At 42.3% G+C, this 67,275-nt stretch overlaps 2 protein-coding genes across 20 annotated transcripts in view; one reads left to right on the top strand and one right to left on the bottom strand.

Moving 5' to 3' along the window:
* The first annotated feature begins 12,192 nt into the window (after positions 1–12,192).
* Positions 12,193–34,709, top strand: TCHP (trichoplein keratin filament binding). 4 transcript variants are annotated; one of them, XM_007490420.3, is made up of 14 exons: positions 12,193–12,292; positions 12,814–12,908; positions 24,226–24,416; positions 26,586–26,796; positions 27,527–27,583; positions 28,208–28,276; positions 29,292–29,465; positions 30,624–30,736; positions 30,844–30,910; positions 31,405–31,577; positions 32,906–32,987; positions 33,156–33,341; positions 33,459–33,602; positions 34,190–34,709. In XM_007490420.3, exons 1-14 carry the CDS (start codon positions 12,217–12,219, stop codon positions 34,220–34,222), a joined length of 1,671 nt encoding a protein of 556 aa, XP_007490482.2. In that variant the 5' UTR covers positions 12,193–12,216; the 3' UTR covers positions 34,223–34,709. The 4 variants fall into 4 exon arrangements, with proteins under 4 accessions (XP_007490482.2, XP_056677570.1, XP_056677568.1 ...); XM_056821592.1 differs by lacking the exon at positions 24,226–24,416 and having other exon boundaries at positions 12,208–12,292; XM_056821590.1 differs by lacking the exons at positions 12,193–12,292; positions 24,226–24,416 and adding an exon at positions 12,392–12,415.
* A 26,233-nt stretch (positions 34,710–60,942) lies between these two features.
* Positions 60,943–67,275, bottom strand: part of GIT2 (GIT ArfGAP 2) — a 49,803-nt gene continuing 43,470 nt past the window's right edge. For all 16 annotated transcript variants that reach the window (XM_007490417.3, XM_007490411.3, XM_007490416.3 and 13 more), the window contains 3 exons: positions 67,202–67,275; positions 63,268–63,331; positions 60,943–62,723 (listed from right to left, as the gene is read on the bottom strand). The exon at positions 67,202–67,275 is cut by the window's right edge and continues 115 nt beyond it. In XM_007490417.3, coding sequence (XP_007490479.1) covers positions 62,511–62,723; positions 63,268–63,331; positions 67,202–67,275 — 351 coding nt within the window. In that variant the 3' untranslated portion in view covers positions 60,943–62,510. The remainder of the gene's footprint in view (positions 62,724–63,267; positions 63,332–67,201) is intronic.

Below are 67,275 nucleotides of genomic sequence, written 5' to 3'. Positions count from 1 at the left end.
AAAAGTCAGAAACTGAAAACAAAACAACTTGCAGATAAACTGTAGACAAAACAAAAAATGATATGTTCCTCTTTCCCCCAAATCTCTTTTTCCTCTCTCTCTTTTCCGGTTGTTTTCCATCATATCAGAGAGCAAAGAAGGGCTGGTCAACGGGAATCATGCTTTGGGCATGATTGGCACTCAGCCTGCTGCAATCTTCACTTGGAGGCTGGTTGAACTTGTTTCAAGGAATGTGGCCCCCATTAAAGCAGGACTACACAGAACTGGAAGAGCCTTTAGAGGCCATGGAGTCCAACAGCATCATTTTACAGTCAAAGAAATTGATGCCTGAAGCAATCAAATGATTTGTTCTGGGTTACAAATCTGGTCCAAAAATGAGATTCGAACCCAGGTCCAGCACCCTTTTCCTTTATAAGTGTTGTTGTTTAGTCGTTTCAGTCGTTTCTGACTCTTCATGACCCTATTTGGGTTTTTTTTTTTTTTGGCAGAGATACAAGAGAGGTCTGCCATTTCCTCCTCCAGATCATCTTACAGATGAGGAAACTGAGGCAAATGGGGCTCGGTGACCTGCAAAGAGTCACCCCAATAGTAAGTGTCTGAGGTTGGATCTGAACTCAGGAAGATGAGTCTTCCTAATTCTAAGTTTGGTGTTCTATCATTTATCACCAACCTAAACAACTTCCAGATCAACAACTGAAAATTTAATAGTAGCAAACTCAACTTCCACTTCTCCAGCTTTCTCCCAAGTCCTACCAATGTCAGAGCTTTCTTTGTCAAGAAAATCCCTACTAAGACCAAAGGGGATTGGACACAACTGCTCAACAAACTAAGAATACCAAGGCTGGGTGGCCCGTCCCTCCACGTAGAGACCCAATTATCAGTCCGGGCTATTGGGTAAGACCCATCTTTCTCTTCCTATTTCAGAGGCACCTACCCATGTTCAATAATGAAAAGGACTCTTTGGATTGGGTGGCACTCTTGCAGTTGCCAAGGGGTTCTCATATTCATTATCTCCTTTGATCATGAAAGCCGGCTCAGAAGGGCAGCAGGGCAGGGATCCCTCTTCTCCATTTCATAGAGTTCTCTTGGAATGGAAAACTCATGGATCATCTAATCTAAGAATTCTTAGTGCGCGTGTGTGTGTGTGTGTGTGTGTGTGTGTGTGTGTGTGTGTGTGTGTGTGATGGGCCCCTTTGCCCGGCTACCGAAGCCTGTGGACCCCTTCTCGGAAATCACATTTTTATTTTTTTGGAAAGATATTTTATTTCCCCGATTACACGTAATAACGAGTTTCCACGTACGTTTTCTGAAGTTATATGATCCAAATTGTCTCTCTCCCTCCCTTCCCTCCCCCTTCCCAGAGCTGGAAAGTCATCTGATCTGACTTATACATGTATTATCATGCAAAACATATTTCCACAACCATTTTTGTAAGAGAATACTCCTATAAAACCGAACCTTCAAATAAAACCAGAAAGGAATTAACGTGGAAAATCGTCTGCTTTGATCTGCATTCCAGCTCCCACAGTTCTTGCTCTGGAGGTGGATGGCTTTCCCCATCTTAAGTCCCAGATCAGTGCATTGCTGAGAGTGCTCCGATTTTCACCGTTGATCATCATACAATATCGTTGTTACTGTGCTCACTATCCTCCGGGTTCTGCTTATTTCGCTCTGCATCAGTTCCCCCAGATCTTTGCAGAATTTTCTGAAATCTTCCTTCTTATCATTTCTTTTGGCACAATAGAATTCCATCCCCAACATGTACCACAGCTTGTTCAGCCATTCCCCAATGAATGGGCATCCCCTCAATTTCCAATTCTTCGCCCCAACAAAAAGAGCAGCTATAAATATTTCCGTACAAGTAGGTACTTCCCCTACCTTTTGAAAAATCGGTTTCAGATACAGACCTAGGAGTGGTACTGGATCATAGGGCAGAGTTCCAAATTGCCTTCCAGAATGGTTGGATCAGTTGGCAACTCCAACAAAGAAATCACATTTTTAAATGGATAAAATAAAACATATTGTTGTTGTTCAGTCATGTCTGACTCTTTATGACTCCATTTGGGGTTTTCTTGGCAAAGATACTGGAGGGGTTGGCCATTTCCTTCTCCAGCTCATTTTATGGATGAGGAAACTGAGGGTTAAGTGACTAGTCCAGGGTCATACAGCTAGTAAGTATCTGAGCCAGATTTGAACTCAAGAGTCTTCCTGACACCAGGCCCAGGGCTCTTTCTATTGTACCATCTAGCTGCCCCAATAAAATATATAGGAATAATGATGATAATTATAACCCTAGAGTGATTTAAGATTTGTAAGGAAATTTATATATGTTATCTCTTTGGTCCATATAACAACTCTGGGAGACAGGTACTGTTATTATGCCCATTTTATAGATGAGAAAACTGAAGTAAATAGCAATTAAATTAATTGCCATGGGCTACACAGTCATTAAGGATCCAAGGTAGTATTTTAATTTACGTCTTCCCAATTACAATTCCAGCACTAGGAAATCAATGTCATTGAAATTAAGTTACTACAATTTAAAAAAATGTTTGGTGGGGAAAGGAAATGAATCATGTAAACATGGAAAACATTTTTTTAATTTAAATTTAAATTTTTAAAAAATGCTTGTTGTTCAGTTCAGTCACATCTGATTCTTCATGTCCCCATTTAGAGGGTCTTTTTTTTGGCTAAGATCCTACAGTGGTTTACTATTTCCTTCTCTGAGTCACTTGATAGATAAGGAAACTGGGGGAAACAAGGAAGAGTGACTTGTCCTGGGTCATACAGCTTGCAACTGTATGAGGCTGGACTTGAACTCAGGTCTTCCTAACTCCAGTTCCAGCATTCTCTTCACTGTGCCACCTAGCTGTAAATCAAGTTCATATAAGTCCTATCTATGAATTCCTTAGATGTCTGTGTATTCCAGGTTAAGAGCCCTTGATGGAGTCCAATCCTCTGTTTTTACCAATGAGAAAAGGGACCCAAAGGGACCATTTTATGCACCTCTAGTAAGAAATCTTTAGAGATATAAGCTGGTTATGTGAAGTGATTCACTGGAGAGACTAGGCATGTAAATCTGGGAGATTTCAACATGTTTGTCTCCCAAAGAATCACAGGGGGGATTGTTGTGAACTTTCCCAGTGTTGTGAACCTTCTGCTCATCTGAACCAGACCATTAGCTTGACTGGAACACTCCAAAGAGAGAGACTTTGATTGGTTCCTGAGATGTGCTAGACCAGCACAGAGGGAAAGGAGGTGATGTAGAGGAGGACTATAAAAATGAGACCATAGAGGAGGGGAGGCTCTTCTCTGGAGGTCTTTGGCTGGGGGTCTTTCTGTGATTCAGCATTCGTGGCTAGGGTGGAAAAAACTCTTGTGGACTGGTAATATTAGAGTTGTAGGCCATTGACTTAAAACTAGATGGAATCTTCAAGATCTTCTGATCCTTCACTTTCAGGGAGTTAAACTGAGACCCCACGAGGAGGAATGATCAAGGATCAAAGATCTGGAACAGAAGAGAAATCTGAAGTCAATTACTCCAGTCCAGGTGAAGAAACTTCAGCCTGGAGAGGTTATTATTTGTCCAAAGTCATACTGGTGGCAAATGGTACCCAGCAACTAGATAATAAGTGTATTAATAAATAATAAATGTTCATTCATATTTTGTTTGACTTAGAAATGAAAGAGCTCTCAGGGATGTTCTCATCTAAGCCCTCATTTTATAGCTGACAAACCTAAAGACCAGACAAAGAATGTGATTTGTAGTTAGTGAGAGAGTTTAGGATTTGAACACAGAACTTTAGGCTCCTAATCTAGGGCTCTCTCTACCACCAGCATCATTTATCAAGCCACAATATCAAGCATATTGGAAAGAATTCCAATTTTGAGTTTGGGTCCTCTGACTTGGCCGTCTGGCTCACAGCATGACAATAGGCAAGCCACTTAATTATCATTTCTGATCCTCAGTTTCCCTTTCTGTAAATGAAATAATAATCCATTCCCTTTCTTACAAGGTTATTATGAGGAAAACCCTTTGTAAAGCTCAAAACATTGGAAAAGGTAGAGAGGATAAGCTACATAGCTCAGTGGATTGAGAACCAGCACTTAAGACAGGAGGTCCTGGGTTCAAATTTGACCTCAGATACTTCCTAGCTGGGTGATCCTAGGTAAGTCACTTAACCCCCGTTGCCTAGCTGTTATCACTCTTCCGCCTTAGAATGAATATTCATTCTAAGATGGAAGGTAAGGGTTTAAAAAAAGGAAATGTAAGTTATTAGTACCATTTTCAACACCTAAATAGAATTCTGTTGTGTTCATGCCTATATCCAGTGTATCCAGCTTTCTTCTTTTTTATGCCATCTCTCCTATCCCTTGACTGCTTATCTTTTGGGGCATCCTCACCTGTGATCATTTTAGGCTCTTAACTCAGGGCTCAGGGACTTCCAAGGCCAGCCCAAGTCTAGTTTTGTGCATTTTAGATTTCTCCAAGGCAAAGTGGATCCTGACAGACACTCCTTGGAAAAAGGAGCTGGAAGGGTGGCATCTGGCTGACTTCTGGGGCTCCTTGCCAGAGCCTTCCCTCTTAGTCTTAATGAACTCCTGTCATTTGCTTGTCTGTCGCTAAATATTTTATATCACTAAATTCTTTATGTAGCCCAGATGGCTCAGCTGAGAGTGTGCGCTCTCTACCCATGCCTTAAGAACTCCACTAGCACACGGCATTCTTACCCCATCCAGCTTTCCAGAAGTACAGACAGGATAGAGAGTCCCAACTTTTATGGAACAGGACCAGTTTCCTCAGAAGAAACAACAAACTCCACAGCAGTTCAGAGAAACTAATTTGGAATCAAAGGACATGGATTCAAATCCTAGTTTGACTACTTATGTTACCTGGATGAACTCAGGTAAGGCAACTGCTAAGTGTTGGAATAAATAGAAGTCTAAGCCTAGAGTTTGGAAGACTTGAGTTCAGTTCTGGTCTCAGACACTTAGTAGTTGTCTGATCCCCAACAAGTCATTTAATCTCTGCCTCAGTTTCCTCAACTGTAAAATGAAGATAATAATAGCACCTCCCAGAATTGTTGTGAGACAATATTTCTAAAGTATTTAGCACAGTGCCCAACACATAGTAGGTGATTAATAAATGCTTTTTTCCTTCCTTCCAACCTACCTCTTTTTCTTTTTCCTTACTTCCTTTTCTCTCTTTTTTCCTCCCTCATTCCTTTTCTCCCTCCATTCCTTCTTCCTTCTTTCCCTGTCTCCCTCCCTCTCTCCCTCCTTACCTCCTTCCTTACTCTCTTGCTTGCTTGCTTCCTTCCTTCTCTCCCTATCTTCCTGTCTCCCTCCCTCCCTCCTTGCCTGCCTTCCTTCTTCCTTCCTTCCCTCTCTCTCTTCTTCCCTTCCTTTCTTCCCTCCTCCCTCTTTCCTTTCTTTTCTTTCTTCTTCCAACATAGATTTTTTTCAAAAACAATATGATCCATTTGAAAGCATTGAATTTAGAATTGAAGACCCTGAATTCAAATTCTTACTTGACCATTTGCTACCCATGTGACCTTGGCCAAGTCATCTAACTTCTTTGGTGCCTCAATTTCCCCATTTGTAAAACACAAGGCAGGATGCCTATTTCAACCATCATGTAATATGATCAGCACACCTGAGCTTGCATTCCACCAGACTCCAAGGTGGAACCTGGGAGTCTGCGTCTATCAGGATCTATCTGTCTCCTCTAACATCCCTGACCTTACTTTGGAATACTGAATCAGCCAAGTCAGAAGTTCATGCAATTCAGTATTGTAAAGCTCATCCATTCACCTTTTTGCTGCTCTGATTTCCTTGGCTGCTCAGTTGCATTGACCTGAAGTTGCTTAAAAAATAAATCAGAAAGTTGTGCAGGTTGAGTAAACCTACGTCATCGAGTGACACTAGCCTTTCGGTATGAACAGATGCCACCATAGGTTTTCATTCCTGGCAAAGTCGGACAATAACCATGCATTCCTGGAATGACTCCATGACCTCAGGTGAAGCATGAAGCATTTCTCCTTCCACTATCTCCAGTTTCTTCTCTATAAAATGAAGGCGTTGGACTAGTTGGGTTCAACCTGGTCAATCCTATAGGCATTTGTCAGGTATAATATTTAGATGAGCAAGGCATTGTGCCAGACACTAAGGGTTCCCAGTCAAAACGAAAACCAGTCAAACAAATGCTTCCACACAAGCACAAGTATATGCACGATCATTTGAGAAGGTCCCTCCCAGCTCTGCCATTTTATATTCTGTTTCAAGTTCTTCCAGAGATGCTTCATCTTGGTGTGGAGATGGTCCAGCTCCTCAAAGCCTGTGACAGCAGGGCTTAGCTTCCTTCAGTCTCTACCGTCCAAAAAAGATTCTTTGAAAACCTTCGTCACAGACAAAAGCTTCCTTCTGAGGGTCAGTCTCATCACCCCTAGAAGTCCAAGGAAATAAAATAGAAGAAAAGAAGAATGAAAAGAGAAGAGAAGGCCAAATAACCTTATGGTTCACTCTCACAGGTGACCGAACACCTCCCAGGCTGAGTGATGGGTCACTGGGTCAACAGCTTCAGTTTACTGAGCATCAAGAAATCTCTTTTGGGGTCCATTTGGTCATGTGGAATTTCAGGGCTCACAAAATGTGTTTGCAAAAAGATGGCCATGAAAATAATCATAGCTCATTTGCCATCATCTGTTGCAAAGAATGAGGAGATGATAGAGAAACAAGTTATTTAAACCTTTACCTTTTGTTTTAGAATTGATTGTTTCCAAGACAGAAAAACAGTAAGAGCTAGGCAATGGGGGTTATGTGACTTGCCCAGGGTCACACAGCTAGGAAGTATCTGAGGTCAGATTTGAAGTCGTAGAGAAATTTTATTAAAAACTCACGAGAGCTGGGTGACCCTGTACAAGTCACGTAACCCCCATTGCCTAGCTCGTACTGTTTTTCTGTCTTGGAGTCAATATACAGTATGGGAGGGATAAGGGTTTTAAAAAAACAATCGCTAATGAGATTTGGAACTGGTAGGTGACTCAATGGACAGAGCACAGACTGGAGTTGGGAAGATGTATTCATATCTGGCTTCAGACACTTCTGGGCAAGTTACTTAACCTCATTTGTGTAGCTCTTACTCATTTGTCTTAGAGTTATTACTAAAACAGAAAATCAGGGTTAAAAACAAACAAACTAGACTCTCCCAAAGAAATAAAAATATACATGTATTATTTCAACACACAGGTGGGAATAATCAAAAGCAGTGAGAAAGCATTGTAGACCATGTCAAAGGTTCATACCTATATAGCCATGAATACTTTCTTTGAGAAAAGAATCAGTAGGTGTCGAATGTGCTGAATAGCAAGTAAGACAAAAACTGAAACTATTTTTATTGGGAAATGGCTTGTTACTAGTGTGGGAGTCATCCCTTGATTAGCTGTCTCTGTAGAATTAGACTACTGTCTTCTTAGAGGAGAGGTCAAAATAAATACAAAACTATGGAGGGGGAAAAATGAAAGATAAGTGAAATTAAAATAATTCTAATCCAACCTATTTAAACAAGGAATTGATGTCCAAAATACAGGTAATAGATGCAAGAAAGGACACTGACACTGATCACAGCAATGTCATTCAGAAATTTAACAAATTAACAGACCAAAAGAAGCTTAAAAACCATCTTATTCAGCAAACACTTGACCTAGCAAAGAGATATGGAAATCAAAGCAAAATCAGTTTAGATTATTAACCTCTTGCAAATAGAATATCCTAGGATGGTTATTTTTTAATTTACTACAAAAAAACTTTTTACAAAATTTTGATTTAGTAGGAAAAAGCATTGCCATAAGATCATAGGGCATTGTTAGAGTTTATTAAGGCAAACCTATGCTTTAAAAAAAAAAAAAAGACCTTCCATCTTAGAATCAATACTGAGTATTGGTTCCAAGGCAGAAGAGAGATAAAAGGTAGGCAATGGGGGTTAAGTGACTTGCCCAGTCACACAGCTAAGAAGTGTCTGAGGCTAGATTTGAATCCAGGACCTCCTCATCTCAAGACTTGACTCTCTCCATCCACTTTAGCTACCTAGCTGACCTGGAAATTTCTAAAATAAATTTCAAACATGCCATATGTGTATGTCTTCCCAAATGTGTATATGAAGATCCCTCTGCAGAGGCACAGTGGATAGAATGCTGGGCCTGGAGTTAGAAAACTTGGGCAAAAATCTTGACTCTGACACTTCATAGCTGTGTGTCCCTAAATAAGTCACTTAGCCTGTCTGCCTCAGTTTCCTCAATTATAAAAATGGGGATCATAATAGCCCCTGTCTCCTAGAGTTGCTGTGAAGATCAAATGAGGTAATATTCATAAAGTGCTTAGCAAAGTGCCTGGCACATAATAGGTGCTTAATAAATTATTCTCTTCTCCTATCATTGGCACTCAATGGGTATAGCACAGTACCTGGCATGTTGGTATTTAATAAATTCTTCTTTTCTTCCCCTCCCACTATTGGCACTCAATTTGACAAATGGGCATAGCAACGTGCCTGGCACCTAGTGGGTGCTTGATAAATTCTTCTTTTCTTTTTCTCCCAACCATTGGCACACAATGAATATAGTACAGTGCCTGACTTATAGTAGGTGCTTATAAAATTCATCTCTTCTTCTACTCCCACTATTGGCACTCAATTTGCCAATTGGCATAGGACCATACCTGGCACCTAATGGGTGCTTGATAAATTCTTCTTTTCTTTTTCTCCCACCATTGGCACTCAATGGGTATAGCACAGTGCCTGATCCATATTTAGGTGCTTAATAAATTCTTCTCTTCTTCTCCTCCCACTATTGGCATTCAATTTGCCAAATGGGCATAGCACAGTGCCTGGCACTTAATGGGCACTTGATAAATTCTTCTTTTCTTTTTCTCCCAACCATTGGCTCTCAATGGATATAGTACAGTGCCTGACTCATAGTAGGTGCTTACAAAATTCTTCTCTTCTTCTCCTCCCACTATTGGCATTCAATTTGCCAAATGGGCATAGCACAGTGCCTGGCACTTAGTGGGCACTTGATAAATTCTTCTTTTCTTTTTCTCCCAACCATTGGCTCTCAATGGATATAGTACAGTGCCTGACTCATAGTAGGTGCTTACAAAATTCTTCTCTTCTTCTCCTCCCACTATTGGCATTCAATTTGCCAAATGGGCATAGCACAGTGCCTGGCACTTAGTGGGCACTTGATAAATTCTTCTTTTCTTTTTCTCCCAACCATTGGCTCTCAATGGATATAGTACAGTGCCTGACTCATAGTAGGTGCTTACAAAATTCTTCTCTTCTTCTCCTCCCACTATTGACACTCAATTTGCCAATTGGCATAGCACCATGCCTGGCACCTAATAGGTGCTCAATAAATTCTTCTTTTCTTCTCCTTCTACCATTGGCACTCAATATGCCATATAGGTATAGCACAGTGCCTGGCCCATAGTAGGTGCTTAATAAGTATTTATTGACTAACTGAAGCATGAGACAACTTTTCTTTCCTCAGCACAGAAAACAACCATAAACTGTAAAAGGCTCAGGACTCCACAAACAAATACAGAAACATAAAACATTCAGATCATCCTTCAGACTCTTGACACCTCCCAGAAAGTAAAGACTCTTTGTGGGATTGCTGAACAAGGGATGCCCTTTCACCTTGTATCTGTCCCACCTACATGACTCAGAAATAACCCAAGGATAGACCAGGTCCAGATCCCCTAGACCCTTGCGGCTTGGCTTCAGTGCTTTGGCTACAAATTAAGGCTCTCCTTCTGGGAGGCATGAGCTGCCCTCTCCCACCTGCGTTCTCTGCCCCTTGGGTTCTCCAGAACTCCAGAGGATTACCCATAATTATGGAACCAGCAGCCATTCTTCACCCTCACTCCATCCAGGCTCTGGGTGACCAGTCCCTGGTCTGGCTGGGCTCCAAAAACAAAACCTAAAGGAAGTCAAAGACAGTCAGGAAGCAGACACCCAGGGAATTTGCCTCTCATGTTCTCCTGTGCCAGCACAGACCACCAGCTCCACGCTTCTCCCCTCAAGTGGCTGCATCTAGGCGAGAGAAGGAAGACGTTCCCCTTTATATTTACTGCACATCAGTCTAGAAGTCTTAGAGGAAAAAATAAAGCAGGAAACAAAGGGGCAGATCATCTCATAAGTGGTCCACCCTCTACTCTGAGTGATGGATCCTTGGGTCCACAGCCTCAGGCACTGGGGACCTCTTGGAAAAGTTCCTTATGTCCTTTCAGCCAGGGCACATGTCCTCTAGCTGCGTGGCCTTGGACTAGTCACTTGTCTTCTCTCAGCCTCAGTTTCCTTATCTGTAAAACAGGGATATTTATCTTCCAGAGTTATTGTGAAACTCCAATGAGATAATATTTGTAAAGAGCTCAGCCCAGTGCCCTGGCACATAATGTTAGCTATTATTGTTGCCTCTAAGGGAAGTGCCCGTGTGACAAAGACCGGCGCCTTCTAATCTTATTAAGTTGATTACAGAGCTCATCAAGCTCAGATCTCCCTGATGCAAAATCATACAAGATGCCTTGAAAGCTCGGGACAACCTTCTGAGTCAGGCACTGTTTATTGTTTGCCTGACCTCCAGTCTCACATCTCCATCCGTCTACTCTATATCACACACTGGAGGTGCCCCCTCGAAATCTTTGTTTTAAACCCTTACCTTCAAATGGGCAGAATCTACATCAGACCATTCACTGTCCAGGGAAGGAGCATGGGAGGGAGAGAGAAAATTTGAATTTTAAAAGGTCACAAAATAATTGTCAGAGATTGTTTCTACATGTAACTGAAGAAAAAATGAAGGAAACAAAGTTAATAAATAGACATTTAAAAGTTTCCATTTTAAACACCAACCTTCTGACTCAGACTCAATACTGAATCTATAGTGAGTATCATTTCTATGGCAGAAGAGCTAAGCAACTGGAGTTAAGTGACTTGCCCAGGGTCACACAGCCAGGAAGTATCTAAGGTCAGATTTGAACCCAGGATCTTTTCTCTCCATTGAACCACCTAACTGCCCTTTTCCTAGACATCTTCAACTCAATAAGTCCCAAATGGAACTCCTTATCTTTCTCCCTCTCCATTCCCCCATACCCTTCCCTCTTCCTTCTTTCTCTATTCCTATTAGTATTCCAGGACCCTCCCCACTTACACAGGGCTGCAACTTTGAGGGCATTCTTGAGTCTTACCCTCTGTCACTCCCCATATTCAATGAGCAGTCAACCTCCTGGATTTTCCCCTCTGTAATATCTCTCATATTATCTCCTTCCACTCTGGGGCAGACCCCCACCCCCTCATATTTGGACTACTACAATAGCTACTCTGCGAGGCTATGGTCAATCAACTCCCCATTCAGCTGTCAAATTTATGAGATGATAATAATAGTCAAGCCCTTAACACAGTGCTTGGGACATAGTACTATATAAATGTTTATTAAATGTAAATATAATAATATTTAATATTTAGTTAAATATTTAATCTAGTTTTAAAATTTTAAGTATTCAAATGTTTAATTTAAAGTTTTAAAATTTAAAGCATTTATTTAAAATTTTAATTTAAAATTTGTACATTAAAATTTTATTTAAATATTTAATTTAAAGTTTTTTTTTATTTTAATTAAGTATTTAATAAATAGTATCTCATGCTTTCTTCATGCAGTCTTTTTCAGTTTTGTCCCACTCTCCGTGACCCCGTTTGGGGTTTTCTTGGCAGAGATACTGGAGTGGTTTGCCATTTCCTTCTCCAGATCATTTGACAGATGAGGAAGCTGAAGCCAGAGGGTTAAATGACATGCCCAGGGTCACACAGCTAGCGTCTGAGGTCAAATTTAAAACCATGCACACAGGTCCACCTCGCTATTCACTGAGCCACCCATAGGCTTCCCATTAATAAATGTCTATTGAAAATAATAACAATAAATGTTTATTGATAGACAGACTGAGGTGTAGGGGGAACGTTTTGTGCAAAAGCCGGGAAGCGGGAGATAGAATGTCCCTTAGAGGGAGCATCCGGAGCTCTGCCTCATTTCCTTTTCCCTGTGCTGCCTCCTCCCGCCAGGGGGCGCTGCAGTAGCCGACGCGCTGGTTCACGTCTGTGACTCGGCCAACGGAAACGCGTCCGCGGGAGGTTTGTCCCCAGCCGCCAGCCGTCCTACGTCACCCGTCGCTATGACTACGGCCCGGAGAGCGCGCTACTTGGCGGCTGAAGCTCTGAGGTGTCTGAGGCCACGGGAGGATCGCCGAGGTGAGGGCCGGTGGCGCCGCGGGCCGGGCCAGGGGAGGAAGGGGCACGCGGGGCCTCGAGGAGGAAATCTTGGAGGCGGGCGGGTGAAACTGAGGCCCGCGAGGGGATGGAAGAATGGAGGACGTATTACAGACGGGGAAACTGAGTCCTGGGGGCGGGGTGACCTAGGGCAATCTGGCTAATTTTACCGACGGGGAAACCGAGGCTTGGGGAGGGAGAGGGGCCGCCGAGACCCAGCCGAGCTTTTTACAGACGGGGATGCTGAGGCCTAGAGAAGTGGACCAGGAGCGGCACATAGGGCTGGAAAGGCGCTCCGGGCCCAGCTCACAGATGGGGAAACTGAGGCTCAGAGAGGGCTTAAGGCGCAGATGAGAGCCCGAGGGGCATGCTCGTCCTGACCTCGGCGTCTTCCTGAGGAGGAGACCGAGGCCTTGGGGAGGGGGCCGAGTCCTAAGGTTGTGGGGTCGAGGGTGTATGTAGACTGATACGAGCTATCCTAACGTCGTCCCCTCGCTTTCCAGGGGAGGAGACTGAGGCCCAGAGACAGGAAGCAGCTTGGTCCAGGACCCCCTGGGAGAGCAGAGATGGGACACAGGATAGATACGTGGAGCCCGAGGTAACGCCGCCCCCAGCGGCGCCCGCCCGAGCCTCAGTCTCCTCTCTGTCCCAGGGGACGCCGCTGGGGAGGGGAGGGAACAGAGCAGGCGATGGGAGAAAGGGACCCGGCCTTAATTATTTATAGGAAATATGCGTGTTGATGTTCTGTTCATAAAATTCAATCCTTATTAAGCCTTAGACTTTTTATTATTTTCTACATAACACTTATATAAGATTTATAAAATTAACTTTTATTAAGCTTTAATTATTATTTTTGTTCATATTTAACAAGCATATTTATATTATACTATATAACTATATAAACATATTTATATTATACGTAAGATTGCATTTTTATTAAGCGTTAATATTATGTTTAAAACAAACAAGCTTATAGTATATTCATAAAATTACATTTTATTAAGCTTCAATATTATCTATTTTGCTTATGACAAACATGTTTATATTCACAAATTAAATGTTAAGCTTTAATATTTATTTTACATTTACATATAACATTCATAAAATTAAAATTTAATTAAACTTTAATATTTAATTATTTCGTGTTTACACAATATAAGCATTCATTAAGGTAGATTTTTATTAAGCTTTAGTATTTTTATTTTGTATATAGCACATATATTTATCTTTTTCATAAAATTAAATTTTCTATAAAGTGTTTATATTTTATGTTTTTATATAGCACATTTATATTATGTTAATAAAGTTAAAATTTTAGTAAGCTTTAGTATTATTTATGTTTACATATAGCAAATATGTTTATATTATATTCATTAAATTTTATTAATTTTTAATATTGCTTAGTAACTGTTTCTATGTAATAAAAACATATTTGTAAAATTGTTTTAGTTTTTATTATTTTTATATATTATGCTATATTGTTTTTCTATAGTATTAAACTTTAATGTTATTTTATTATTTTGTTATATATAATATAAACATGTTTATAACATTAAATATTTATTAAACTTTAATAGTATTTTAAAGTTTCTATGTAATATAAACATTTATTTATATTATATGTATAAAATTAATGACTAATCTTTAATTATTTTGTTTGTGTATAAACATACCTGTATTTATAAAATTAATTATTAAGCTTTAATAACATCAGATGCCTAAATACTACAAGCTAACAAAAAACTTTAAAAGGTTCATCATTTAAATTTTAAAAATATTGATGTATTATTAAAATTCAGCACCCATTGTTGGGTGCTCTGTGGTGCAGTAGATTTTTCAACTTCATAGAAACTTTGATCAGCTGTTGCTCAGTGGCTAGAAGGATTGCGTGTGCATGTGTATGTGCATGTGCATGTGTCTGTGTGTAATCCTGCCCTAAAGTTCCTCTGATAGCTTGGTTTGGCTTGGATCCACAACAATTTTGATACGAAAAAGTTCAGTGTAGAGAGATCAAGGGGACCCTCCTCCACCTGGGCTAAGGAGGAGTTATCCAGAAACTGTTAAAAGGGCCACGCTCAATGATGGTGGGTAGGAGATCTGTTAAAATAAAAAACTTTTTATTGGAAATTCACAACAATTGTATAGAAAAATTTTAAATAGCTAGACTTTCCAATGATATTCCTGTCATTTTGTAGCATGGAAAGGTATTAAAGTTTGAAACACTTGTAAGACTTTTGGGGCACCCTGAAGAAGTATAGGGTAGACTTCTGATTTCATTGGTCCAGGGACTCCCGCTAACGAGAAGCAGCAAAGCTAACAGAAAATTGGCCTCAGAACAGGAAGACTTGGTTCAAATTCTCTCTAATGGATATGGATTGTGACCTTGGGCAACTCCCTTAACATTTCAGTGCTTAAGACAATTGAAATTAAATCTCAAGAGAATAACTACCAAGAAATACCAGGTGGTTTGGGAGGGAGAGTACTGACAGTTGGGATCAGGAACCACTTTGCATAGAAAGTGATATTTGAGCTGCTCTTCAAGGCACAGATTAGGAGGAAGGGCATTCTAGGGATGTAGAATGGCCAGGGCAAAGCCCTGGAGATGGGAGATGGAGTGTTTTGTAGAAGGAACAGAGAAAAGCCAGCTTGACTGCATTGAAAGAGCCAGGGTGGATTGAGGGGAATGGCATCCAATGAAGCTGGAATGGTATTTTGGGGTCCTCTGAAGAGTTTTTAAGGAGTTTACCTTAGAGACAATAGGGAGCCCCTGGAGTTTACCGAATAGGGGGTTCACGTGGTTAGTAACTGTCCTTAAGAATAACCACTTTGATTGGAGAAGGGACTAGAATGGGAAGAGACCAGAAACTGAGAGACTAAGAAACTTTTGTAGTAACTGAAGTGATAGAAAGAGGACCTGAACTCAGGGAGAGGCTCTGTGGACAGGGCCAGGTACCATGGAGGTCAAAATGGCCAGATCTGATATCTAATTGATTGGCTTTGTGGAATGACCCTGAAGTGACAACTCTGGGAGACTGAGGAATGTCAAATAGCCTTTGAAGGATAGGGAGGTTTGGAAGAAGATGAGTTTGGAGGGAAAGAGATTAAGTTTTATTTTTGGCCATGTTGAGATATCCCTGGTTCTTCTTGTCCCTCTTGCTCTCCCCTGCTCCATGGCCTTGGAAAAAAATCACTTCCTCTCTTGGGGCCTCAGTTTCCTTATCTGTAAAATGAAGGGGTCAGATTAAATGCCCTTTGAGGGTCTTGAGTGACTAGGCATTTGACTCCAGATCTCACACTTCCCACTCTCCTGCAGCTTTGAGCTCCCACCCAGGGTTTAGAATGATTTGCCACTGGTCTAGCATGCTGTTCTCTTGTAAGCTAGAAGAGACTTTGGAGACCTTATCAAGAGGAAACAGGCCTAGAGGGCAAGTGGCTTAACCAGGGTGACAGAAACAGTAACTGGAGGAAGTGAGATTTGAACTTTGGTTCTCTGATTCCAGATTCAATGCTCTGTCCACTATGACATATTGATTCTTCTCTGGATGATCCTGGGCTTGTCAGGTCACTTCTTATTGGTCCTGGGCTACCTTTTCTGTAAAAGATCAGAATTTAGAGCCAATGAGCCTTCCAGGGTTCCTATGGGGTCCTGTGATCAGGAGATCCCCAGGGGAGGAGGAGTGCCAAGAGTCACAGTATAATAGGGTCAGACCAGGGCTTAGCTTCCACTGGTGACTGTTTTTTGACTACATTTTAAAAAATATTTTGATAACTGCATCTCAATAAAATTGGTTTCCTTTATGACCCAATATATTTTATTTTATGCTTTTAAAAACATTATTCTGAAAAGAGGTCTGAGAACTTCCACTTTTTAGTGAAGAATGACTTCCAAAGATGCCCCAGTACCAAAAAGGTTAAGAATCTTTGAACTGGAGGGTCTCTAAAGGAGAAGTGTCAGTCCTGGGCAGAATCAGATTAACAAGATAAATAAAAATGCAATGGGACATCAATAATGTTAATTTGTGTTTTTCTAAGTCAAAATGTGGCTACAGGGATCATTTCTAATTGAGTTTGACACCACAGTTCTAAAGTCCCTTTTAGTTTGACATGGAATGTCAGAGCCAGGAAGGATCATTGTCCCACTTCATCTCTCCGAGGTGATGAGTTCTTAAATAACTACATAAATCCAAACAAAAAATAAATCAGGAAAAAAGTCAGAGATAAATAAAGTTTTAGATAAATATCTGGAAAAAATTGAATGGAATATATCTTTTTCTCAGGGGTACATGGTACCTTTAATACAATGTTGGTGGAACTATGAACTAATCTAACCATTTTGAAGCAATCTAGAATCCTCCCTAAGAGTTATAAAACTACATACTTTCTTACCTAGCAATCCCACTATTAGATTTATTTCCTATATGTTCTCACATATTTATAGCAGCTCTCTTTGTGGTAGCAAAGAACTGGAAATTGAGAGGATGCCCATCAGTTGGAGAATTGATAAACAAGTTGTGGCATATAATTGTGATGGAATACTACTGTACCATAAGAAATGATGGAACAGGTTAATTTTTTTTTTAAATCCTTACCTTCCAGCTTAGAATCAATATTATGTGTTTGTTCAAAGGCAGAAGAGTGGTAAAGTCTTGGCAGTGGGGGTTAAGTGACTTGCCCAGGATCACACAGCTAGGAAATTTCGTCTGAGCACAGAAGATAGAGTTCCAGGTCTTGAGTCAGATAGACTTGGGTTCAAATTTGACCTCACATACTTTCTAGCCATGTGACCCTGGGCAAGTCACTTAACCCCCATTGCCTAGCCCTTACCACTCTTCTGCCTTGGAACTAATACATAATATTGATTCAAAGATGGAAGGTGAGGGTTTTTGTTTGTTTTGGGTTTTTTTTTTTTAAAGCATTCAAGAAACTAGTTACTTCTAGTTTGACTTCAGACATTTCCCAGCTGTGTGACCCTGGACAAGTCACTTAACCTCAACCGACTGGCCCTTTCTACACTTAACTTCTTTGAATTGACACCAAGACAGAAAGCAAGGGTTTAAAAAACAAACATGAAATTATGTAGAGTGAAACGAGTAGAACCAAGAGAACATTATATACAGCAACACAGTGTTCGAAACACCACTTGTGTCTTTCTACTTTCAGAGAAAGAACTGATAGATTGCTTATTTCCAAGACATAGTTTAAAGATACCTCTTTTCTTGTCAAATGATGCTGACTGTAGTTCAGGGAGGGGAGGGGAATTTAAATGTAACAACAAACAAATCAATTTTACAAAGTTAAAAAGTTAACATTATAGTGTATTGCATTTGATCGTCCCTTCTCTTGTCTATAAAAGGAGGAGGCTGAGGGGCTTACCCTAGAGGGGCCTGGTTTCTTGTATTCTAACATGTGATGCCAGAGCTGAGTTTCAGTCCTATGTTGTATTATGTTGTTATGTTATATCATATCATCACATTGTAGTGTGCCTTATGTTACAGGATTGCTTTTGAGGTGATATGGGCAGTGCAGAGGTGTCACATTCACTGCCAGTAAAACTCATGTCATTGGGAAATGTTTAACAGAAGTAAAAATATAACAGAACACAGATGATGTTCATTTGTAGATCTCTAAGTCAATCTGCTGCTGACACGGCCCCTTTTCTCTATGACTATGATGCCTCTGGGGTGGTGCAAAGGGTTGACTGTGGCATCAAGAATACTTGGGTTCAGGTCAGTTTTGTGCTGACACGTACTGAGGCCATTGGCCATTGACTTCTAGTGCTCTGATTCTTTATGGTTCTAAATTAGAAATCTGTTGCTGATCTGCAGCAGAGTTGCCAGTGCCCAGCAATGATTGGGGAGGCACTAGAGGAAAGGACAGAAAAGGAAATTTAAAAAATACTAAAACAAAAAGCACCCCACATCAAGGAAATCCTAAGTTTGGACCACAAAAAAGTTTCCCTATATTGATGTAAAGGAAGCTGCCAAGAATGCCCATCCTGTGGATTATGCCCAGTGTGTTCTGTATATGGATTGTTTGTACTCCACTGCTTTGCACATTGTTTCCCCGTTGGACTGGGAGCTTTTTTTTTTCATTTGAATAAGTTTATTTAGTCAATTTAGAACATTATTCCTTGGTTACAATAATCACATTATTTCCCTCCCTCCCCTCCACCCACTCTTCCCGCATCCCACACACAATTTCATTGGGTATTACTTGTGTCCTTGATCAGGACCTATTTCCATGTTGTTTGCAATAGGATGTTCATTTAGAGTCCACATCCCCAACCGTATCCCCTCAACCCATGTATTCAAGCAATTGTTTTTCTTCGGTGTTTTTACTCCCGCAGTGTTTCCTCTGGATGTGGATAGTGGTTTTTCTTGTAGATTCCTCCAAGTTGTTTGGATCACTGCATTGCCACTAATGGAGACGTCCATTACATTCGATTATACCACAGTGTATCCCTCTCTGTGTACAATGTTCTCTTGATTCTGCTGCTCTCGCTCTGCATCACTTCCTGGAGGTTGTTCCAGTCTCCATGGAATTCCTCCACTTTATTATTCCTTTGAGCACAATAGTATTCCATCACCAACATATACCACAATTTACTCAGCCATTCCCCAATCGAAGGGCATCCCCTCATTTTCCAATTTTTTGCCACCACAAGAGTGCAGCTATGAATATTCTTGTACATGTTTTTTTCCTTATTATCTCTTTGGGGTACAAGGACTGGGAGCTTCTTGAGAGCAGGTTTTCTGTCTTTCTTTGCATTTGAACTCCTAGCACATAGGACAGTGCCTAGGATGTAGTAGATACTTGCCAAATGCTTATTAAATTAAAGCTGTAATGGACTAGCTGCAGTTGATGGAGGAAAGCCTTTACTTCTTGAACACAATTTTCTCTTTTGTAAAATAGCACTTTCTATGACCTTCCTCTCTAGGGGGCCTGTGAGTAAAGTGGTTTTTTGGAAACCTTAATCAGCCAATCACTAAGTATTTACTAAACCAAGGGATTCCAGTACAAAGAAGGAAATATTTCCTGCTCCAGAAGATGGTGGAGAACCCTAGGGTATCTAAAATATGTCTACAGCACATAAATAGTTAATAAATGCAAATGTATCCAAAGAATACAAATATATCCAAAGAATGGGGTGGGAGAGAACCATTGGTTAGGGAAACAACAAAAGGCTTCATGCAGAATGTGGTATTTTAAAGCAAGAGATGGAAGTTAGGAAGGAGACCATTCCATGCATGGACCCCAGCCAGGCTCAAGGGTCCTGACATGGCACTGAGATGGAGTGTCCTGTGTGAGGGACAGACAAGGCCAGGGTGTCCAGATTGAAGGATGTAAGAGGGAGAATAATGTCTGATATGTGGCTGGAAGCAGGCTTCAAATGTTTGTTATTGTTTCAGTTGTATCTAAATCTGTTATTCCTTTTGGGGCTTTCTTGGCAAAGATACTGAAGTGGTTTCCATTTCCTTTTCCTACTCATTTTACAGATGAGGAAACTGAGGCCAAAAGGGTTAAGTGACTTGCTCAGGGTCACCCAGCTAGTAAGTGTCTGAAGCCAGATGTAAATTCATGAAGATGTTTTCCTGACTCCAGACTGGGCACTCTCTATCCACTGCACCACTTAGCTACCCTATTATAAAAGCTAGGAGGAATTTCTATTTTATCCTAGAAGCATTAGAGAACTACTGTAGTTGATTGAGGAGGGAAATCACATAATCACATCTGCATTTCATTCAGTTAGTAAGCATTTATTAAGTGCCTACTATGTCCTGGGCTCTCTCCTAAGCTGAGGATACAAAATGAGACAGACCCAGTTTAATCACAGAGGAAAGAGATACACATGTAGAGACAAGCTGTGTACCAGATAAATAGAAAAATAACTAAGAGTGGGAGAGGGGTGGCGCATTAGAGTTAAAAGGGGTTGGGAACGGTTTTCTTTAGAAGGTGGGTTTTAGCTGGTACTTTAAAGAAGCCAGGGAGGCCAGAAGAAGACGAGAGGGAGAATGGCATCAGGGTATTAGATATAGTAGAGGAGGGAGAGGCTTATGGCAGGGAGACTAGGTAGGGACCAGGTGGTCATCTGGACTAAGGGGGGTTTGAATCATAGTGGTTACTGCCTGAGTGGGGAGAAGGGGCTAATGAGTGAGCAGTGGAGAATAGTGCTGCTGGCTTAGAAGAATTACATTTAGGAAGGTTTGGAAGGGGGAGAAGTTCAGGAGGAAGAAAGTGAGTTCCATTTTAACCATGTTGGGTTTAAGATGTTGCTGAGAGAGGCAACTCCATGGTACAGTGGCTAGAGAGAATCAGACCGGAGAAGAGAAATGCAGAGTTCAGATTTGGCCTCAGACACTTTCTAGCTGGGTGACCTTGGGCAAGTCACTTATCTCTCCTTTTCTAGCCTTTACCGCTCTTCTGCCTTGGAACCAATACACAGTGTTGAGTCCAAGATGGAAGGTAAGAGTTGTTTGTTTGTTTTTAAGATATTGTTGAGACAATTTTGTTATGTTCAGCAGGCATTTGGTGATGGCTGGCTAAAGCTTTGAAGAGATATTGAAGCCAAATATATAGACCTGAGAGTCAGCTGCATGGAGATGACTGTTAAACCTGGGAGTTGATGAAGTTATCAAAGAAAAGAATTATAGCAGGAGCTTAACCTGGGCTCCACTGCTTCCCCACCCAAAAGATCAACAGATAGATTTCGGAATCTTTGAACTTAAAAGAAGAAAACAAATTCCATCTTTATTTTCACTCCAGCTGAAATTAAGCATTTCCCTCAGTTATTTAAAAACAATATTCTGGAAAGGAGGCCATAGGTTTTATCAGACTGCCAAAGGGATCTATGACACACAAAAGGTTAAGAAGCCCTGATGTATAGGGAGAAAAGAAGGAAACCCTAGAGAAGAACTTTGGGGAACACTTAGGGGGCAGTGAAGGAGACTGAGAGAGTCATCAGACAGATGAGAGGCAAACAAGGAGAGAGCAGTGTCATGAAATCCAGAGAGGAGAGTGTCGGGGAAGAGAGGGTGGTCAGGAAGGACAGTGACTGAGAAAGTGCATCAGATTTGGGTCATTGGTAATTGGAGAGAGCAGATTTCAGTGAGTGATGAGACGGGAGGCTGTGCTGCAAAAGGATCCAAAGAGAGTGAAAAGACAGGGCATGGGCAGCAAATAGAGACAACTTTTTCAGGGGGTTTGACTGACAGAGAGATTGAGGGAATGGTGGGGTCTTTTGAAGATCTCTTCAGACAAGCGTGTTTGAAGACAATAGGGAGCCAACCAGTTGATGGAAGATGAGTCCAGGAAGAGGGATGATTGAGGATGACGTCTGCTAAAGAAGGCAGGAGGCCCTAGGCAAAAAGAAGAAAGGGTGGGATTTTGAGATGAAGCCACTGGCAGGAGGAGCCTGTGTCAGTTTTCTAAGTAGCAGTAGGCCAGTCCTTAGCTGAGCCAGAGAAGAGAAGGAAAATGTGAGGAAAGGTTAAACAAGCCTCTGGGGGCAAGCTAAGGAACCAATGAAGGAGGAATGCAAGGACTGCCAGCTTGCTGCAGGGAGGGCCCTCTTGAGGTTGGATCACTTGAATCTGTAACAGTACCCAGCCACGGTCAGGCTTGTAAGACTTCCTCCAACTGCTCTTAGAGAGGAGCAGAGGGAGCAGGTGGGGATGGTCCGGATTCTGGTTTGGCAAGAGAAGAGCACCACATAGATGGGAATGGTTATGCTGCTTCTAGGCCTGGTTTTGCCACTCACTCACTGATGTGGGCCTTTTTTTGACTTTTCATTCTCATCTGTAGAATGAGGGGTTAAATCACATTGAGAAGGCCCCTTCAGGTTCTAAAATAGTCTGATCTGAAAAAGCACATACTGGGGGAAAGGGGGCGAGTGTTTGCCATCATTTACATACTGCACTTTGGTTCATTAGAAAGAAGTGATGATCCTTTAACAAAATATAGAAAGCTCTATAAATATTTGAGGCTATTTTAGCAGCAGCTCAGTACAGGTCTTTGTCAGGAGGAGAATAGCTACAGTCTAACACCAGCACAGAAAAATTGACTCACTTCTGAGAAATGGGTGAGAACTAGCCAGGAAATTTGGACAGATTCCAGGTCAGGGGACAGCACTTAGATGAATAAACACAGAATGTTATTTATGGCTGGTAGAGACTTTAGGCTTCATCTAGTCCAGTCTCCTCCTTTAAATAGATAAGCAACTGAGACCCTAGAGAGGGAAACAGGCTTGTCCAAGGTCACATGAGTTGTAAGCAGCCTCTATTCAAGCCAGATCTCTTACGGATGTCTCTTCCAGCCTGTTTAGAAATCCAAGTGGTCAACCTCCCTCCCTCCCCCCAGACTCTTCCTCTTCCCTGGGAGATGGTATTTTGGCTTGCATTCCCCTTACAATGGAAGGCTATGACAGTGAGACAGGGACAGAGAGATAAAAGGATAATAGCATTTGTTATCCATCTAAATTCTAGGCACTTGTGCCAAATCCTGGGAATACAACTGTATATTCAAGCCTCAGAGGGCTTACGTTCTAGAGAGAAGACAACCCAAAAAGGAAAGTTGGAAATTGTACTGGTGGCAGTAGGAAAAGATACTAATTCAAGTGTCAGGCAAGGAAGCTGGTGAGGAGGAGCTGGGGGAGTTAAGGCAGCCAAGAATGAAGAGAAGCATAGCTAGGGCCCCTCAAGAGATGATGTGCTTCCCCAGTCACTGACAAGAGTGGAGTGTAGGGTAGAGGTTTCTTCAGGCAAGAAAGGGGGTCTGACATACTGACTATGTCAGCATTACCTTAAAGTCCCTCAGACGTTATGTTGCAGAGCTTACATTCAGTCAGTTTTCTTCCAAAAGAAAGAACTTGACAGACCAAGCCCTAGAGCGGTGATGGTGAACCTTTTAGAGATGGAGAGCTGGGCCCTGCCCCCACCCCACCCCTCAGACTGAGTGCTGTGCCTGCCCCCCCAGATCATGTGCCATGCCCCTCTCCACCCCCACATGCTGAATATGCCCCCCCCCCGCCTTACCCCACACAAGAGAGGGAGAAAGTATTCCCTTTGGGCTGCTGGGCAGAGTGGCAGGTAATGTGAAAAAATGTAGGCATGGAGGAGAGCAGCTCCACTCAAGTCCCTCTGCCTTTCTAGTAACAAACTCTGGGGGTGGGGAGTGGGGAGGGAGGGTAGCCCAGTGTCCACAGAGAGTGTTCTGCGTGCCATCTTTGGCACCTATGCCATAGGTTCTCCATCACTGCCCTAGAGAATTTCTGCCATTGTCCAGTCCATCTACATGTGGGCAAGTATTCCCTCTGCAGCATCCCTAATGCTCTCTCTTCCATTTTGTTTGACATCATCTAGTGAGATATTGTCACTACCTCCTGAGCAGGACCATTTGCCCTTTTGAAGAGCTCTCATTACACTGAACCAAAGCTTGCCTATTTTGTAACATAATTCCACACTCTGGGGCTGAGCAGAACAGGGCTGAGTCCTCTTTCATCTAGAGCCTCTCAGATACTTGAAGATGGCTCTCGGCATCCTCCTATTTTGCTCCTCTTTTCAAGCTAAGCATCATCAGTTGCTCATGTGGCACGGTCTCATGGACCATCTAGACGTCGGAGCGATGCCCTCTTGCAGACATTGTCCAGCTCATCAATGCCTTCCTAAAATGGGGCACCTGGAGTTGAGCATGGTCTGGCTAGGTCCTAGGATGCTGGAAGTGTCACCTTCCTCATGCTCTGCCTGAGGCCTAAGAGCACAACGACTTTTGGGGCTGCTATGTCATACTCTTCCTCTCAAGCTAAACCGTCCAAATCTTTTGATCTCCTATTTCCTTTGGCTGGACAAGACTTAAGTGGCAAGCATAGGGTCAGGCCTGCAGCAATTAACTTCCTCCTCTCAATTGTCCTTGTTGCCCAGATGGCATTACCTACCATTCCCTCCTCCTGGCCGACTCGCAACAGACTGCTAGAAAGGCAGATTGTGAATCACCGAGAACAGGAAGCCCGGTTTCGGCAACAGTGGGATACCAACAGTCGCTATTTCAGAGATTTCAGCGTCTGGAGCTCTAAACAGGCCCAGTGGAGCTCAAGAAAATGCTACCAGCAGAGGTAATCATGGGTGGTTTTCTGGCATGGTGGAAATACTGTGGCCACAAGATACTTGGGGTTGGAGGTCTCCTTTTCTAGAGCAGGGACCTCCAAACTGTTTTTATTGTACACCCCATCAGGAATATCTCAATGTAGGCATATGTGATTATTTATAAATTCTACACATGGGCTGTTGCACTGTCTTCTGTTCATTTTGAAGTGTACACAAGAGGAATTGAGATGGTGAAATAAAGAGCATTTTATTTATCAGTGGAACAGAAAACCTTTTATTCTCACTAGTTAACAATCAGTTGTCCTTACTATTAATAATAATTTTTAGTGAGAATAGTTTTTTGCCTGTGCTTCATTTTTTAAAAATCTTGGTTTGTCTAGTCCAAGCAGTGGCCTGTCATGACCTCAGAGGGCTGATGATGAAACATGCCTCCCACTTCTTGGCAAAGATGATGAACATAAGGTACCTGAAGAGATACACATTCGTCGACATTGCTAATGCCATCCATTTGTTCTTCAACATTGCTAATGCCATCCATTTGTTAGAAGGGGAAGCTTCTAGTTGAGAGGAAGTGGTGTGAGAAAATGGTCAGTAATAGAGATCCAAAGAGAGCATCAATAAAATGTCTTTTAAAATGCACAGAAGAAAACAAAAAGACACTAATAGCGATTGAGTTGCTTCTGAACTAAATTTATCTTTAAAAAACCTACAGAGCAGAATTTTACAATGCCTTACTACAGTCCTCCTGTATTTGTAAATTTAAACGTTTCTGTTGATTATTACTATTCACAATAAAAAAAATTAAAGAGTTTCTTTTAAAAACTTGGTTTTAACACTTTGTGATTCTGCAACTTAAAAGTCTGGTTCTAGGTCCAGTTCATTCTGTTATTTGATTGTAATGGTTGTCCTTGCTGAAATATACACAGATCCAAATGGAAGAAGAAGGATGCAGTGTGACCTGGAGCTCAGAAAGTTTACATTCCAGTCCTGCCTCTGACACTCCTTGGGTGACCTTGGAGAATCCCTTTGCCTCCCACAGCCTCAATTTCTTCAGCTATTAAAGTGAAGGGGTTGGACTAGTTGACCCCTGAGGTCTCTTCCCATTTTTGGTCTAAGAACTAGGCTGTATATTGTTGGCTATGTCGACGAAATCGGAATACCTATTTTCTAATCCCATCCACCAGTTATGTTGAGGGTTTTGCTGTAATTCAGCTAGTAAATTTCCATCTTTGCTGATGCCCATCATGGTGAACTAATCAGAAGGGGTCACGTTTTGATATTTTTAACAAATGGGTTCAAACCAACTGGAATCATTTGGATGATTCTTAAAAGGGTTAGAAAATTCTATTTCCAAGTTTAAATGAGCAGGCAAATTTTTACAGGCAGCACAATAATTTCCAGCAACAAAAGCCTAGTTTTCAAATGTCTTGTGATCAGGATAACTTTGTATTACCATTAGTTACTATCTTAAAGACATAGCAGACATACTCAGTGTGGAGTTCATTGTTAATGATAATGGATATAAATATTTCAAATAATTTTTATAATTTCCAAGTTTTCTGGCTGACCTTGGTCAGATCTGATTAGATTGTCGTGTTTACCTTGCAATATGGCTGATGAGCCCATGCTAGGAGCAGGAAGTATCAACTCAACCATTTTCTGATTTTGAATATGCTTACATTGTTTGCATCATCTTCAGTCAGTCTTCTTTGCAGAAATTTTTAGAAATCATGTATTCATTTTGTGAATTCGTTTTTTGAGTTAGTGATTTAATGGCTTAAAATTATATAATATAAACTTTAAATCAATTTGACTGTTAACATACTAACTAATCTATCTGAAGATGTGATCAGCAAATGAACCTGTGAGGGCGATGCTGCTACCCTATTTGCATTCATGAAATTCTTCCCTTTCCCTCATGGTTCCCTATGAATATAATATGTGATATCTGACATGGAATGCCAAGGGAAGGCACCAGGATCATTTTATGTTAATTTTTTAATGATGTGAATTTTCTATTTTTTAAAAAAATAAGAATAAAAGTAATATTTTCTTCCTGCACCTGTTAGACCATCTTGAGCATTCCTTGGGGGCTGTTTACCTCTTTTTGGAGGCCCCAGTTCTAGAAAAGTTTGCACAATTTTATTGTTAATCCTTATGATCTTTTTCTTGAGCAGTATGCAAGCATACGAAGAGCAGAAACTGAGGGAGGAAAAGAAAAAGAGTTTGACAGAAAGACAGAGACGGCTCTGTAAACTCCTGGCAGAGGAGAAGAGTCAATTTGCTGAGGAACTGAAACAGAAGAGGCTAGACTTAGCTTTGAGAGAGAGCGATGTGAGAGAAAGAAGCGCGAAACTGAAGTCCGCCAGAGAACTAGAAAGGAAAATGGTACTTTGTGGGAGACAAGATGGGCTGGGGGTAGGTGGGCACTGGCTTACTTAATAGCCAGGTAATGAACAAGGCCATCTCCTGGGCCTTGACTTCTAGATTTTTCTAGAGCCAAACAAAGTATTCATAGAACTATGCACTTTGCATGATTATGTGTAGAATAATTCTTCTATGTTCCATTTCCAGTGGCCCCACCAATCCATGGTGATTCTCTAGCCCAGGTTTTTTTGCTTCCTATTAAGTACTTTGAAAGGCTACTTCCTTTTTTTTTTTTAATCCTTTCCTTCCATCTTAAATTGGATCTAGGGTTTCCAAGAACAATAAGGGCTAGGCAGTGGAGGGTTAAGTTAGGAAGTGTTGGAGGCTAGATTTGAACCCAAGACCTCCTATCTCTGGGCCTGGCTTTCAATCCACTGAGCCACCTAGCTACCCCCTTGAAAGACTTCTAAATGAAAAAGGGCATCTGAGTTCTGCTAAACTTTTAGCCCACCTTTCTTCATGATGATATAAATAGGCCCTTTCATTAATGCTAATGAAATCTTCTGCACTGGTAGCTAGGTATCATTGCTTCCAGAGAATAATGAGGGAAGTAGGATATATGGTTAAAGTATGGTTACAGAAGCAAAAATGTAGGCCATCTTTCCCCAAACTGCCCTCAGTTTAACTAATGTCTGTTAGTTTCCTGAAATTTGAGAAAATGCCATATCTCCTTTTGGTATGTTGTTCACAGGTTGCTGAACAGCTTCTGTATGAACACTGGAAAAAGTCAGACCCAAGATTTCGACAGGTAAAAGCTGAGGGATCTTTTCATTCTCCTTTCGGAGTAGACAAACTCATTTGGCCAGAATTATTATAATTCTCTCTCTCTTGCTAGTTTAATTCAAGGAGCAGCATTTTTGCCTTTGGAATGGTATATGCCTCCAAAAAAATGATGTTGGAGCGAATTTTGTTTTTGTTACCTAAATGAGTTAAGTTTCATTTGCATCTGAATTAGTAGATTTTCTGTACATTTTCAACTATAGAAGGATAGACTTGGAGTCTCCATTTTGGGGCTATTTTTTCATCTATTCATTTATTATTTTAGGCTCTCCATATTGGAAGGGGCCCTCAGGCCATCTGCTCTAAATCTGTGCCCAATGAATAATTACTTTTTTCAAAATCTCTGAAAAGTAATCCCCTGGCCTCTTCTTGAGGCTGTAAGAAATGATGGCCTCCAAGGCAGCCCAGATCTTGTTTTAGTCACTTGGTACTTAGCCTTCCCAGTTTCTGGAGCTCTTGCCTTCAGACCCTCTTTCTTGGCAGGAGAATCACTCCCAAAAGGGCCCGATCAGTCACCATAGAGAGCCCAGATCCCTTTGGCCTCTGCTAAGGGGCTGGTCTCTGACATCTCACTGTTCCCTCCTTTCTTCAGATTGAATCAGATCTTCACAAGAAACATGTGATAGACACCTGGGAAACCCAGCTGTCTGAAAGAAAACAGGTATGGAGGGTTGGGTTAGCAGCCAGTCTGGGCCTGGGTCTTGTCATAGCAGTGTTTCTGCTTCTTTGAATGCACCTGAACTTTCAAGATTAATGCAGATCCCTGGGAGGGAGCAGGAGCCTTTCAGTTCACTAAATGGACTTTCTCTTCCTCCTCGAAGTGGCTGTAGGATCAGGACAGACCAAGGTTCCAAACTGACTTCCCTCACCTCTCAGAGCCTCAGTTCCCTCCCCGGTAAAACAGATAATCAAAGATAAGTCCCCTAACTCACTGGGTGCAAGGTTCCCATGAGGGGGACAGTTGGAAAGCCCCTCACATAAAACCTCCAGGCACTTGGGTCTGCATCAGACCGAGATGAGTCAGGGCTCTGTAGATCATGCCAGGGGTCATGGTATTTGAAGATAGCAGGCAACAGAGCATTTGGGAGTGATGCAGCTCCTTGCTGACAAAAGAGGGGTGTTCTTGGGCTCAGAGGACCTAGGGCAAAAAGAGCCCTTACACAGCTTCTGACTCATCTCTTCCTGTACAGTGATGAGAATAATGTACATTTAAGCTCTTCAGAGTGCTTTCCTCATAACAGCCCCAGGAGGAAGGTAGTGTTTTCCTTATTTGACAGGTGAGGAAATTGAGGCCAAGAGAAGTAGAGACTTCATTAGGAAGGGGCCAAGATGGGCCTTGGACCTTGGCTTTCCTGTTCTTTCTCAGCCCATAGCTCTTTTCCCTGAGCTCTCTGCCTCCGATGAGGAAGCCATTCCCCCAAGAGAATCAGTGACCTGCCCAAAGGAGACAGGCCATAAGGAGCAGATTCACACCCAGGTCCTCTGATGCCACATCAGCTGCTTTGTAATTCTTCTCCTACAGTAGCCACTCCATTCTCCATGTGCACACACAATGTTAGTGTTGGGGATGAGGCTACAGTCTATTCTCAGGTGCAGTTTAGACTGTGTGCTCTGTAGGAGCCCTTCCTTGGCCCTCACCTGACTCACAGTTGTGGTTGTTCATTTGACTCGCTCAGCAAGAGACTGCCAACAAGGAAGAACAAAGACGGTTTGAAAACCAATACGAAATTGCCAGAAGGGAAGCCTTAGAACGGATGAAACAGGAAGAGGAAAAGAGACACCTGGAGGGCAGACAGCAGGCAGAGGCTTTGCTCCAACAAATGGAAGAGCTCAAACTGAAGGAAATGGAGGTAAAAGGGGGCATAGCAGCTAGAACTCACTGACTGCCCCTGATAATATGTGGGTGCCCCCCTCCCTCCAGCCCCAGGGTGCCTCTAACCTGTAGCCTTTCACCTGGATCTGAACCTCTGGGTACAAGTATCCATATACATAGACGTATACATGGTCGATTTCTTTCATTTTCTGCAAATTTATTGAAGGCAGTAGGAGGTCTCCTTCTATTGATACGGATCACAAACCCTCCATGCCATCAGTGGACGGTCTTTGACAGTTGCTATATCCAGAAATTTCTGTTTTTATGGCCCCCCACTAATGCCCCTTTCTGAGCTTAGTCAAGCCAGGCCTTAGACCGTAGACATACATTGGCTGCTGGGTCCAGAGCCAAAGCTTTTGCAGGTTGATCAAACATTCCTGAAATTATGTTCACTGGCCTGGCCTTCAGGAGTCCTGGGTTATCTCTGGGCCCTGATGGAAGTACTGATAAAAACATGGATCCTGAAGACCAAGTCATTTTAAACAAGTATGTGTGTATCTGTATCACACACATATCCACAGGCAAAAATGCACACAACCTTGTCTCATTCTACTCTTGTACCCATATTCAGCCTGTATTTCGATCATTAGAGTATTTCTATTCCTTTGTTTTAGACACACACACACACACACACACACACACACACACACACACACAGTTTTGTGAGCTCCTGGAACATAAATGAAATATAGCTAATATAAAATTCCTTAGAAACCTGCTGTTAGAGGTCTCTTACCATCCTTGAATTCCCAAGTGATTGCTACACAGACCTCACTTATTCTGATTTTTCTCAGCATTGGTCATGAGATCCGTGAAGGCCAAGAGAAGGTTATAGGGTTGGGGCTCAGAGTCTTTCCTTTGAGACCTGGCAGTAATCTGAAGCAAGAGCCTCCGTATCTCTGATTCTCATGTTGATGAGATCTCTGAATGGGAAACTTTGTGTCTCTGGGTGGAGAGAAGAGGCCAGGGTCCCTTCGATACAGAGATTCCCCGGCTGCTCTGGCCCTTCACTGGGTTCTCCCTCTCTTAGTGAATGATCCTGGGCCAAGACCAGATGACGTGGCCTTTGATGTTTGCTAACATCTGAGCTTTTCCAAGAGGGAAAATAGCACTCACAGTTCTCTTATGACAACAGGCAACAAAACTGAAGAAAGAACAAGAAAATTTGCTGAAGCAGCAGTGGGAGCTTGGCTTATTGGAGGAGGAAAGAAAGAATATGGAGGAATACAGGAAGAAAGCTGAACTTGGGTACGTCCCTTTTTCCTGATACCAGGAATAGTCCAATGTGACTTTTCCCCAGAACATCCAACCAGTATGGCCAAACAGGTCCTAAGCCACTCTGCTTTCATTCCCAGGCGCTTTTTGAGACACCAGTATAACGCCCAACTGAATAGACGAGCCCAGCAAATCCAAGAGGAACTGGTAAAAGAAGACCCATGACCCTCCGTGATCCCTGTCTCTCTACATGAGGGTGCCAGGATTGTCATGTGGCACCCAGGGGCCCTGATCAGAAGGGAGCAGGGTGTGGGGAAGAGCTTTCCCTTCAGTGAAGCAAAGCCAACTGCCCCCAAGGGCTCTTCATTTGTTTATTCATTAATAATTGAGTGGAGCTGGTCACTAGGTTGCTCAGGGGATTAAGAGCTAGGCCTGGAGATGGGAGGTCCTGGGTTCAAATGTGGCCTCAGACACTTCCTAGCTGTGTGACCCTGGGCAAGTCACTTAACCCCCACTACCTAGCCCTTACCACTCGTCTGCCTTGGAAACAATATACAATATTGATTGTAAGAGAGAAGGTAAGGGTTTAAAAATAATAAGTGTGTGGAGCACTGGGCTAGGCACACCAGGAGATACAAAGACAGCTAAGACTCAGACATTGTCCCTGTCTGAGGTCTGAAACCCCTCATGGCTCTCCTCAGGAGGCAGACAAGCGGATCCTCTTGGCCCTCTTGGAGAAGGAAGATGAGGACCAGCGTCGTGATTCAGCCAGGCGGGAACGAGCAGCTGCAGATGCTGCCTGGATGAAACAAGTCATTGAGGACCAGTTAGAGATCGAGAAAGCTCGAGGGGCCGAGCTACAGGTGTTGTATAGGTGCGGGCAGCGCTTTCCCTTGTTCTTTATTTTATTTTCTTTATTTTTTGTTCTTATTTTTTAAAGTATATTTAAATCCCTGAGATCAGAGAGGGAAACTCCCACCCAGGCCGACTGGACTATCCATTCTTTCTGCAGGGGCTTCCTCAGAATGAGATCCGGGGCAGCTTGGTTAGAGGTTACAGTGAAAGATCTGTGTATTGCAGAAGTTCATCTCTGATTTCTACAGTCATTTGCCAAACCTTCATTTTAATCTTCATAATGTCTCTCGAATCTACCCTCTCCTCTCCTCTGACACTGCCCCCACTCTGGAGCAGGCCCTCACACCTGTACTGCTGTCTGCCTCAGTCTCCCCATTCCAGTCTGTCCTCCATTCAGCCACCAAAGAGATTATCCTACAGCACAGGTCTGACCGTGTCACCCCAGCATTTACTAAACTCAGAGGGCTCCCTATTACCTCCAGGATCAAATATAAAATCCTGTTTCATGGTCAAAGCCCTGCCCTGACCTAGCCCAGCTTAGCCTTCCAACCTTTCCAGCCTTCTTGGCTCTTACTTTCCTCCAGCTACTCTTTGATCCAGGAGCGCTGGCCCTCTTGGCTCACTTCTGGCCTTCCCACTGGCTGCCCCCATACCTGAAACATCCCACCTCCTACAGGAAGCCTTTCCTGATCCCCCTATATGCCCATGCCTTCCCTCTGTTGATTATCTCTGACTTATCTCCTATATATGTTTGCATGCATGTTGTCTGCCCTGATCAAGCTGTGAGCTCCTCGTGGGTGGGCACTCTTTGCCTTTCTTCCTATCTCCAGTGCTTAGCACACAGTGGACCCTGCTCAGTGCTTAATTTTAGATCATTTATAGGAGAAGTCTGGGACTCAAGATTCAGAAGATCTGAGTTTGAATGATAGCTTCACTATTTTCAAGCCATGTGACTTTAGACAAGTCACTTAACTTCCTGTCTCAGTTTCTTCATCTTTAGAATTGGGATAATAATAACAGCTTGTATTACCGGCTTCACAGGTTATTAGAAAAGCACTCTGCACACTGGAAAATCCTATAGAAAACTGAACTCCCCTAAAGGGAATCCTGTGTGACAAGTTGCTGATTATGAATACTTATTATAGATGGAACTAGCACCTAAGGCAAGAAAAATCAGAGGCTCTGCCCTCTTTCGAGAAGCCGGGTATTTAGAACATTTGAAGATAAAGTCAATTTTGTGGGCCTAGAAATAAAACAGATCCCAGGGACAGTGCTGTTTGTACTGGTTTGTTCTGTGTTTGGGTAGAATTGGTGCAAATGATATGCCTACATTTTCTTTTTCTCCAGGGAAGAGGCTAAGCAGATGTGGGAGAAGAGAGAGGCAGAGTGGGAGAAAGAGAGGCAGGCGCGAGACCGACTGATGAAAGAGGTAGGGAGGACATCCACCTGCCACCAGCCAGGACAGGAATCACCCATCTCCCAGCCCTTTGGGTGGCTGAATTTCTTTTCCTCCATTTCTCTGAAATCAGAGTCTTGTTCATTGAACCAAAGGCTACAGGTGATTCTTCCTTCTTCCCCTCCTTTTGTCCCAGAACAGGTTCTTACAGAGAGACAACATCAACTCAAAGAAAAGATTGAATTAAATCGGCGTGCTCAAGAGGAAGCCTTGAAGTACCGGGAGCATCTTATTCGAGGCCTGGAGGAGGCGAGAGAGGAGACCCGGAGAGAAAGAGCCGAGGAAGCAGACTTGAAAACCGCTCGTAAACGGGAGCTGGAAGCACAGGTAAACTGTGGCCAGAGTCTAGGGCCACGCTGGGAGCTTCCTGCTTCCTGGCTCTGACCTCCCAAGGTGCGGGGAAGCCTTGCTGGGAGCCTGACCAGCATCTGTCTTGGTGCCCAGGTCGCAGAGCGCTATCTTCAAGACCAGAAAGAGCTGGAACAACAGAGAAAGGAGGATGAAGAGGCTTGGCTCGCCGATCAGCTCGCAGAGAAACTTGTCCAGAAGGAGGCACACCTAATGACCAAGCGCGGCTATCAGTCAAAGGTATGGCACCTAGCCATTCCAGGGCCTGCTGGGATACCAGGCTCCAAGGCTCCCCGCAGACAGTTGGGTCCAGCCAGTGTTGTTTTGTTTTGTTTCTTTTTCTTAAACCCTTACTTTGGCCTGAGACTTGCTACTGAGTATTAGCCCCAAGGCAGAAGAGCAGGAAGGGCTGGGGGGTGGGGGGGGGGTCCATTGAATTACCCAGGATCAGAGCATTTTCAATGTCTGCTAGGTGGTAGGGACTATTTCCTCTGCACTGTATGCCTTTCTCCTTAATGCCCCATTAATCCTCAAGTCAAATCTAATTTGTCTTTGCAACTTCCACCCATTGTTCCTAGTTTTCTCCTCTGGGGTCAAGGAAAACTGAGCTAAACTCTTTCCCATGGAAAGCCTTCAGATGATTATAATAACCCTCCCCCCTTCCACCCGGTCTTCTCTCTGTAATCTAAACCTTCCCACTTCCTTCCTGTAGCATGATCTCAAAGCCCTTCCCTAGCTTTGCTTTACCTCCCACTTAAGGACTTGTTCTCTAATTCCCAGGAGAGAATAGGTGTGGTGCTCAGTAGTGTTTCTGCTCTCTCTTCCAGCCTTATGGTCGCCCCAAAATTGCCTGGAACTGAACCTGGATGCCCAGCAAGCACTTTAGCCCAAGGACACTGAGGTGTAGGTTATGTTGCTAATGAGCCTGATCAGGTATTCTGGGAAATTCAAAATAAACACTATATTATGTTCATCCCTTCCGAAAGGGTCACTGTAACTTAGTTTCTCAGTGAGTGAAAAGGGGAGAGGACTAGGCTAGAGCTTAAGGGGCCGGGGACGTGTGGAGGCAGACAGGTCAACGTAAAAGTTGGAAAAGTGTAATATGGGTAAGCACTTAGAACGTTTTCAAATAGCCTTCTTTATTTACAAATAGCATAAAATTCTTAAGTGTTGGGAGTTGGACTCTTCAGGAAGAATCTTGAGGTGATAATAGAACACATGAGACGTGATGCATCTTTCCTCTTGGTGCCAGCTCTAAGAAATGTTGTTTTGTGATATTGTCAACCTATTGTTTAAATATATTTATTTATTAGAGATTTTTTCAATAAATTTTTTTTTAATGAACAATCTTTCACCTCATGTATTCTATTACCAATGATAGACCCGGGGTCTTTGCACAGCTTACTACAGTTGCTCAGTTTAAATCTCTTGTAAGTCACTAAAGTGTTGACTCTATGAAGTATCTACTTTTCAAGTGGGCAGAGTTTCTCCTGGAAAAGAAATGGATGCAATTATGTCAAAGAAGGGCGAGAACCTTGAAATGAGAACTTTGCAATAGTGGGACATTTTACCTGGAGAACCTGTGCAATAAGGTGAAACTAGCCAGACACATCCCATGTGCCGAGAACCCATGAAAATGAACTGTTTCATGCTAACCCCATTCTCTGTGGCATTAATTAAGAATTAAGTCCTTTTTACCTAAAAATAGGATGGTGGCCCAAAGACTTATATGTGGGTCTACTGAAGGAAATGATGGGGATGACTTGACTTATGTGTCCAGGAATGGAATTTGTATTTCTGTATCTCCAGTAAAAGGAATGACACCTGACCAGAGCTGGGGTGTACCCCAAAAAGGTCAGCAAAGAATGCATGTACAAGGCATCTTGAAAGTCTAACCAAAAGACCTTTAAGCTGAAAAAGAAAGGAGAGGTTTGAAAATGGCCTCCATACAGGTACCAAACCTGCACACCAAAAGCAGTCATTATTGTGTAGGACCCAAACATCAGCAGGAGACAAAAATCCAAGAAAGGAGCCAGCAGTAAAGGCCATGGCCTCGGGTATCTATGGAGGAACAATAACAAGCAAGGTGACCTAGATCTACACAGACCTTGTCACTGAGCTTTCCAGGAGTGAGGCACGCAAGCAGAATATGGCTGTGGAACAGAGTAACTCATCCCAAAGGAAGAGGATGGAGAGCAGGGAAAGAAGGCGGGATACATTCTTGAAGAATTCCCGGTGGATTGAGGGACACAAATGGAAGGGAGAGAAAATGAAGTCCTATTCATCAAACAAATGAAGTTTTTTAAAAGGAAGTCCAGGAGCCAGCAGGGGGAAATCTAGAGGAGGGCACTTGGGTAAAGATCCATCATTGTAAGTACTTTTTAGGCACCTACTTTCAGGCATCACACTAGGCACTAAGGAGACAAGAGGGAAGACTGAAATCATCAGTTCTCCCAAGAAGTTTACTTTCTATTGGAGAGACAACTAGTACATAGAAAATTATTCGCAGCACAAATATAAAGCTAATCCAAAGTAGTTAAATGAAAGATAGTTTGGAAGAGAGGACAGTAGCAGTTGAGATCAAGAAAAGCTTCTTGGAGAAGATCATGGTTGCACTGTCTTGAAGAAAATGAGGGACTCTGACGGGAGATAAGGAGGTAGTAGGGTATTTAAGGCATGGGAACAGCCAGTACAAAGGCTTAGACATGCGAGTTTGGAGTGCCCTGTGTGAATAACAAGGCCAGTTTGGCTTGGAAATACTAATAGTATTCAGTGAGTCTGGCTAGAGTTAGAGCCAGTCTGTAAAGGCTTTAAAAGCAAAATAGAAGAATTTATATTTGATCCTAGAGGCAATAGAAGCCACTGGAGCTGGTTGAAAATAAGCAACTTGGAGATGTAGTAGAAGGCAGTACAGAGAGCCCCTTCTCTACCAAACTGCCAAGTAGATCTAGAAAATGCAAAACAGACCAAAGCCTGATGAGGAAATGCAGAAAACATCACAGTGAATCAGTCAGCCATCCCAGCCTGACATGGAAAGAGGAAGGAAGGCCTGCAGACACTGAGAATGGATCAGACCAGAAGCATGGCACCTGGGGGAGAGGCTGTGCATCAAAAGTTCCCAGACCAATACTGGGGCACCATCAGAGATAATACCAAACTGGCTACTCTTTCACCTACTACCTAGTTTCATGTCACAGATCCAGAGAAGACTGAGAAGGGACCCTGTGCTCAGGGATGGGCATTCCTGGGTAGGAGAGCCCAGGGCAGTGTGACAAGAAAGGAGGAGGTTCAGAAGTATGCAGCAGTGATGTCATTCAGACCCCATGCACAGAGCAGGGTCTCACTTCCAGTATCTAGCGTAGCTGACAAAGGAATAACCAGGGCAAAATTCTCAAATCAAAGGGGAGCCTACAATTTTGCCACTCTGAATCAAAAACATTTTCCAGCTGGCTAATATCTACTCTTATTCAGATCCAAAACCAAGTCAGGAAGTAGCAGAATTCAGACTAGGACAGCAGCAATCAGATTTTGCCCTGGATCACTTTGGGAGCACTGAAACATTGTAGATGCCCAACATGAGCTGTCTGAAATATTGGAAAAAATAGGCTGAGAAAATGAGCAAACAAAAAAAAAACCACCATAAAGAGCTATTACTGTGGCAGAGAAACTCAAGATACAAAACCAGAAGAAGAGAATGACTCCAAAAGATCTTCAAGCAAAGCTAAGAAAAATACAGCTTGGGCACAAACTCAACTAAAATGATTACAAGAGATGAAACTTTATTTTTTTTAAATTGTAGGGGGTGGGGGGCAGGTTTAGTATAAAATGTTTTTTACAAATGGAATGAGCACTTGAGGAAAAAATTAGAAAAAAAATGAGAGCTATGGAAGAAAGAAAAAGAAAGGAAACTAACAACTTGGCACAACCAATATAAAACCTTGTCTGAAAAATTAGATTCCCCCCAAATTAGATTGAGCCAAATAGAAGCCAATGACCTCATATGGCAACAAGAAGTATTAAAGTCAAAAGACTGAATAGACCTAGAAGAAAATCTAGGCTACAACTTAGAAAACAAATTGAGGGGGAAATGTTAAGAATCAATCATTGGACATATGAATGCCATGATCCAAAAGAGTCTAGGCATCCCTATTTCAAGATATCTTAAAATAAAACTGCCTAGATCTCTTAGAACCAGAGGGCAAAATCAAAATACAAAAAAAAATCCACTGATCACCTTCTGAAAAAAAAAACAACAAATAAAAATTCCAGAAACATCATAGCTAAAATGCAGTTTCCAAATCAAAGAAAAAATACAAAAAAGAAGAGAACTGCATCCAGAGAACTAAGATGGCAGAATAAGGAATGCTCCAATCCTTCCATGCACACCCATACAAAAATAAATCACCATAAATCAAAGGAAAGCTGGAGGAACACATCTCAATGTGGTAAGAGAAGAGAGCAGCTCAGCATCTGCAAGAAACAGGAGATCTTGGAGCACTCCTCAACTCTGCCAGAGTCAGTGAAGCTACAGAATGAGAACGAACCCAGTTGGAGACACTCCATACAGGTAGAGAAGATAGGAAATCTACAAACTCACATGGTATCAGCCCTAGAGCTAAAGGGAAGTAGAGAGGGAAATGGAACTACATTGAAGTAACCTACTCACATCCAAATGGTGGCAGAGTGCCTGGAATATCGGAGCCCAAGGTGGGAAAACCTGCACAGCCCAGGCCACATGGCAGAGGCAGGGAAGTAGCAGAATGGGGACCAGACTGACCCACAAAACAACAGGGGAATTGATAGCACAGGGTACTAAATATAACTGAACAAAACAGCTGCACACCTCCCCAGAGAAAGCTAGCAGAGCCACTTCTTTGACAGATGGTGAGGAAGTAGGGCACCCAATCTTACTCCAAGTACCATAGAGAAGAGTACTCTGCACGCTTAGAGCAATGTACCCCCCCTATGTAAAAACAGAGAATATCAACACATAGATGAAGTAATGGGAGGGGTGTGTATGTTTGTGTGTGTGTGTGTGTAAACTGGAAAAATGAGCAAAAATTAAAAAAAAAACCTTGACTATAGAAAGTGACTTTAATGATAGGAAATACCAAAATATTAACTCAGAAGAGGACAACAGTGCCAAAAAAGAAACATGAAGCTTCAAGGGAAAGTATGAAAGGATGTCAAAAGAATCCCTGGAAGAACTTGAAAAAAAAGTTTTTAAAAAGTTAAAAAAACAAATAAGAGAATTGACAAAAACTCAACATCTGGAGAAAAATTCACTGATTCCTAAGGAATAGAATCAACCAAGTGGAAACAACTCTTTAATAAGTAAGATTAGCCAAATGGAAAAGGAAAGACAATAACTCAAGGAAGAAAATAACTCTCTAAAAATTAGAATTGGACAAATAGAAGCTAATGAAACCATAAGACAGCAAAAAACAATAAAACAAAATTTTAAAAAGTGAGAAGATAGAAGAAAATCTAAAATACCTCACTGGAAAAACAACTGACCTAGAAAATAAATCCAGAAGAAATAATCTAAGAATCATAGGAATACTTGAAAGCTATGACCAAAAAGAGCCTGGGGGCAGCTGGGTAGCCCAGTAGATTGAGAGTCAGGCCTAGAGATGGGAGGTCCTAGGTTCAAATCTGACCTCAGACACTTGCCAGCTGTGTGACCCTGGGTAAGTCACTTGACCCCCATTGCCTAGCCCTTACCACTCTTCTGCCTTGGAACCAGTACACAGTATTGATTCCAAGACAGAAGGTAAGGCTTTATAAAGAGGAAAAAAAAAAGCCCAGACATCAAATTACAAGAAATCATCAAGGAAAACTATCCTAATATCCTTGAACATGAGAGAAAAATATAGAGGGAATCCACAGATCATTTCCTAAAAGAGACCACAAAATAAAATATCCCCAGGATTATTGTAGCCAAAGTCCAGAATTCCCAGACCAAGGAAAAAGTACTAAAAGCTGCCAAAAGAAAAAAAATTCAAATATCAAAGGGCCACAGTCAGGATTATATAGGACTCAGCAATTCGTTAAGGACCAGAAGACATGGAATATGCTATTCTGAAAGGCAAAGGATCTAGTATTGCAACCTAGAATTACATATCCAGAAAAATAGCATAATCCTCCAAGGGAAAAATTTGACATTTAATGAAATAAAGGAATTTCAGACTTTCCTGACCAAAAAAACAGAGCTGAAAAGAAAATTTGATGAGCAAATTTGGCACTCAAGTATAAAAAGGTAAACTAAACTTACAGGTTTTTGATAAGGTTGAATTGAGTACATTTATACCTGGGAAAATGATAACTGAAATAATTAAGCTATCTATACTTGAGAAAAGCAAGGTACTTAAAGTATGCAAGATACATTAAGTACCTAAAATAGTTTAAGAGCTTTATCACTGTTAGAGTAATGAAAAGGAGTTAGACATAGAAAGAAGGAAGAAAGCTAAGTAAGATGGGCTAATATTTAAAAAGGGAATGGGAAAGAGGAATATATTAGAAGAAAAGAAGAGATAAAAAGAGGCAAACTGCCTCATTAATAGGTTGAAGGAGAACTATAGGGGGCTATGATTGAAACTTACTCTCATCAGAACTAGCTCAAAGTGGGAATAACACCCACACTCATCAGTCATGTATAGAAACCCATTTTATGCTATAAGGAGGGTAAAGGGAACAGGGAGGAGGGAATGGACAAAAAAGGAGGAGGAATTGGGGGAAGCAGTCATCAAAAAACAACATCTGTGAACAAATAAATACTAAAAGGAGAGAGAATACAGGGAAAATAAGGTGGGAAACACACAATTAGTAATCACAACTATGAATGTGAATGGGATGTACTCACCCATAAAATAGAAAAGGATAATGGAATGGATTTAAAAACCAGAACCCCAAAATATGCTGCTTCCATGAAACACATTTAACACAGGGAGACAGAGTAAAGGTAAGAAACTGGTCAAGAATTTACTATGCCTCAGCTAAAGTAAAAAAAGCAGGGGTAGCAATCATGATTTCAAATTAAGCAAAATTAAAAATTGGTCTAAAGAAATAAAGAAAATTACGTAATGACAAAGTCACCAGAGATGATGAAACAATATCAATATTAAACATATATGTACCACATGATATAGCATCCAGATTCCTAAAGGAAAAGTTACATGAGTTATAGGTGGAAATAGATAGTAAAACATTATTAGTGGAGGACCTCAAACTTCTCTTCTCAGAAGTAAGTAAATCCAACCAAAAAATAAGAAATTAAGGAGGTAAACAGAAATTTAGAGAAGTTGGATATAATAGACCTCTGGAAAAAATTGGAAGGGAATAGAAAGGAATACAACTTTTCTCAATAGTACATGACACCTTCACAAAAATCAACCACATAATTGGACCTAAAAACCTCACATGCAAATGTAGAAAGGAAGAAATATTAAATGCATAATTTTTGGATCATAATGCAATAAAAATCACACTCAACAAAAGATAACAGAAAGACTAAAAATTAATTGGAAATTAAGCAGTCTTATTCTAAAGAATGAATGGGTCCAAGAACAAATCATAGGAATAGTCAACAATTTCATTAAAGAAAATAACAATGAGATAACATATCAAAATTTATAGAGTGCAGCCAAAGCAGTACATAGAGATTCATATCTCTTAATGATTGTATCAATAAATTAGAAAAAGCATATAAATGAATTGGAATCCTGAAAATCAAGGGAGAGATTAATTGAAAATAAGAAAACCATTGAACTACTAAATAAGACTGATTGATTAGAGCTGGTTTTATGAAAAAATAAAATAGATAAACCACTGGTTAACTTGATTTTAAAAAGAAAGAAAACTAAATTTATAGTGTCAAAAATGAAAAAGCTGAAATCACAATTAAAGAAGAAGAAATTAAGGCAATTATTGGAAGTTATTTTGCCCAACTATATGCCAATAAATCTGACAATCTCAGTGAAATACATGCATATTTATAAAATATAAACGACTTAGAGGAAATAGAATAACCCCATCACAGAAAAAGAATTTAACAAGCCATCAAAGAACTCCCTAAGAAAAAGGCTGCAGGGCCAAACATTCAAAGAACAGCTAACTCCAATGCTATATAAACTATTTTGAAAAATAGGGTAGAAGCCTTCCCAATAAGATCAGGAGTGAAGCGAGGATGCCCATTATCACCTCTATTGTTTATGTTCTAGAAATGCTAGAGATAACAATTAGAGAAGAAAAAGAAATTGAAGGCATTAAAGTAAGCAATGAGGAAACTAAACTATCACTCTTTGCAGATGATATGATAGAATACTTAAAGAATCCCATAAAATCAACTAAAAGGCTAGTGGAAATAATTAACAACTTTAGCAAAGTTGCAGCATGCAAAATAAACCCACATAAGTCATCAGCATTTCAATGTATTTCCAACAAAACTCAGCAGCAGGAGTTAAAAAGAGAAACTCCATTTTAAATCACTCTAGACAACATAAAATATTTAGGGATCTATCTACCAAGACAAACACAGGAATTACATATGAACACAACTATAAAACACTTCACACAAAACTAGATCTAAATACTTGGAAAAACATTAATTGCTCCTGGGTAGGACAAGCTAATATAATAAAAATGACAATCCTACCCAAATTAATCTACTTATTCAGTACCATAGCTATCAACTACCAAAAAACTTTTTTATAGAATTAGGAAAAATTATAATAAAGTTCATCTGGAAGAACAAAAGGTCAAGAATATCAAGGGAAATAATAAAAAAGTGAAGGTTTGAGGCCTAGCAGTACCAGATCTTAAATGGTATTATAAAGCAGTTTTCATCAAAACAATATGGTTCTGACTAAGAGACAGAAAGATGAATCAATAGAATAGACTAGGGATAAATGACTTCAACAAGCTAGTGTTTGATAAACCCAAAATCCCACTTTTTGGGACAAGAACTCACTATTTGACAAAATCTGCTGGGAAAATTGGAAACAGTATGGGAAAAATTAGGTTTAGATCAACATCTTATACCCTATACCAAGATAAATTCAAAATGGGTAAATGAATTAAATATAAAGAATGAAATCATAAATAAATTAGTTAAACATAGACTATTATACCTGTCAGATCTGTGGGAAAGGAAGGAAGTTAAGACTATACAAGACATAGAGAACACTGCAAAATGTAAAATGAATGACTATGATTATATCAAATTAAAAAGATATTGTACAAACAAAACCAATGCAACCAAAATTAGAAGGAAAGCAACATACTGAGAAAACATTTTTATAACAAAACTATGACAAAGGTTTAATTTCTCAAATGTATAAGGAACTAAGTCAAATTTACAAAAAATCAAGTCATTCCCCAATTGACAAATAAATGGTCAAGGGACATGAAAAGGCAGTTTTCACAGGATGAAGTCAACTATCAATAAGCACATGAAAAAGTGTTCTAAATCCTTCCTTATTAGAGAAATGCAAATTAAGACAACTCTGAGGTACCACCTCACACCCAGCAGACTGGTCAATATAGCAGCAAAGGAAAGTGACAGATGTTGGAGGGGTTGTGGCAAATTTGGAACACTAATACACTGCTGGTGGAATTGTGAATCGGTCCAAAAATTCTGGAGGACAATTTGGAACTGCGCAAAGGACTTTAAAAGACTGCCTGCCCTTTGACCCAGCCATACCACTGCTGGGTTTGTACCCCAAAGAGATAATAAAGAAAAAGACTTCTACAAAAAATATTTATAGCCACACTCTTTGTGGTGGCAAAAAAGTGGCAATTGAGGGGCTGCCCTTCAATTGGAAATGACTGAACACATTGTGGTATCTGTTGGTGATGGAATACTATTGTGCTGAACGGAATAATAAACTGGAGAAATTCCATGTGAACTGGAAGAACCTCAATAAACTAATGCAGAGTGAAAGGAGCAGAACCAGGAGAACATTGTACAAAGACTGATACATTGTAGCACAATTGAATGTAACAGACTTTTCTACTAACAGCAATACAATGATCCAGGACAATCCAGAGGAACTTGTAAGAAAGAATACTATCCACATCCAGAGAAAGAACTGTGGAAGTAGAAACGCAGAAGAAAAACATGATCAATCACATGGTTTGATGGAGATATGATTAGCGTTTTAGTGTTAAAAGATCTCTCTACTGCAAATATGAATATCATGGAAATAGATTTTGAACAATGATCCATGTATAACCCCGTGGAATTGCTCGTCAGCTCCAGGAGGGGGGAGCAAAGGGGGGGGGGGGGGACAATATGGTACTGGCTAAGAGACAGAAAGGAGGAATAGACTTGGGGTAAGTGACCTCAGCAAGACAGTCTATGATAAACCCAAAGATCCCAGCTTTTGGGACAGAAATCCACTATTTGATAAAAACTGATGAGAAAATTGGAAGACAGTATGGGAGAGATTGGTTTTGGATCAACATCTCACACCCTTCACCAAGATAAACTCAGAATGGGTGAATGATTTGAATATAAAGAAGGAAACTATGAGTAAATTAGGTAAACACAGAATAGTATACTTGTCAGATCTTTGGAAAAGGAAAGATTTTAAGACCAAGCAAGAGTTAGAAAAAATTAAAAAATGTAAAATAAATAATTTTGATTACATTAAATTAAAGAGGTTTTGTACAAACAAAACCAAATGCAACCAAAATTAGAAGGGAAGCAACAAATTGGGAAAAAATCTTCATAACAAAAACCTCTTACAAAGGTCTAATTACTCAAATTTATAAAGACTTACATCAATTGTACAAAAAATCAAGCCATTTCCCAACTGATAAATGGGCAAGGGACATGAATAGGCTATTTTCAGATAAATAAATCAAAACTATTAATAAGAACATGAAAAAGTGTTCTAAATTCTTATAATCAGAGAAATGCAAATCAAAACAACTCTGAGGCACCACCTCACAGCCAGCAGGCTGGCTAACATGACAGCAAAGGAAAGTAATAAATGTTGGAGGGGATGTATGTGAATTTTAGATTTACTCCATCTTTATATTTTTTATTATAATTCTTTATATAAGTATATATATATATACATATATATATATATATATATGTAAGTCTTTATAATTTTAGCAACCAGGAATGTATACACCCCCATTCTGATTAAGTGTGGGGGAGGAAGGTCAATGACCCACATGTGCTAGTGACAAATCAGAAACAACTGACTGACCCCCTGGGTTGTCCAAAGCCAAGTTTAAACCACCATTAGTACATGTGAGAGACATGAAGTGATGTAAAGAACTGCCTTTATATTTTGCGTCACTTCCTGTGAGAGGGACCTTGGTGGTGGGTTGACTTGGAGGAGCTCCAGTGTGGGACCTCAGGCAGCTTCCCTTAGACAATTACATTGTGAGTGTTAAGGCTGACTCCCCTTTATCTTGGCTCTTTCTGGAGGCACTAGCCTCCTAGGAGGCCACTCATCTTGGAGGAAGCCTTGTGGCTGGAAGCCAAGCTAGATTTAATATTCTGGGAAGGCCCCTTGGCTGAGGTTGCTGAACTCCCCCTGGCTCAGACCAGGCCAGAACAGACCTTCTTCCCTTTCTCTCTCTCCCTCATTGTTAATTTTTTTCTTCTATTGTAAATAAACCACCATAAAATTCCATTCTGACTTGAGTATTTCATTGGGATTTAGGATTTAAATCCCTGACAACCAACTAAAAAATATTCAGTCTCAACCCTAAAATTTACCCTTAACATGTGGCAAAATTGGGACATGAATGCATTGCTGGTGGAGTTGTGAATTGATCCAGTCATTCTGGAGGGCAATTTGGAACTATGCCCAAAGGGTGCTAAAAGATTGGCTGCCCTTTGATCCAGCCATACCACTGTTGGTGATGGAATACTATTGTGCTCAAAGGAATAATGAACTGGAGAATTCCATGTGAACTAGAACGATCTCCAGGAATTGATGCAGAGTGAGAGGAGCAGAACCAGGAGAACATTGTACACAGAGATGGATACATTGTGGCACAACTGAATGTAATGGACTTCCCTACTAGCAGCAATGCAGTGATCCAGGACAATCCTGAGGGACTTATGAGAAAGAATGCTATCCAAATCCAGAGGAAAAACTGTGGGAGCGGAAACACAGAAGAAAAATAACTGCCTGATCACATGGTTCGATGGGGACATGATTGGGGATGTAGACTCTAAATGATCACGCTAATGCAAATATCAACAACATGGAAATAGGTTTTGATCAAGGACACATGTAAAACCCAGTAGAATTGCACTATGGGAAGGGGGAGGGGAGGGAAAGAATATGATTCTTATAACCAAGGAAAAATATTCTAAATTGACTAATTAAATAAAAATTTAAAAAATAAATAAAATAAAACCGGTACCAAGCTTTTACCAACAAAAAAAATCACATATATGCATCCTGAGAATCATGACCATATTAGACATAGAACAGATTTAATTTTTAAGTAACCAATCTATTTTTAATGCATATTTAAATGTCATATTGTTTAATGGGGTTGGAGAAATTATCTTTTGTGCGATTTTTGTTAATTTTAAGAATAATTTTTTAAACTTTCATTTATGGAGTTATACTTGATATTTGATATTTAAGGATCAGTTGACATTATCAGTCAGTCCTGACATCATTGCATGCCTCAAAAATGAAAGCCGCCATTGGTTATTCAATCTTACAGGACCATCACTGATGTTTGAGTCTGCTTCCAGGAAAACTACAAAGGGATTACTAAGGTGCCACTGATTAGTGCTGATAAGCAGATGATCACAGATGTCCACCACCCCGTAGGAGTTATAAATGTAAGGGCCAAAGCGAGGCAGCTGTTTCAGGGGAGAACTCTGACATAGGCCTCTTCCGACTCAGCCTGTAAGACCTGAGAATATTCTGATCTGGCTCTGACTCTGGTTTGCCATCCTTATGACTCTTGTATAGCCTAGAAATCAAAGCAGGGGGTGAATTTTACATTTTTGTCAGATTTCTGTCCCTCTGGTTCTTCAGCATAGCAACTTTCTTTAGTCATGGCAAAGGGTGGGTAATTGCAATATTGTTGCACCTGTAAAAATTTAAATTATATCTCTAATAATAAAATATTATATTTTATGAGGTTTATTAAAGATCATTAGAAATCATAAAATATAATATTTTAATATTAGATATTAGATAGAGGATACAAAATAAAAACCACGTGCCCGTGGCTGGTTAGCCATTTTCAAAATCCCCACCTGACCACCATCATTGCTGATGCTACAGCATGCAAAAAAGAGAGCCTCTGAGAGGTGTTACAGCCAGTTAAATACCAATAACGTGATCTCACCAACGTGAAGACACAGGAGAGATTATAGGGAATTTTGGGAAATACTAAGGACTTCTGGGGAATGAAGTCAAAGGTTCAAAACCTCCATTTATACACACCTGACCTACATGCTTGTAGGTTATAAACTACCTCCACTAGACCTTGAAGATGCAGTGGGAACTTGTTATAATTTTTATTTCTTTTATATAGTATTAATTTTGATATGTTAATATACATTATTTTATCACATCACACATCATATATAGCACACATATAATAATATATACTATATAAATTATAATTATATATTAATAAAAATAAATTTTATAGATTTATTTATTTATAAAAAGATTTATATACTCTTCCCTCTTATTTTTAGGAAAGATGATATATATTATATGGATGATTAATATACATTATTTTATCACATCACACATCATATATAGCACACATATAATAATATATACTATATAAATTATAATTATATATTAATAAAAATAAATTTTATAGATTTATTTATTTATAAAAAGATTTATATACTCTTCCCTCTTATTTTTAGGAAAGATGATATATATTATATGGATGATTAATATACATTATTTTATCACATCACACATCATATATAGCACACATATAATAATATATACTATATAAATTATAATTATATATTAATAAAAATAAATTTTATAGATTTATTTATTTATAAAAAGATTTATATACTCTTCCCTCTTATTTTTAGGAAAGATGATATATATTATATGGATGATTAATATACATTATTTTATCACATCACACATCATATATAGCACACATATAATAATATATACTATATAAATTATAATTATATATTAATAAAAATAAATTTTATAGATTTATTTATTTATAAAAAGATTTATATACTCTTCCCTCTTATTTTTAGGAAAGATGATATATATTATATGGATGATTAATATACATTATTTTATCACATCACACATCATATATAGCACACATATAATAATATATACTATATAAATTATAATTATATATTAATAAAAATAAATTTTATAGATTTATTTATTTATAAAAAGATTTATATACTCTTCCCTCTTATTTTTAGGAAAGATGATATATATTATATGGATGATTAATATACATTATTTTATCACATCACACATCATATATAGCACACATATAATAATATATACTATATAAATTATAATTATATATTAATAAAAATAAATTTTATAGATTTATTTATTTATAAAAAGATTTATATACTCTTCCCTCTTATTTTTAGGAAAGATGATATATATTATATGGATGACTTATTTAATGCATGCTTAAATTAGTAACCTAGCCAAACATCCTTTACCATTGAATGGTGACCATGTTGGAACATCATTTTGTGTTACCATCAGGTTATGCCTGTGCTTATGTATGTAGGATCAGATCCTGGGCAGTAGTTGATCCTCCTACAGCATGACTTTAAGGACATCCTAAATGCCAACAGACTAAGACTTTTTGTAAAGGCAATCATAAGGAAAGATATCTCCAGTGACCTGGACTAGGAAAGCAGATCTGCTGGAGAAGATGACATCAGGACCACCGTGATTCCAGATGGACCAAAAAGAAGATAGCAGGACGTGCCCAGAAATCAAACACTCCATCACGAGACCTTTGAGGGAGTCTTTGGATATCATGAACTGAACCATGGGGCGGGCGCTGGGCCCTCTGTCCACTTCTCTTCTTTCCACGTGCCATCATTTTATCTCGATTATAACATTCTTGTGCCAAAAAAAAGGGGAATGCCCCCTAATGGTTCCTTGTCAATACACCTATCAATCATTTTCTAATATGTTAAGAAACACCCAAATGTAGTTAAACCCTCCATGAAATGTATAATATCTTTGGGCCTTTAGGCACCCTCATGAGACAAGTCTGAAAGGTACTGATATTATGATATTGGAGGATTCACTGGAGAGGCAAACGTGCTAGTCTCCCCAAAGAATCGGAGAGGGGATTGGGTGAAATTAATAAATATGTACTCGTCTTTTTTTTTAAATAAAGTTTTGAAAATCCATTCCAGACTCCCACTGTCCCCCACCCTTTGATTAGGCACATGTGTGTCTCGCAGCTCCCGGCATCTCAGGAGATGCTTGCCTCTGGTTCCACAGGACTCCTGGCCTCCAGAAGGCTGGCCTCTGACCCAGACTGAAGTCAAGTCTGTCCAACCGGGGAGACCCAGAAGGAGGACATCACTGGAGTTATATAAAGTTAGGGATCAAGGAAGCAGTGTGGACTGAGATATGAGGTGAACAGAAAACTCAGATGTGATTATGTGCCTTTTCTCTCCTAACTTGCTTTTACTGTCTAAGAAATAATTATAAATTAATATGCAGATTCCAGAGAATTGTAATCTTAACCATAATAACAAAGCCAACAGAAATCACATGATTATTTTAATAAATACAGAAAAAGCATATGACAAAATGCAATACTCACGACTTATAAAAACATTCGAAAACATCGGAATAAAGGGAACCTTCCCTGGCATCTATCGAAGACCATCTATTATCTATAACGGGGAAAACTAAAACCCTTCCCAGTAAGATTAGGGGTAAAGCAAGGGTGCTCACTATTACCACTGTTATCTAATATTGTACTAAAAATGCTCCCTGAGCATGAAGAGCAGAAAAAAATCAAAGGAACTAGAAAAGACAATGAAGAACCCAATCTTTGCACACAACGTGATGGTACGCCTGCAGAACCCTCGAGAATCAACCAAAAGCCTAACAGAAATAATCAACAACTTCAGCAAAGTTACAGGATATAAAATAAACCCACGTAAATCATCAGCATTTCTATTTATCACCAATAAAATCCAACAGCAAGAGATAGAAAAGGAAATTCCATTCAAAATTACGCTAAACAATATACCGTCCATCAACCCAGACTCAAGAGTCACTAGTGCCCCTGGCACTGGTCAGACCTTGACTGCTCCACACTCGATAGTCCCTCACTCATACCCAGTCCTTTATTGATGCTAGAGGGATTTTTCTAAACTATAGGGCTATCTAGGTGGCACCAGAGTGCATACAGCACCCACTCTGGAGTCAGGGAGATGCATCTTTCTGAGTTCAAATCCAGCCTCAAACACCTACTAGCTGTGTGATCATGGGCAAGTCCCGTAACCCTGTTTGCCACAGTTTTTTTAATCTGTCAAATAAACTGGACAAGGAAATGGCAAACCACTCCAGTGTATATCTGCCAAGAAAGCCGCAAATGGAGGCACAAAGAGTCTCTGGGCAACGAGGTGGTACAGATAGATAGAGCAGATAGAGCGCTGGCAAGAATTCAAATTTGGTCTCAGACACTAGCTATGGGGCCTGGGGCAAGTCCCAACCTGTGAGAAATTATTTTTCATATACTGTATTCATTCCTACATGTCAGGGAGAATTACTGAGCATCCCTGTGTTTGCGATCTGGGTCAGAGATACCGTCCAGTCTGCCATTTTTCGCACTTTCTTTGTCCTTGGGAATCCCAAGGAATATCTTCCCTTTTTAACAGAATGTGGGTAATAAGTGAAGGGGAAAGGGTCCTTTTCTTGGGTAGATGATCAGTCCGCCTGTGAGGATGAGGAGCAGTGGATAGGTGGATAGACCACCTTTTAATTAGCTATTACCAATTAAAGATGGGATAGTCAAGGAAGGGGCTGATTAATAAGCACCTAAAATTGATTTATTAAGCTGCCTAACCCAGCTTGGGGTCATACAAGAGAGCCATGAAGACTTAGACCACTTTCTTAGTTATGAAGCTGGCCCAACCAATAAACACGATATAATCAATAAATTTATATTATCTAAAAATCAGTCTCTTGAGATCATTTTAATCATAAAACTGTTTGCCTCAGTTTCCTTATCTGCAAAATGAGCTAGAGAAAGAAAAGGCAACCACTCCATATCTTTACCAAGAAGAGCCCAAATGGGATCAAGGAAGAGTTGGGCACAACTGCAAAAGGACAGATCTGACTACGGCATTCGCCCCCTTCCTTCCCAATAATGAGTCTTGATGGCTCCAGATTATCTCCAGGATCAGATATAAACATCCTTGTCTGACACTTAAAGTCCTTTATAACTTGGCCCCTTCCCACCTTTCCAGCCTTCTTCCTTGGCTCCCTCCACGCTATGCCTCTTGGTCTCCACAGTCTTCCCAGCCACCTTGACTTCTCAGTCTGTTCATGTCTCATAGCTACCTAGTAATTTATATATTGCCTCCCCCTTTAGAATTTTTCCCCGCTCTCTGAGGACAGGGATTTTGGTTTTATATTTCTTTGTCTGTGTGATCCTGGACAAATCATTTAACCTTCCTCAGCCTTGGTTTCCACATCTGCAAAATGGGGATATGAAGTTGTGAGGATAAAATGAGATGTGTGAAGTTCTTTGAGAGTGCTATATAAATGTTAGGGATTGTTGTTATTATTAGCACAAATCTGGCATATTTTGAGTTGTTCAATTGTGTCTGACTCTTCATGACCCCATTTGGGGTTTTCTTGGCAAGGATACTGGAGTGGTTGGCCATTCCTTTCTCCAGCTCATTTGACAGATGAGGAAACTGAGGCCAACAGGGTAAAGTGACTTGCCTGGGGTCACCCAACTGGTAAGTGTCTGAGGCCAGATTTGAACTTGAGAAGACTCCAAGCCCAGGTCTGCGCACTATGGCACCAGCTAGCTACCCTGCCTAGCACCTAGTAAACAGTTAAATGCTTACTGACTGAATGAATGACTGAGGAACTCTTGCTTCTCCTACCCTTATGCTCCTCTGCCAAAGGTGGAGAGAGAAACTTGGGAGTGGGGATACTCGTGTATGTATTGCACAAGCACATCTTCGCCAACCAGCCATGATGATTTAAATGCACACAAAATCTTCCCCAGACAGAAGGAGGAGCCTGCAAGGAACCAAGAATAGGAGATGCTAGTCCCTCCTTGAAGAATCTAAATGTGAGACTATTTTGAGTACAAATGAGTCAAGCAATTTCCCTTTGTTGTTGAATCTTTGTTACAAAGGAAGGCTGAATATAAGCTGATAGAGTGATAGAGATCTTTACATATTTATTTCTATTCACTTAAAAAATATTTTATTTTTTAAAGAATGCTGTCCACACCCAGAGAAAGAACTGTGGGAGTGGAAATGCAGAAGAAAAACAACTGCTTGATCACATGGGTCAATGGGGATATGATTGGGGGTGTAGACTCTAAACGATCACCCGAATGCAAATAGTAATAACATGGAAATAGGTTTGGAACAGTGATCCATGTAAAACCCAGTGGAGTTGCTTGTTGGCTACGGGAGGAGAGGGAAAGAACATGAATCATGGAATCATGGGAAAATATTCTAAATTAATTAAATAAGTAACTTTTTTTTTAAACCCTTACCTTCCATCTTGGAGTCAATACTATGTATTGGCTCCAAGGCAGAAGACTGGTAAGGGCTAGGCAATGGGGGTTAAGTGACTTGCCCAGGGTCACCCAGCTGGGAAGTGTCTGAGGCTGGATTTGAACCTAGGACCTCCCATCTCTAGGCCTAGCTCTCAATCCACTGAGCCACCCAGCTGCCCCCTAAATAAGTAACTTTTAAGAGGCTTTATACAACTCTAAAAATTTTTATTTTCCCCCAATTATATGTAAAAACAATTTTTAATTCATTTAAACATTTTTTAAAATTTTGAGTCCAATTTTTCTCCTTCTTTCCCACCTTCCCTTCTTCACTCCCTGCCACTGCTTTCCCTGACCTGACATGGTAAGCAATCTGATAAAGATTTTACGCCTATAATCATGTAAAACATTTTCCCATATTAGTCATTTTGTAGAAGAGATCTCAAAAGAACAAGAAATAATTTTTAGTTTCATTTCATATTTTAGTTTCAGTTAACGATGATACATTTTTATAATAATACATAATATTTAATTCCTATTATAGTTAGTTAATATATATCTTTTATTATATATGTTGTCTCATATAGTGTCAGTTAATAATAATATATCTTATTATATATTTAATTTCATATCATAGTTTGTTAATTATATATCTTTTATTATACATTTTGTTTCATATAGTTTCTGTTAATAATGATGATGTGTCTATTATTATATATATTCATATCATCGTTTGCTATTATATATATTTTATTATATATTTTGTTTCATATAGTTTCTGTTAATGATGATGATGTGTCTTTTATTATATATATTCATATCATCGTTTGCTATTATATTTTATTATATATTTTGTTTCATATAGTTTCTGTTGATAATGATGATGTGTCTTTTATTATATATATTTTATTATATATTTTGTTGCATATAGTTTCTGTTAATGATGATGATGTGTCTTTTATTATATAGTCATATCATCATTTGCTATTATATATATTTTATTATATATTTTGTTTCATATAGTTTCTGTTGATAATGATGATGTGTCTTTTATTATATATATTTTATTATATATTTTGTTGCATATAGTTTCTGTTAATGATGATGATGTGTCTTTTATTATATAGTCATATCATCATTTGCTATTATATATATTTTATTATATATTTTGTTTCATATAGTTTCTGTTAATGATGATGATGTGTCTTTTATTATATATATTCATATCATCGTTTGCTATTATATTTTATTATATATTTTGTTTCATATAGTTTCTGTTGATAATGATGATGTGTCTTTTATTATATATATTTTATTATATATTTTGTTGCATATAGTTTCTGTTAATGATGATGATGTGTCTTTTATTATATAGTCATATCATCATTTGCTATTATATATATTTTATTATATATTTTGTTTCATATAGTTTCTGTTGATAATGATGATGTGTCTTTTATTATATATATTTTATTATATATTTTGTTTCATATAGTTTCTGTTAATGATGATGATGTGTCTTTTATTATATAGTCATATCATCATTTGCTATTATATATATTTTATTATATATTTTGTTTCATATAGTTTCTGTTAATGATGATGATGTGTCTTTTATTATATATATTCATATCATCGTTTGCTATTATATTTTATTATATATTTTGTTTCATATAGTTTCTGTTGATGATGATGATGTGTCCTTTATTATATATATCCATATCATCATTTGCTATTATATTTTATTATATATTTTGTTTCATATAGTTTCTGTTGATGATGTGTCTTTTATTATATATTGCATTTCATATTATCATTTCCACTAATAGTAATTATATATCACTTGTAACCATATATTATGTAATATGATCATATTTCACTTCATAGTATACGTCAGTTAATATTGTTGTAGTTAGTATATACAATATATTGTCTTCCAGGTTCTGCTGATTTCACTCTGAATCAGTTAACAGGGATCTCCCAAGCTTCTCTGAATTCTCCACCGCTGTCGATTCTTGTGGCACCGTCCATGACATTTGTGCACCACGATTTGTTTGGCTGTTTCCTCATCAATGGACACCTACTTTGGCTCCAATCCTTCCTGTAGCACGCCAGGCATCTTGGCATCTTGGCAGTATGCTTGCTGTACTGATACTGTATCCTGTATATTCATTTACCAGACGTGTGGCATGGAAAGGGACAGTCCAAAGGGCTAGCAAATTCCTGGCTGGGCATTCACAGCCAGAGTCCCGGCTTGGTCTACACTCATCTGCAAAGCGCAGGTTGGATTCATCTCCTCCTCTGTGATTCCCCCGCTGTCAGTGCCACCGATCATGTCACGGATTCATTCATCTCCTCCCTCTTGGCATTCCTGAGGTCCCCAGTAAAGGCTGGGGCGCAAGTCCTCTTCCCTTCCCTTCTCTCCTCTTCCACCTCTTGCTCTCTCAGGGTTTGCTCTCCCTCTTGCCTCTTACAATCTTCACCTTGTGGTGTCCGGCTGACTTATGCAGCGCAGCTGCCCCGCTCATGTCCCATTAATCTCGTGGCCGTGCGGCCCATGGGGGTGTCCCGGACTTCTCGGCTCCTACTTAGAGCTTCTCCACTGCTTTCTCTTTCTAGAGGGGCAATTAGGGAGCCTGCACCTCCCCAGGGGTTTTCGCTTGTGGTCTCTATCCCTCGGTTGGTGTCTTGCTCTGACTGCCTTATCTATCTCCCATCCGTATTCCTCTGGCCTCCATCCTCCGCCCGGTGGGATCATTATCCATTCTGCCTTTACTCTGGGAGTCTATTAGACCTTCTGTTCCTTATCTCCACGGAGGCCTATGTCTTGCCGGAGCTGGGGCCCGGGCAGCCTAGTCACTTTATTTGCATGTTTCTCAATTGTTTTCCAGAAGAGAAAATCATGCCTTCGTGCGTGCGGTGGTCTTAGTATCCCCAGGACTTAGCACAGTGCTAGGCACACATAGCTTACTGACTGCCTGCCTGCCCCTGCATAACCCTTCCAACATCCACTAGCCCCCCTTTTGCCATCTTTGCCAGTTTGTCCGAGATCAGGCAAAATCTCAAGGTTGTTTCTCTTATTATTAGTGACTCGGAGCATTCTTTCATGTGGTTGCTAATAGTTTGCCAAGAAAATGGTTGTGATTTATAAAAGCAATTATGTTAAAAATGATAATGTATGATGATTGCATAAGAAACAGCGGTCATGATTAAGGTCTCATGCCTGGGGAAAATATGGCAAAACATTCCTAGTCCAAGCAACATGGAAAGAACGCCCAAATAAACTTAAAAAAAAACACAAAGACAAAACAAAACTCTAACCTCCTGTCTTAGAAGAGATACCAATTCTAAGGCAGAAGAGCTGTAAGGGCTAGACAAGGGGGGTTAAGTGACTTGCCCAAGGTCACTGAGCTAGGAAGAGTCTGAGGCCAGATTTGATCAGGTCAACTTTTTTTTTTTTAAACCTTTACCTTCTGTCTTGGAGTCAATACTGTGTATTGGCTCCAAGGCAGAAGAGTGGTAAGGGCGAGGCCATGGGGGTCAAGTGACTTGCCCAGGGTCACACAGCTAGGAAGTGGCTGAGGCTTAGGTCAACTTTTTAAGGCAAACTCATTTATGGAAGTGAGGGGGGGCGACCTAAGGCCCTTTTGAGAGAGAGAGACAGAGACACAGAGACAGGGAGAGACAGACAGGCAGGCAGACCCCAGATTGTTGAGAAAGGAAAAAGATTCTAGGACACTGAGCTGACCTGGGAGGGAGGAGAGGGGCTGGCTTGGAGAGGAAGTTCCTGGTCTGGTTGCTTCCTATTTTAAATCATTATTCTTCTGCCCAGACACTAAAATTCTTTCTTCCTATCTCAGAAGAAATCCAATGTTGATGGTGCCCTCTAAATTTTAGTGCCCTAGGACAGCGCTCTAGCCATCCTACCCTCTTTAAACTTCTGCCAAGCCCCTAAGTGACAAACCTTTTCCTATACAACTAAAATCATTTGGGAAAAGTCCACACACAAGATATAGACATTGGTGTGCAGAGGAACAGTCCTGAGGCAATGTAGGAGTTAACCTATTCATAGTCCAACTCACCACCCAGCATTCTCTAGACTCTCCAGCCTCCAGGGTCAGGGATCTGGCTGTTAGAAGCCCTGAAGGGTAACAGAGGTCCAGTGGCTCATTTTAAATATTCAAGTTACGTTAGCCTGTGCCCTAGTTTCATTCTGCCACTAATCTAATAACTGCCTTCCTATTTCCTGATGTAACTTCCTCTGAACAAGACTTGTAGACGGAATAATTCAATAGCAAAGTCTGAGGAAGGCAAGGAACAATGTTGGGCTTTAGTTTTTCTTTTTTGAAAAGGTTCTTTGAAGGGGAAAGAACACTGGGTTTTAAAGTTGGCAGACTCGTGTTTGACTCCTGAATTTGCCACTTATTACCTCTGTGATTTCAGCAAATCATTTCACTTTGCTGGATCTCAGTTTTCTCCTCTGTCAAATGAAGGAATCAATCAATAAATATTAAGTCCCCACCATGTGCCAAGCACTGGAGATAAAAGAAGTCAATAAGCATTCATAAAGCATCTACTGTGTGCTAGGAACTGCACTACATGGTGAGGGTACAGAGAAGTCAACAAGCATTTATTTAGCATCTACTGTGTGTCAGGAAATGTGCTATATGGTGGGGATACAAAGAAACTAAAAGCATTTATCAAGTCCCTACTAAGTGCCAGGCACTGTGCTAAGCAATGAGGTTACAAGGTGGCAAAATCACGATTTCTCAAGATTTCTCATGGTGGGGAAACACCATGGAAATAGCTAGGAAAATACATAATCAGCAGAAAGACAAGCATTGGTTCATTGCCTGGTATGTGCCAGGCACACTTTCTGCCTTTCAGGGGCTCCCAGTCTAATGGAGAGAGATGACATTCCAGTGATTTTTGGAGGATGAGGAAGACTCATCTTTAAATGTCTGGAAGGAGGGATTCCACTTCTGTTTGGTCTTGGAAGGAAAAACTAGTATCAATGGTTGGAAATTGCTGAAAGTAAGCTTTCAACTGTAAGGAAAAACTTGCTAAGAATGAGAACTTTCCTCTGAGATTCTCTTCCTGTCTCTTCTCTCTTTATATGTTTCATGCATGGTTGCTTGCATGTTGTCTTGCCTTTAGATTATGAGTCTTTTTTTATCCTCGGGACTTAGCCCAGTGTCTGGCACATAGTAGATGCTTAATGAATTCCTGGTTGATGGACAATTACAGAGCATGACAATATTCTATTACATTCATACTCAATAATGGGTTCTGCTATTCCCCAGTTTGTTTCTATCTTGTGCTGTTGGGAATCTTGGTTTAAAGGAGCCAACACTCCTAGCTTCCTGAGAAAGCTGGGGTGTTGTTAATCCCCTGGAAAAGGGAGCTGTGCCTTAAGGCACTGGAAGGGCTGGCAGGTGGAAGCAGAATTAGCCTGGTTAGACCTAAGGATATAACTGTACTCAATCAGAGCGATGCTAGGAAAATGTTGATGCTAGGAAAGACTTCCAGCAAAGATACCTGGTCCAAAGCTGTTCGACTGCCTTGGGAACTGTTGGACAGCTCCTCATGGGCTCTCTACAACCCTTGGCATGCATGATTCCTTGTAGAAGACCTTCTTAGTCAGGTACTGACTGGGCTGTTGGATAACCTCCATGGTCCCTCCCAACACAGATTCTGGGATGCCATAACCTAAACGACATTGATCTTGGGTTTGAGGATGGTGAGGGAAGAGCTGCCAGCAGCCTTAAGAGGGAAGCATCTTCCCTTTGGTGGGAGATCCAAGAGGGAGAAGCAGAAGGAAGAATAGACCAGAATGGACTGCAGAGGAGTTGTGAACGCCTTTCCAGGGTGAGTAAGCCCTAAGGCAATTAGGTGGAACAGTAGATAGGGCAGATGTGAGTTCAAATACAGTCTCAAACACTTATTAGCAGTGTGACCCTGGGCAAGTCACTTAACTTCTGTTAAGTTTGCCTCTGTTTCCCCAGTTGTAAAATGGAGATAATAACAGCACTGACCCAAAGGGTGGTTGTGGAGATTAAATGAAATAATATTTGTAAAATACTTGGCACAATTCCTGGCACATTGTAGGTGCTAATAATAAATGCTTCTTCCTTTCTGTTCTTTCTTTACTCCAAAGTGGCCCTTGGACTGGAGTGGGCTCTGTTGTGCCCTTACAAGGTCATAGATTTAGAGATGGAAGAGATCTTGGAGGTCATCAAATCCAACTCTCTCATTTTACAGATGGGGACAACTGAGGCCAGAAGTTAAGTGACTTGCTTAGAGTCACACAGCTTCCTAGACAGGATTCAAACTCATATCTTCCTAACTCAAGTTCAGCCTCTATTCCCTAAATCCCCACAGGAGCAATCTTGCCCCAGGAAGCTCACCTCTCCCATAGTCTTTGGAACACCCTTCCAGGCAGTCAAAATCCCTGTCCAGACTTAGGGACAAGTATAGAGAATGCATCTTGATGAGTTAAACAATCGTGTCCAACTCTCTGTGACTCATGTGGATTATGCCCATCCATGGGATTTTCTAGGCAAGGATCCTGGAGTGGTTTCTCATTTCCTTCTCCAGTAGATCCTTTTGTCAGGCAATCAGAAATTAAGGGATTTTTCCAGGGTCACACAGCCAATAAGCGTTGGAGGCTGGATTTGAACTCAGGCCTTCCTGATGCCAGGCCTAGAGTTCTATCCACTGAGTCATCTAGCTGACTCCTAAGGAATGTAGAGGTTAAGTGACTTGTCCAAGGTCACACAACTAGAAAGTGTTTGAGGCTGGATTTGAACTTGGGTCTTCCTGTCTCTTGTTCTGATGCTCTATCTATTGCACCACCCAGCTGGTTCAGTAGATAAGAGGGCCAGGCCTGGAAATCAGGTCTTGGGTTCAAATTTGACCTCAGATACTTCCTTGCTGTGTGACCCTAGGTAGGTCACCTTAACCCCCACTGTCCAGCCCTTACTGCTCTTCTGCCTTGGAACCAGTAATTAGTATTGAGTCTAAGACAGAAGATTTTTTTTTAAAAACCAAAACCTTCAGAGCACTATATAAATGCTAGTTACTATTCTCACAGACCTAAACATTAACAATAGTAACCAGCATATCTCTGGGGCTTTACACACTCCTCTGTGCAGCAGATGCACTCTTGGCAGACTCATTTTATAAGCAAGGGAGCTAGGGCTCAAATCAGTGCAGAGTTCTAGAACTTCCAAGGGCAAATGGTGGGATTTGAATCCAGATCTCTCCTAAGCCCAAAGCTCACCACAACACTCCACAGCATGGACCACTAGCCCTTTCCTTCCACCTAACTTAGTTCCCTTTCAACATCAGGGCCACAAAAGCTACTTTCAACCTGACCTGGGGACTGGAAGATTGATTAAAGCTCAGCAAAGGGCTAGACTTGAGAGCAAGGAGGGCCTGGGTTCAAATCCAGTCACAGCATTTCTAGCCATGTGACCCTGGGCAAGTCAAACTCCCTTGGCCTGTTTCTCATTTATAAAACGAGGGGGCTGAATTCTGTGGGTTCTAAGGTCCCATCTGGCTCTAGATGCCTTATTTCCAAGACTGTAAGCACCTTGAGGGCAGCCACTGTTTCCTTTCTTGTCTTTGAACCCTCAGAACCTAGACAATAACCGTCCCATGGTAGGCACGTAATACTATGTGGGGAAAGGGCCAGGGCTCTTCTTCACTTGAGGGGAAGCGTCTTTTCAATCATGTTTTTAAATGCATAAAAGAATACAAGGTGGGACCGATTATATATATGCCATCTTGGAATCAGTAGCAAGTACTGGTTCCAAGGCAATAGGAGCGGTAAGGGCTAGGCAATGGGGTGAAGTGACTTGCCCAGGGTCACATGGCTAAGATACTGGAGGAGTTGGCCAGCTCATTTTACAGATGGGGAAACTGAGGCCAGCAGGGTGAAGTGACTTGCCCAGGGTCACACAGCTAGTAAGTGTCTGAGGTCACATTTGAACTAGGGTCTTCTGTTCAAATCCTCTTCCTCCCTTAAACCCCGACTCAATGCTGTCTCTCCCCTTTGTCCTGTGTCATCCGGTCTCTTGGCCCTTAGCACTGCTCTCTGCAGTCAGATGCTGCTTCTAGGTTGGTTATGTCCAGCGCTCGGCAGGCGCCGCGTGTGAGAAGCGTTCTTGCTTCCCGTTGCTCGCTCTAGCGACGTGGTTTCCCCAATAACGTTCTCATTTTCCCAGCGTCAAGCAGAGAAGCGATGGCTGGTTGCCAAGAATCCCAGCTTGCCTCCTTCCTCCCCTCCCACCCACCTTTTCTGGCCCTTTTAAGGGCTCTGCAGGGCTTTGGGGGTCCCCCAACCTCCCCCCCAGATACACTTCCCGTCTGTCTTGGAATCTCTACTACGGATCGGTTTCAAGGCAGGAGAGTCAGGTGACTTGTCCAGGCTCACACAGCCAGGCTTCCCTAATCTTAGATTGGGCTGCTGCTCAGAGAATGGATCCAGTGTCCAGACACAGCTACTTTCCTCAACCCTGATCCTTGCTAGCTCGCACGACGGGGGCCTCTTCGGCCTTCCCGCAGGATGACAGAGAACCAAAGGAGGTCTTCCACGTCATCTGGTCCGTCTCATCCTCTCGATAAGGAAACCGAGGCGCAGAGAGGCCGATGGACTTTGAGGTCACACGGATAAGCCAGAAGAGCTGGAATCGGAAGCCGGGGCCTCGGACCCCGGACCACCTCCCTTCCTCACCACCCCTCCGTCCTAGCGGCCATATCTGAAGGGACTTGGCCAAGGTCACACGGCCAGGCGAGCGAGGACTGCCAGGGGCAGGGGAGGCGCCGTCACGAGCCACAGCCGTCTGCGAAGCCTGTTTATTGCGTCACTAGCAGGCATACCATTCCAGACAGTTTCACACCCCTCGGGGTTGCACAGTAATTACAGGCGCGAGTGGACAACAAGGGACACAAGGTCAGTGACACCGACAAATACAGTTTTCAATACAAAGGCATTCTGTTTTTCCTATGCAGCATTTTGGGAAAGACAAGGATTTCACTTCAGCCAGGACAAGGAGGGGCCGGAGTAACCTGCTGGAGCGGCGCCTCCCCGTGCGCCAGGCGGCCCTGCAGAGGCGGGCCAGCACGGGCTTTCCCAAGGACAAAAGCAAGCGCATCGGGCCTCGGTGCCAAGAGAACAGGCCGCCTCGGGGACAGGCGCCGCCGGCCATCGCGCCCACTCCCAGGCGCTGAGCGCGGGCTCTTCGCTCTTCTGCCTCAGCCCAGGACCTGGTGGTGCGTCGAGGCAGGAGGGAAGGGCTTGGAGGGAACGCAGAGTTTCTCTGGGTGGTGTTTTGGCACTGCCCGGGCAGAGGCTTCCTCCGTCTTTCCAAGGCCTCACAGGGTCTCGGGACGTGGGCCGCCATCGAGGAACAGTCAGTAGGCCGAGAAGGCTCGAGACGTTCTCGCTGCCAACTCCAAAGTCGTCGGCGTCCCGCCGCCGGGCGGGCGCCCCGTCTAAGGCGGCGACGGTGGAGCTGCGGGAGCACGGACGAGGCTACGGCACTTGGTGGCAAAGCAGACAAGGGGACGAGAAGGACAAGAAAGAGGCCACGCGCAGCCACTCGCCTCAAGAGGGCGCATCTGGGGGCCACCCTGCGACGAGCCGCGGCGGACTGTTCTGGGACGATCTGCACAAGGACAAGCGGCCCCCCTCGTGACCAACAGCAGGGCTGCGCGCAGGGGCGACCGCGGCCATCCCTGGGGGACATTTGGCAGTGAGTCAAGGGGCCACGTGAAGGGGGACAAGACACGCGCGTGTGCCCCGAGGGGGTCTGTGGCAGGGCCGACAAAGGCGGCTTCTGGCCCAGGCCCTGGCAGCGTGGTCGGAGGGGGCTCTGCAGAGCCCGGGTGCTTCTTGGACGTCGGTCCTCCCGACAAGCTTCGGCTCTACCACGACGAGGCAGAAGGCCTTCGCCGAACAGCAACGCTGCCGCCGGCCCGATGCAAGCCCACGCCAGAGACCTTGTTCTGGGCCCCCGAGGGACGGATGAGATGGGAGAAGGGCCCCGCGGGCGCCCGGGCTTCGGCTCAGGCACCAAGCCTCCAGAACCTGCGGGAGAGAGCCGCGACGGAGGGCGCTCTTCCCAGCGCTCGGTCTCCTGCACCGCAGACAGGAAGCAGCGGAGGCTGACAAAGGGGGAGGCTTTTTGCACGTAATGGACAAATCAAGGCAAGAGCTGTTTATAACATATGATCAGTAACTAAACTGGCAAAACAGGCCCAAATAAGGCAAGTGGGTTAAATTAATAGTTGAAAATTTGTTAGAAAACATGCAAAAATAATACTGAGTTTTATTTTAAAGTTTCCTCTGCCACTAGACTGGTCTGTACAAATCCGCCGGGCTCCCATCGGAGCTGCGGCCGGGCCACCTCAGCGGCTGTTCTCTTTGGTGGTGAGGGTCACCAGCTGCTTCGCTGCCTTGGCGATGTCGTACGCACACTGGATGACCTGCTGGGTGACCAGCTGGATGTCCGCCGCAGAGCTGGACTCCCCCGGCAGGGTCTTCTTGCACTCGGACTGCAGGCGGTAGGCACTGGATGTCAGAAGTCGCAGGGAAGTCCTCACCATGTCGGACCTGGGTTTCTGAACAGGGAAAGAGCAGACCAAGGGCCACGTCACAATTCCTGCGAGCGGCTCCTCTAGCGTTCTCTCCCCCGGAATCCTCTTCCACCCACGGTTTCGCGGACCACGGTCCAATGACTGAGCTTCGGAACAAAGACCCAGCAGAGGCTCCCTCTGAGAGCTCATCACGTACCATAGAATTCCCCTGAGAGCAGGGATTGGGAGACTGAACTGGGGCGGGGGGGGGGGGGGTGCAGCAAGGTGGCTCGGTGGATAAAAGCCAGGTTCAGAGATGGAAGATCCTGGGTGCAAATCTTCCCAGCTGTGTGACCCTGGGCAAGTCACTTCACCTCCTTTGCCCAGCCCTTCCCACTCTTCTGCTTTGGGACAAATATGCAGTATTCAGTCTAAGACAGAAGGTGGGGGTTTGAAAAGAAAAAAGATGCAGAATGGGCCCATCACTGGGACTTTAAATATGGAGAACCCGAGGCCCAGAGGGGATACGTGTCTACTCAAAAGCCAATGTCCAAACCCCACATTCCAGGAGGACCCAGACAGCACTTACTTTGGGGAAGAGCGCTGCCATTTCGGTCACGGCCACGTGTATCCTCTCGGAGCACGGAATATAACTGTAAGATGAAGCCACAGATCACTCCAAAGAAAGCGCCGCCTCCTCATGCCGGGCTGCTCAATGGGCTTGCCACCCCTCCTCAGAGGCGCAGGCCCAAGGGCGGTCGGGGCTCTGCCCTCGGGGGTGGGGACAGCCCATCCAGCCCGGGGGCAGGTCGCTGACGTACGGGCCAGGGGATGTCAGAGGGGGGTGTTCACGGCCCACTGCTGGCACAGAACTGGGTTTTTGGGGTGCTGCTGCTCAGTGGATGTCGAGCCAGGTAATCTGGCCTCGGACACTTCCCAGCTGTGGGACCCTGGATAAGTCACTGGACCTCCACTGCCCAGCCCTGACTGCTCTTCTGCCTTAGAACCAATACACCGTACGGATTCTAAGATGGAAGGTGAGGGTTAATAAAAGAACACGGAAACCCTCCCTTTCTGCCTTAGAAACAACTCTAAGCCCGAGGGCCAAGGGCTGGGCGGACAGGCGTCAGGGACTTTCCCAGGGTCACACTTTCGTTTAAGCTGCCTTTGTGTGCGTGACTGCCAGCGCTTCCTCGATGCCGGCTGGCTGTCTGGGCGCCGGGGCCCTGGCTGCTCGGCCCGGCTTTCGCTCTCCTCTCTAGCCTAGTTCGCCTGGCTCCCGGCCCAGAACGAAGGGCCCCAGAAGCCACAGGGCCGTAGAAGGCAGCGGACCATCATGAGGGCCACTGAAGGCCAACAAAAGGAGACTCTGAACCCCTGCGGTGGTCAGAGCTGAGCGTGTCAGTGTAAACTAGCATACACAGATGCGGTTTCCCTCTCTAAAACGAATCCCGGCAAAAATAAGCAGCCAAACCAGCTCGACCCCTGGTCGTTGGCCCACTGACCGACACAACTGTTTGAGCATTCCCAGCCCACCCCAGAGAGCGTCCAAGCCAGGAAGCTTCTACCGGCCTTGAGGACGTGTGTGCCAAGCCCTGCCCAGACCGGGATGCTGTGCTGAGGATGCCCCAGGTGGGCTCCCGACGCAAAGCCAGGACCGGCCAGGACGCTGCCGGCTTCTCCGTGCAGCAGGTGTCTTGGTATTTGCCTGCGGAGAAGGCTAGGGCTGCTAGGTGGTGCCGTGCTAGCTAGAGCACCAGGACCAGAGGCAGGCAGACATCTTCCCCAGTGCAAATCTGGCCTCAGACACTTCCTGGCTGAGCCAGTCATGGCACCCTGTCTGCCTCAGTTTCTCATCTGTCAAATGGGCTGGAGGAGGAAATAGCAAACCACTCCAGTATCTCTGCCAAGAAAACCCCAAACGGGTACAGAGTGAGACACAAATGAGACCCCCGAAGCAAAACTGGGAAGATAGGCCAGAAACAAGTATTTCCTGGAAACGCGGCCTCCGGCAGGAGAGGTCGCTGGGAGCAGAGCCCCTCTGCAAAAAAACACCGGGCAGAGCTGGCTTCCTCAGCTCCCCTCGGGCCAAGCGTGCTCAGGATTTCTACAGCTTCACCTGGATTACTTTATGGCGGTAGGTCTTCCCATTGCCACGGACTGCCCGCACAGTGACTGGGGCCAGCTTTCCCGTTGGGTTTTTCTGAACCATCACCAAGTTGGGCTGAACTTGCTTCCTTTCTCTCCTCTTTGATAAGGGATGGCTCTCCAGGAAGGGGTGGGAACAGAATGAAAAAGGGGAGCAGTACAAAGGAGCACAGATTAATTTATTTTAATGAAGAAATGTTGTTGTGAATGGAAAAACAATGGGCCAATCCAAGTCAAGGGCTTGCCAAGCGCCAGGCTGGCCGTTGCTCTTGGGGAGCTCTCGACACACTAACAACTACTCCTACTGAGCCGGGAGATTTCATCAGCTCCGGTGGTTTCAGCTATCATCTCTAAGAAGACTCTTACATCTCTGTATCCAGCCCTGACCTCTCATCCCCAAATGGACATCCAGTAGAACTTGGGATCTTTCACTTAAACCCTCCCGCCATCTTCCTGCCTTCCTGTGACTGACCCCCAGGTCCCAGGCTCCCACCTAGACTCCTCCCTCCCTCCCCCTAGATCCAAAATGGCACCTTGCTGTTTCCACTCTGTCCCCTTCTCCCTTCTCTCTGACACTAACACTGCCCTGGGAAAAGCCTTATTAATCTCTTCATAGCTAGGGGGTTCTGCTTGCTTTGAGTCTCTCCCCACTCTGGTCCATCTTCCACTTGGATACCAAACTGACCTTCCTAAAGTCCACACTGGATCATGTCACCATGTTCTCAATTCTAAAGGCTTTCTATTACCATAAGAATTACAAGTTAACTCCTCCAGTGTTTTTAAAACCCTTCCTAACCTGGCCCCCTCTTACCCCTCTTTTCTTTATCCCTCCCCTGGCCTCCTGGCTTTTCTTCACACGGGACCCTCCATCTCTAGCCTCTAGGCATTTGTAGTGGTTGTCTTCCCACCCTGGAATGCTTTCCTTCCTCTCCAGGTCTCCTTTGACTCCGCTAGCTTCCTTCCTCCTCTGAAAAGGCCCTCCCCCTGCTGACTTCTCCACTTAAAGCTTGCCTGTTTGCAGTTTACCTCCCTGCTCAGACTATGAGCTTCCTTTCTATCCTCAGGGCTCAGCCCAATGCCTGGCACATAGTAGGCCATCAATGCATGCTTGTTGGGTGATGGCCAAAAAAAAAAAAGATGACTGCCGAACAAACTGGAGAGAATCACAGAGGGAAGCAAGAGCCATGGGGCCCGGAGGCCAACATGACAGGGAGGGTGCTTCAGCTTCATGCTGGCGGAGTGTCTTGGGAGGGACAACAAGGGACCAGCATCCTGGACCACAGAGGACATGAAAGGAAAGGCCAGGAAGGAAAATCTCCTTATAGATTTGAAGAAGTTGCTTCTCATATTTTTCTTTGTAAAGCACCAAAAGCTGACTTCTTAGTTGACTTTGTAAGTCCACTTGTCCACTTCATGTTTATGCTAAATCGAATTCTAACCGTCTGCTATGATTAAGGCTATCTGAAGCCTAAGAGGCAGGGTGGTGCAATGGAGAGAGCGCTCAGGCCCTGAACACCTCTTTAAGACTAGAAGAGAAGGTGCCAACTTGCACTGAGGGAGGGAGTTTCCTCACCTTGGAGAGGTAATAAGGGAGTAGAGGGAGAATCTGGATCAGAATTCCACCTAAGGCACTTCTTATCCCGGATGAGTTACCCAAGTTATCTGCCTCAGTTTCCTCTTTTGTAAAACTGGGAGAGAGGTGTTGGGCTTAATGGACTCTAAGGAGCCCTCCGACGCTGATCCTGCAATCCTATTAGTTTTCTATACCAATGAAAACACAGGGCCAGCCCTGATCCCATGTTAAGCCTATCATCATTATGCCATCACATGTATAGGAAAGTACACTCCGAATAAACAAACCCGAAGCCCAAATGCCCAGTCTTCCTTTGAAGACTGTCCCTGACCTCCTAAGGCAGAGCAGAGCGAGGGCTTTCTTTACAAGCTGATGCTCTGGGGGTTCTCATTCGGAAGGGGCAGAGACCCCGCTTAGAACGCAGGACGAGAGCACACGGGCCGCTGCCCAAGGATCTGTAACGCGAGTCTTCTCCAGAGAATTTCACCTCCAAACAACCCAGAGGTTCACTCACCACACCTCAGACTGGTTCCAGTGTCCATTTAGGGCCAGAATGCCAGGCCACTCTGGCCATCCAAACTCTTATAGGCGGCCTTCGGAGGCACGGACATAAGCAGTGACTAAGGAGGAAGTCCCATGTGAGACAGCCTCAACAAGTCTCCGACATCCTTTCCCTGCCTGACAGTTCTTCTGGGAGCCGGGCGCAGGGGATGCACATTTCCAACTGTGATTTCAGATGAGTCTGCTGAGGAGCCTCTGACCCTCGGCCTCACAGAGTTCGCACACAGATCCCTGGGCTTACCTGTCGTGACTATTCTCCTGGGCTGCCCGCAGGAGCTCCTGGATGTTTTTGGTGATCTGTTCCGTTTTTCGGAT

Source organism: Monodelphis domestica, chromosome 3 (assembly GCF_027887165.1).
Source record: "Monodelphis domestica isolate mMonDom1 chromosome 3, mMonDom1.pri, whole genome shotgun sequence".
NCBI lineage: Eukaryota > Metazoa > Chordata > Mammalia > Didelphimorphia > Didelphidae > Monodelphis > Monodelphis domestica.
Note: the sequence above shows the minus strand (reverse complement) of the source record. Positions and strands in the feature narration are given on the sequence as shown.

Coding starts and splice junctions, on each gene's coding strand:
- TCHP (XM_007490420.3), top strand. CDS start 12,217: ATGACTACGGCCCGGAGAGCGCGCTACTTGGCGGCTGAAGCTCTGAGG. Junction 27,584..28,207: donor CAGACCCAAGATTTCGACAG/GTAAAAGCTGAG, acceptor TCCTTTCTTCAG/ATTGAATCAGATCTTCACAA. Junction 31,578..32,905: donor GAGCTACAGGTGTTGTATAG/GTGCGGGCAGCG, acceptor CTTTTTCTCCAG/GGAAGAGGCTAAGCAGATGT.